The sequence below is a fragment of the Notothenia rossii genome, assembly GCF_949606895.1.
Source record: "Notothenia rossii genome assembly, chromosome: 6".
Lineage (NCBI taxonomy): Eukaryota > Metazoa > Chordata > Actinopteri > Perciformes > Nototheniidae > Notothenia > Notothenia rossii.
In genome coordinates this window covers 31,179,162-31,249,045 of record NC_136909.1, presented here as the reverse complement: position 1 = coordinate 31,249,045, position 69,884 = coordinate 31,179,162, and the positions used below count along the sequence as shown (strand labels likewise).

General features: G+C 40.8%; 3 protein-coding genes across 5 annotated transcripts; 1 reads left to right on the top strand and 2 right to left on the bottom strand.

Annotated features, from left to right (window-relative positions):
* Nucleotides 1-2,299: 2,299 nt before the first annotated feature.
* LOC307044140 (transcriptional regulator protein Pur-beta) lies at nucleotides 2,300-5,742 on the bottom strand. The gene has a single exon (XM_079689198.1). It carries the CDS (start codon nucleotides 5,401-5,403, stop codon nucleotides 4,450-4,452), a length of 954 nt encoding a protein of 317 aa, XP_079545324.1. The 5' UTR covers nucleotides 5,404-5,742; the 3' UTR covers nucleotides 2,300-4,449.
* Nucleotides 5,743-5,974: 232 nt separating this feature from the next.
* Nucleotides 5,975-8,230, top strand: LOC307044141 (histone H2A.V). The gene is made up of 5 exons (XM_079689199.1): nucleotides 5,975-6,131; nucleotides 7,142-7,219; nucleotides 7,309-7,422; nucleotides 7,533-7,662; nucleotides 7,849-8,230. Exons 1-5 carry the CDS (start codon nucleotides 6,129-6,131, stop codon nucleotides 7,908-7,910), a joined length of 387 nt encoding a protein of 128 aa, XP_079545325.1. The 5' UTR covers nucleotides 5,975-6,128; the 3' UTR covers nucleotides 7,911-8,230.
* A 9,786-nt stretch (nucleotides 8,231-18,016) lies between these two features.
* Nucleotides 18,017-48,646, bottom strand: hs3st1l2 (heparan sulfate (glucosamine) 3-O-sulfotransferase 1-like 2). Of its 3 annotated transcripts, XM_079687437.1 has the most exons (4): nucleotides 24,694-25,018; nucleotides 23,744-23,915; nucleotides 20,504-21,031; nucleotides 18,017-19,412 (listed from the first exon to the last, which is right to left on the bottom strand). In XM_079687437.1, the coding sequence occupies exons 3-4, from the start codon at nucleotides 20,768-20,770 to the stop codon at nucleotides 18,747-18,749; spliced, it is 933 nt and encodes a 310-aa protein (XP_079543563.1). In that variant the 5' UTR covers nucleotides 20,771-21,031; nucleotides 23,744-23,915; nucleotides 24,694-25,018; the 3' UTR covers nucleotides 18,017-18,746. The 3 variants fall into 3 exon arrangements, with proteins under 3 accessions (XP_079543563.1, XP_079543561.1, XP_079543562.1); XM_079687435.1 differs by lacking the exons at nucleotides 23,744-23,915; nucleotides 24,694-25,018 and adding an exon at nucleotides 48,391-48,646; XM_079687436.1 differs by lacking the exon at nucleotides 23,744-23,915.
* Between the last annotated feature and the right edge of the window lie 21,238 nt (nucleotides 48,647-69,884).

The following is a 69,884-nucleotide window of genomic DNA, read 5'->3' as shown; positions in this document are numbered from 1 at the left end:
GTCGTCCAGCAGGCGGCAAGTCGTTGGTTTGATCCACAGCCACAGGGTTCACAGAGTTCCACAGGGCCCAGGATCCAGAATCCCTGGGCAAGGTTCTGAATCCTGAATCACAGTGTGAGTGTGCGTGTAAATGTTTATCGCTCCAGATGAGCAATAGCTCCTTGTACGGTAGCCTCTTCCCCAGCTGTCTGAATGTGTATGTGAACTGGTCAATTCTGGCTTATGTTGAAGCATAAAGCACTTGAGTGGTGCTACAACTATAAAGTGCTATATAAATGCAGTCCATGCACCATTTCTGACTTTAAAAAGTCAAATTAGATAAGAATGAACTATATTTTCATTTTACAGAGTACATGAACTGATATGACTAAATGTATCTCAGCTGAATGTCAAAAAACACTTACATTCAGAGTAATGTTTAGAAGATACAGAATAAATAGTGTTTTGAATAACCAGTAAGGTGTACTTACTTATTTACTTGTATATACAGTCTGCACATGTGTGCAGAAGTAGGCAAAGTATACAATGCATAATAAGTAAGGGCAATATTAAGATATTCTTTACTAAATAAAAAGCTAAAAATGATTAATGTGTATACAATAGGTCATTTACACAGAAAAGGTTTTGTTATGCGACAGCTAAAATGGCTCACTAGTTTCTAGTGGTAGGGCAAATCCTTACAAAGGTGATGTGTCTATGTTTTTTAACTGAAATCTATGCGAAACCTTGCTTTAAGTTGTAGTCAGCTTTTTTTTCTGTGAATCATCCTCCCTCAGAAGCGGTTGACGGACTAGGTTCATTCCAGTTCCTCAAAAATAAAACGGCACACTGACACCTCCCTGTCTGGCCTTCCACACGTTGCCCTGTTGACCTGCACCATGTAGGCCCCTACACAGCAGAGGGTTATATTTAGGTTTCCAATAAACCTCAAAGGATACACTGGCCTCTAGCTGTCCTGCTTCCTGAACCTCCTGGTTAACGGATGCGGCAGGAGTTGTGACACTCAAGACTGTATAAGATTTTACATATGTGGTGGAAGAAGTATTGACATCTTCAACTTAAGTAAAAACAGTAATTGTGCATTCAAAATCTTAGTTAGTACAGTTCTTTTTTCTCAACTCTTGAAAAAGCTTGTACTGCAAGCATAGTTTTATTTTATCAAACTGCTTCGGCGATGATACTTTTCAGTCACGGGAAGTGCCTAAGTACATTTACTCAAGGGCCGTTTAAAGTTAAGAAGTAATGAAACTACAAAGTATGTTTCGCATTTTATAGCAGGATCTTCTGGTAGGTATTTCAATCTTGTGATACAATAAACTTCTACTTAACTACATTTAACTACACCACAAAAACATTAGTCTGTTTAAACTTGTCAGATAGCTTGATTTAGTTGGAGACGAAAGGACGTAAAAGTATTTAATCTTTCTCAAAGCATGAACTTGATAGGACCAAAACCGCCCGCTTCAAAAACAGCTTCTTCCCCTTTGCAATACGGACACTAAATGGACTCTAAATAACCCCGATGAACAATCACAACCAATCACACCTTGAACTTTATGTATATACTGTATGTAATGATGTATGTATTTGCCCTGTGCACACCGCACAGGGCAAACTTTTTATTGTCGGTTTACTGTATGTTGAATTGTATGGAACAAGCTGTAATAATCTGCACTGAACACGAATTCCACCAGTTTGGCTGTGTGGTCATTAAAGTCTTCTACCATTAATTATCTGGATATCGAATATTTGTTAGCAGTGAATATTACATGTTTAAAACTAGCTACACCTTCAGCACGTACCATAGTGAAACATTTAATATTCTAAAATGCAAACGTATCATTTGCACGATTATGTAATATATAATACACTAGTCATGGAGGGGTTTAATGCAGAAAATAATTATTAATTTTGATAGTTTAAGCACATTAAAAAAAAAAAAAAGATATATTTCTGTGATTTAGATTAAGGTTATTGAATGCTTTTACTTGTTATGGAGTACTTTCACATTTTTGTACTGGTACTTTCACCTCATCCACCAGTTTGTTTCAGGGAATGAAAGCCTGGTGCATTTTACAATTAGTCAGTTGCTTATGAAATAATGTGGAAATAGTAATTATGTTGAAGCAAATGTTTTGATTATCCCCTGTTAAAGAGGCCTCATATTATACGCAAGCATGGATACGTATTTTTCACCTTTTTATGGACAACATTAATTGCAAAAACACATTTGTTGCAGAGATCCTGTAAAGAAAGTGACCTCCACCCCGAGGTGGGGAGGAGAAAAACACCACACCTCTCCTGAGCAAAAACCTTTTTTATTTCTCGTTGAAAGGAACTCGGTAGAATATTACAGCAGAACACACATGACTGAAACAGCTGCCGTTTCACGTAACACAGTACAGGAAGAAGGATGTAGTTCAATCTCATGTGTAATATTATATATAGTATATTTATAGAAAAGAAGAAAAAAAACTATTGCTCCCATGTGTTAACTTTTTTCATATGGCATTTCTCTGCTGTGTTAAAGTGGGTCAAATACAATTCAATGAGAGATTTACACACAAAAGGAAGTGGGACAATGAAAGTAACATTCCCCAAAGCGCAGAGACTTTGTTGCTTTTTTTTTTTATCAGGCTGAGAAGTAAACTTAAAATGTTTCCATTGCAAGAAATAAAACTTTAAACCGCTCTCAAAAATGGATAAACACCATCATACAGTAATCAGAATATGCTAAATTAAAGAACACAAGGCAGCTCCGCATAAGAGCATGCATGCAGAAATAATCATATTTTTAAAAAGGAGCACTAAAGACAAATGTCAATGATTGCAAGTTTTTGTTTGCGTCATATGGCGACTTATGGAAAGCCAATTTGGGACAAAACATGGTTAAAACGAGTGGATTGAAACGAGGGGACAACTTGATGCTTTGTAAAGTGAACTGGAGTGCTGAGTGTTTGCTGAGAAACTACTTCAGTGAAGTTGCTTCTAGAAATTGCTATAACATACTGTTATCAATGTGTTTGTATTCTTCTTAATTTCTTCTCAGGAATAAAATAAATGTTAGGAAAAAAGCAGGTATGAAATATCACCCTGGACAGTTGCATCCAAGTTTAGTGTTTTAAATAAGCCACTTTAGGCAGCATTATCTAATAAATGTCTCATAATTCCAAGACATCTTTTAATATATCTCTTTTGAAAAATAATTAAATCTATACTTGATCATTAAGTAAGTAAATCTCTTCCAGTATATATTTTAAGTTAAGTTAACAGCTTTGTTTTCCAAGAAGACCTAATTTCTTTCTTACAATCAGACTGAATATTGCTTCAATAATGGTCTGAGTTCAAGAATAAAGAATCCAAATGGCGCACCTTAAATAATAGCTCAAGCCCGGCACATTAAGATTTAACTGGAAAAATTGTGACGGGTGCTAAAGGCCCGAGCTCACCGTGCCCCCTATGATGAAAAGATCACAGGGGTGAAACGTGGGCCTGCATCATATGAAACATCATCAGTTGCCACAGACGTCTCGACTGCAGCACCTGGCTCACCAGATCTGCAGACAGAACCTCTTAAGGATGATGCACAGGCACAGGAAATGCTAATATACTCAGGAATACAGATTGGACTAGCCAGTCCTGAGACAAAACGAGCCACGCGTGAGGAGGCCCATGTATCAGCTATCGGAGCAGGAGGTTAGCACCGGAGGGATGCCCAGGAGGGAGAGGGGGGGGGCAGGAGGTCGTTTGGAGTCAAATGGACTGTCCAGAGAATCCAAATGATAAATGTGCTTGTAACAGATCACCTTATGGGACCTCGCTGGGCTTAGTGGATGTCCTGAGATGCAGAGGATTCCCTCTATAGCTGAGACCGTGGCTCTGGGTGTTGTGGGTCTGTCTGGGCAAGCCATTTGTTACAGGTCACTTTAGACGAAAAAACGCACACACAACCATGGTGAGTGATGCAGGCGCTCTGTCTCATTCCCACTCTGCTCCTGCTGGTATGAGTATGTCACACTTCCTTATTATCATAACACAGACTACAGTTCAGCCCCAGGTGAGCTCTCACCATTGGAGGTGGGTCTGGTAACCTATAGGTGTATCTCAAACTTAAATTTGCTGGGCTACAAGTGAGGTTATCAAATACAAAGTTAATATATATTTATATATAGATATATATCTAAAAATGTTATATCAATGGGGGATCTCATACAGGAGCTGACTACTGCAGTCCCCACTCATTTAGCTATAACATCCATCTAAACTTTAGGACATGATTCTCTTATATAGACAGTAATTTCTCAGTCAAATATATATATATATGTTTTTTGTTTTACTCCGTTGTTGTAGCATTTTTCGATTCGTCATGCAAAGAATAGTCGTTGCTCTCTCTTGTTTATCGCCAGGCTTTGCATCATGTTGTCAGCTTCATCACAATATAGCCACCAATCAATCGTCTTCCACGTCGTCGCCCTCCGATTCCTCTCCAGGTGTCCTCTCGTACATCTTATCCCGGTGCTGCTCCTGGATCTCTTTCATTTCCTCGGCGTAGCGGCTGAATGCTCCCCCGAACTTGCTCCACGCCTTGAAGGGGATGGTTATAGAGTTTCTGTAACTGGGCTTCACTTCGCTCACCCGCAAGAAAACTCCGTACTTGTTGGACCCCACGTCAAAGAAGAAGCGCTTGGAGTCCACCATGATCGAGGTGCCCTCTGGAAGCTCGCTGTAGCCCCCGGCCCCTCCGCCGCCGGACAGCTCCTCCTCATCTCCCCCGTAGTCGTCTATCAACTTGGCCAAGGCATCGCGGAACTCTATTAAGCCTTGGGCCGGGAGTGCGATGGTTTGTCCGGACTGGAGGCCAGCACCGGGGTTGCCACCCGCTCCAACTCCGAAACCGGGGCCTCGGTTAACGGTCTGTCGGATCCGGAGAAACCGACCCCGCTGGTTCTCCTTGAGGTCGAGGTAGTATTTACGGTTCTCACGCACCAGGAACTCGCTTTTCAAGGCCCGTCTAGGCCCGGTGTCATCCCCGCCGGATGATTGAGCGATCTGCTCCGGGGTGCTAGGCCCAAGCTGGGCGTAGTGCTCTATGAAATCCCCCAGGTAGTCGCGGAACTCTGCCGCAACTGACATAGAGAGGGTCAGCCGACTTTTAGAGCCCCCTGCGCCAACCTCGGCGATTTTGATGAACCGGCCTTTGGCGTTCTGCTTTACATCCAGGTAGAAGCGTTTGTTCTGAATGTCCAGCCGCTTCGAGGCCAGCTCCTGGGTCTCTGTTTCCCGCTGGTAATGCTGAAATCCTCCACCTCCTCCGCCTCCGCCACCGCCACCGCCACCGCCGCCGCCGCTACTGCTGCCACCACCACCACCACCGCGCTCACTGCCACTGTCCCCATCCGCCATCTTCGCCACCAGCAGCCCGTTTCTCTGCGTATCTTTGACCCCCACCCCCTCGCTTGCAGAGCTCACTGAGGAAACCGGACAGATGGTTTTGTTGGCCTCTGATTGGCTGCTGCTGCTGTCAAACACAACATTCAGACACAAGGGCTGTGTTTCGTTCGCCAGTTTCCCTGTCTGTCATTAAAACGTAACCGCCTTGTGGGTGACATTCAACTACATGTTGTATTTACAGTACATACTAGCAGGCCCTAACGTTTTTGCATTCATGACTAACGAACATTTTTGATGGAGAATTAATCCTTTTGTGAATGTACTGTTGGCACAACCCGTTTTTCAACACAGTCAGCACACAACTATGTATTTTGAATAAGTTGTCATTGTCTTTATATTTCAGTTCAATAATAAATTCCTAGTTATGTATGTTGTTCATTTTGGGATGGATGGCAGTGGTAGGACACAACACACACTGTCCCGCCTACTTGTTGGTTCCGTGTGCAAAGGCAGGCACGATGATTTTACGGTGGGGGATGGGTAAGGTTTTACAAGCGCTTCTGCAATTGGTCGGGGAAGAGATTCGAAGTAACAACACACATTATCATTGGTTGTCTAAACTCCCACGAGGGGTCGCATGCAAAAGATTTGGGAAAGGGTTTATTGTTTCTTTGCTTTCGGGAGCCGAAATTGTTTGCTATCTTCTCAGTTCTGCAATCAAATAACGACACGGAAAAATGGTATGTGCGCTTCGGTTACTGATACATGCTTTACACAGGACGTCGTTAAAGTTGTACTGTAATTAATGTGCCACAGTATGAAGTGCTGCTTTGTATTTGAACTGAGAAAATTTGACCAGAAGATGTGTGGTTAAAAAAGCTTCATAAAGAGCTAACTGTCAGCTAACATGTTAGCATTTACGGCTGCTCGAGAAGTCCAAGTTTTGTTGTTTCCCCCCCCTAAAATGTAATACTATATTTGCTGATAATCGGATAGTTGCTGTTTCGCAAAAGCGGGGGGGGTTATTAGAAGTGTAACAGTTAAACTTATTCGTAGGAGTGTTTTTCACCCTGTTTATCCTCTGAACGATGGATTAGCATCCATTAGCAAGCTAACTTAGGCTATTTCATTAGCTTAACGGTTGGTTAGCCATCAGCAGTTGACCACAAGCCTTTATAAATAAGCCTCTTAACTATTAGGAAGGCGTAACATCGTCATTGTGTTTTTTTTATCTGACGGTCGGACTTAAGGAGGCAAATGTACTAACTGATGGAAATTCTGAATGAAAACTAATTCCGCAGACCGACCTAAAGCTGCGCGTTTGTTTTGTGTTTGTCGCGGGATCACGGGCAGCCTCTGTGTTCTGTGTCTAACTGTCTTTTTAAATCAAATTTCCCACCTTTTTTCGGGTTATTTCATGCTTTCACGCATGTTGTTATTTCCGGTGAGCCGTTAACGCATTTGTTGTGTTTTGTGTGATTGGCGGGAAAACAATAACAGTTTCACCGGCCATCTGTAACGTTACCTGTTGAGGCGCTTTTGTAATTGAAACACTTCATGGGCGAATGTTTAGTTTTGCACATTCCCCTGCCTACTAACTTTAAAACAGGGCTGTACATTCTTTTTAATGCAGAACCCATTTCAAGAAATCTAAACATCACATCCCAACACAGCTGTGTCTTAGCTAGCTTTTCTTGTCTGATTTCTTGTTACATGTTTTATTCATTAAATCCTGAAATGACCCATACAGGCTGGTGGCAAGGCAGGAAAGGACAGTGGCAAAGCCAAGGCTAAGGCAGTGTCTCGATCCCAGAGGGCTGGATTACAGGTAATTTTCAATCTTTATATGTTGGTCTTTGGCACATTCTTTCTTCTTTGTTCATCTCGATTCATTGCTTCATGTTTATTTCCTGCCAGTTCCCAGTGGGTCGTATCCACAGGCACTTAAAGACTCGCACAACCAGCCACGGTCGTGTAGGAGCCACAGCAGCTGTGTACAGTGCAGCTATCCTTGAGTACCTCACCGCTGAAGTAAGCTTTCCCCATTTATTTATTTTGTGCATGTTAGTGGTTAACCATCACACAGTGTTTCTGTGTGCAAGGGTGATGTTTGTATTAATATCTTTACTTTTTGTTCTTAGGTACTAGAGTTGGCAGGCAATGCCTCCAAGGACTTAAAGGTGAAGCGTATCACACCCCGTCACTTGCAGTTGGCCATCCGTGGTGATGAGGAGTTGGACTCCCTCATCAAGGCAACAATTGCTGGAGGAGGTGAGATTACAGTTTGACATTATTTCAGATTATTTTTTTCCTTGTTTTTTCACGTTTTTATCCATATTGTTTGTTTCTTGATGTCCGTACGCTCTGCTAAATCTGTTCTACTGCAGTTGACATTTTTCTGGATGATATTTTTAATGAATGATTTATCTAATCAATGTTTTCTGGTTTTGTTTTCAGGTGTCATTCCCCACATCCACAAATCCCTCATTGGGAAGAAGGGCCAGCAGAAGACAGCATAAATGCCATGTTGACCAGAAAATTCGGGGCTTGGGCTTTGATGGGACCAGGAGTTCACATTTTTCTTTTTTGTTATTAATATTTTAGCCAACAAAGAGTGATTGTTAGGATTTGTGTTGTAATATTTCCCCGTAACTAGATTAAAAAAAAATACAGAAAACCCCTTAATGGCAAAAAAACCTTTGTATGTTATTGTAGAACGTTTGACTGGGGAGTTCATTTTTATTTCAAATGTTGACCGTGAATTTGTTTGATTGGCCTGGAACTCTGTAATGTTTTATACTGAAAAAAGAAATTGTTAAAAACGTTTTTTATATAAGAATCTTGTTTTGTGGTTATTTTTTTGGGAAGTTACAATATTTACTATAATACACATTTTAAAGATGTTTTCCGAAGGCATGTTGGGTTAAAGCTCAATTTGAGATGATGCTTTTTCCACTTTGGAATTACCGAAATATTTTTTGTACGGATAGTGATGTATTACGTTTTTTTCATCAAAACAAACAATGATTGAAAAATAACTTATACAGTGTTTTGTGTTGGTAGCCCTTCAGCCAACGTATAAAGCTTGAAATGAAGAGTTCTGCGGTTGCTGTGATCAGGTGATTGAGCCTCACTGTAGAGCCATCCATCAAATGTATTTCACCACTATTTATTTTTTGTATGTACCATTATATTTGGAGAACATAGATTGTACTATATCAGTGCCTGGGTGATTCTCTTCAAAGATTTTAAATGATAGGAACAGGGTGTTATGCATCACAATGTAAAACTAAATATATATATTTTGTTTTATAATAATTAGTTGTCTTTGTAGTAGACAACGCACATTTTTGCATGTCCTCGTGTTCATTGAATATTAAACATAACAATTTCCAATTATACCAACATTTTGATGCTAATATAATCATATGCGTGTGTACTTTAAGTGAAATTGCACTATTGACACACGTCCCCCAGTTTGTTTCAACCCTGTTACGCCATACATTTCACCCCATTATAATAATGGATTAGTCCATGTGACATCTGCATTGAGGGAGAAGATGTCTACTGAGGAAAAGGCGGCAAAGAAAGGCAAGTGTCAGTATCTTTTCGTACCTATATTTCATTTTTTTATTGTCAGATTGATATTGTCAAGCTCAACATTTCAACTGTTGTATGAATTAATTATAGTAAACAATAGTTTTGCAAAATGTTACAATTTTATGATGTCCTTAATCCATGTGGGGCAAGAAGAAACCTCCACAGAAAACGTCTAGCCGGGAACAACGGTAAGGATCTCATACCCTGCATTTTGCAACCAACGTCCCTTCTGGGTTGTGCACCCGTCCCTTTCTGACAGTGACACGTGCATGTGCAACCTGCACGAGAATCTTAGCTTTCTGGCAGAAAAGCTTAGTCAGTTGAAGTTGATGAGGAAAAGAGGCCTTAATGCAGGGACATGGAATTTCTTTGAGGCCAGCCATGGTAAGGGAGCACCAGATGGTGTTGGCGCAGCCTTGAAGAGGACTGCTGACATGCTAATAAGCCATGGTCAGAGCTCTTCAATGCCCTTTTGGAGACCAATAAATCGATTAAGTTGTTCTTTGTCAACAGTGAAACAGTTGAGCAGGCACATATTGCCCGAGGCACGGGCCGAGGAGGTGGACTTGCAGCAATCTTTGACTCAAGTTTACTTATCAATACTAAACAAAAATTAAATTATACCTCCTTTGAAAGCCTCATTTTCAGTCTTTTCCGACCTGGAAAACTTTGCAGCCAATCTTATTTGTTACAGTGTACCGTGCACCAGGTCCTTATTCAGAATTCTTATCAGAATTCTCTGAGTTTTTATCAGCTTTGGTACTTAAAACAGATAAAGTAATTATCGTAGGTGACTTTAATATTCATGTTGACGATGATAAAAATAGCCTTACTCTTGCATTTAACTCTATATTAGATTCTGTTGGTTTCTGTCAGAGTGTAAATAAACCAACCCACTGCTATAATCACACTCTTGACCTTGTTCTGACTTATGGTATTGAAATTGAGCAACTATTAGGCGAACCGCATAATCCTGCTTTATCCGACCATTTCTTAGTAACTTTTGAAGTACTGTTACTAGACTACAAAGCATTAGCCAAAAGCTCCTGCAGCAGAAACCTATCTGTTAGTGCTATAGCCAAATTTAAGGAAGAGATTCCACCAATACTTAACTCGATAGCATGTCTGCATGTAGGGGAGGAAACGTATACAAAATGTACACCACCCCAAATTGATCATGTTGTTGATAGTACTACAGATGCGCTGCGAATAAAATTAGACTCTGTTGCTCCTTTGAAAAAGAAGAAAATAAAACAACATAGATTAGCTCCATGGCATAATGCCGAAACCCGCAAAATAAAGCAAAAGTCGAGACAACTTGAAAGGATATGGCGTTCCACTAAACTTGAAGAATCTCGTTTAATTTGGCATATTACTTTCAATGAATATAAGAAAGCACTGCGTAAAGCGAGAGCAGCATACTACTCTTCATTAATAGATGAGAATAAGAATAATGCAAGATTTCTTTTCAGCACTGTAGCCAGGCTGACAGAGAGCCACAGCTCGACTGAGCCTTCTATTCCCATAGCACTCAGTAGTAATGATTTTATGTGCTTTTTTAACGATAAAATTGTTACTCTTAGAAACAAAATCAATGACCTCTTGCCTTTGACCAGTATAGTGTTATCAACAGCTCCCGGAAACGTAAGTTCTAATATTACACTAGATAGTAAACTAGAATGCTTTTCAGCCATAAACCTTGAACAATTAAATTAAATGATTCTCTCTTCTAAACCATCAACGTGTATCTTAGACCCGATTCCAACTAAGCTGTTAAAAGAAGTTTTTCCATTAATTAGCACTTCTTTATTAAATATTATGAATATGTCTTTATTATCAGGCTATGTTCCACAATCATTCAAAGTAGCAGTGATAAAACCGCTTCTTAAAAAGCACAACCTCGATCCAGAGGTTTTAGCCAACTATAGATCTATTTCTAATCTTCCGTTCCTCTCAAAAATTCTTGAGAAAGCAGTCGCAAAACAGCTGTGTGATTACTTAAAAAACTATGATTTATTTGAAGATTTTCAGTCTGGCTTTAGAACACAACATAGCACAGAGACAGCTCTGGTTAAAGTCACAAATGACATTCTAATAGCCTCTGACAAGGGACTTGTCTCTATTCTTGTCTTGCTCGATCTTAGTGCTGCATTTGATACTATCGACCATGATATCCTATTGCAAAGACTAGAGCACTTAGTTGGCATACAGGGAACTGCTTTAGGCTGGTTTAGGTCCTATCTATCTGAACGCTCTCAGTTTGTACGTTTCAATGATGAATCTTCCATGCAAACCAAAGTTAGCCATGGAGTGCCACAGGGCTCAGTGCTTGGACCTATTTTGTTCACCCTACATATGCTTCCGTTAGGCAATATTATAAGGAATCATTCTATAAACTTTCATTGTTATGCGGATGATACTCAACTATATTTATCAATCAAGCCTGATGAAATTAATCATCTAAATAAAATTCAAGACTGCCTCAAGGACTTAAAAACGTGGATGACCTTACATTTTTTGATGTTAAACACGACCAAAACTGAAGTTATTGTACTTGGCCCGAAGAATCTACGAAACAAATTATCTAAAGATATATTAACTATGGATGGCATTAATTTGGCCTCCAGTGAGACTGTAAGGAATCTTGGTGTTATATTTGATCAGGATTTATCCTTTAACACCCACATAAAATCAATTTCAAGGAGCGCCTACTTCCAGCTACGTAACATTGCAAAAATCAGGCATATCTTGCCTCAAAACGATGCAGAGAAACTAGTCCATGCATTTGTTACTTCAAGGCTGGATTATTGTAACTCCTTATTATCAGGGTGTACCAAGAAGTCAGTCAAGTCGCTTCAGCTGATTCAAAATACTGCAGCTCGTGTACTAACCAGAGTTAGGAAAAGGGACCACATTACTCCTGTTCTGGCTGCCTTACACTGGCTCCCTATAGAACACAGGATAGAATTTAAAATTCTTCTTCTCGCCTACAAAGTCCTTAATGGGAAGGCGCCATCTTACCTTAAAGAACTCATTATACCCTACTGTCCTACTAGGGCATTGCGTTCCAAGAATGCAGGGTTGTTGGTTGTTCCTAGAGTCTCTAAAAGTACAATGGGAGCCAGAGCCTTTTCTTATCAAGCTCCACTTTTGTGGAATCAGCTTCCAGTTTGTGTTCGGACGGCAGACACCTTATCCGCTTTTAAGAGTGCGCTTAAGACCTTCCTTTTTGATAAAGCTTATAGTTAGGGCTGATTAGATTCAGCCCCTAGTTTTGCTGATATAGACTTAGTTTGTCGGGGGACATCTTACTTCTTCCTTCTCTCTGTCTATACCTGTGTACTCTCATGTTCCGATTAACCCAGCTTCCCCAAATTTCTTTCTTTTTGGTGTCTATATACGCCGGGATCCGGAGTCATGGATGATCCTGCGGTCCTGTGTCATGGATTGCGAGTCCTGGATCTTGAGTCGTGGCTGTGGTCCTGGATCATAAGTCCTGGATGGATATACTCGTGGCTTCATCTTCCTATTATACACACATGCATTTCCAAACATTTGGACTACCTATGTTGCAAATGTATTATCTTTTCAATTTATACACGGCATCTATTGCACGTCTGTCCGTCCTGGGAGAGGGATCCCTCCTCTGTTGCTCTCCCTGAGGTTTCTCCCATTTTTCCCTTTAAACTGTGGGTTTTCTCTGGAAGTTTTTCCTTGTACGATGTGAGGGTCTAAGGACAGAGGGTGTCGTATTGTCATACTGATGTTCTGTACAAACTGTGAAGTCCACTGAGACAAATGTAACATTTGTGATATTGGGCTATATAAATAAACATTGATTGATTGATTGATTGAGAGGATGCCATTAAACCTAACAGCAGTCCCAGGAACCATGCGAATCCATCAGCTGGTAACTCTCGCTCCAGGAGAGATAGTATCTTGTGATGTCAGCTGTATGTGCTCTACCCAAAAGCAGTTACACTGTGAATGTTGGAATACACAGCATTTCAGCTTTCTCAAGAAGGTGGCAGTGGCTGTGTCACAGAGGCCAACGCAAATCCAATGGGAAGACACAGAGGTGCTGGGGCAATGGTGTGTGCTGACCATATGGACTGATTCATTCCATTCATGTTTTTGATGTTTTTTAAATGTAATTTTAAATATTTGATGTTGTATCAAATGTTTTCATAGTTCAGCTGTAATTCAATTGAATTTCCATTTAATTGAATGCATTATCATTAATTACTCAACTAAATAAATCCATACCATATTGAAAAATGTGTTTCCTTTCAACCCTGTTATCATATTCAACACTGTCATGCTGAGTTCAACCCTGTTATTTAATAGGTTTGTATTAATATTTTAGTGATATGAACTTTGAAGTGTTGTATTATGTGCAATGTACAAGATAATCAGACAAAAATATGAAACCTAAACAAAATTCTAAGTTTAATGCATATTTTTGATAACATTTGAAGGCCGATGTTGGATAAAGTTCTAATGATCTCCTTTTGCAGTCAAATGGTGAGTATTTTAAAAGAAAACATTTACTTAACATAGGTGATTTTAAACAAGGGACTTCTGATGATTAAGGTTCAACAAGAATTAACTTGGATATCTTTTTTAATCATATTCACACAGACTCCAAGTTGTCTGTGACAGGGTTGAATTCCAAATAAGTTTTTGTAAGAAGGAAACTCAGTAATGATTGGGATTGTATGCCTGAGGTGGGAAAATGAGTTTTCTCAAAGTTTAAGTAGTCGTCTACCAGATGTTATGATCAAAAATGCAATATTTTAAGGTATTTCTTTCAAAAATGCGAAGACCCAAAAGGCACCTGATTCAGAGAATCACCCGCCTATAAACTACATTACATTTTCAAGTAGAGGTCATAGTTTTTAATGATTGTTTTCAGGGAAATTACGCATTTTATCTTTGATTAAATACCCATTGCATGTTGTCTTGCTTAGAAACAACAAATTGAAATTATCTTTTGCCGTTTTTAGTAAGAAAAGTCTATACAAGGTGCTCCTACTGTCCAGCCATACATAACAAAACTGCAATATCTTTGTAACATAACACTTTAGAAAATGATCCATCAAGAAAAACCTCAAATGATTAAGAAGCAATGTCGTGCTTTTGACAAGTCAATTCATGGACATTAAGATTTCTTTAGTACAGTTTGGCAGCAAATCCAAACATCTGGAACCTCAGAATTTGTACTGCAGGATTACATCCGGCCACCAGGGGGAGCCCCTGACATTCAGAATATCATAATTACACCCTTTTGTCTCGTGTTGCTGCAACCATATGTATGGTTGCCAATTTTTGGGAACATCTTTCTAAAATATTTAAAAACAACTTTTCAAAGGGTAGTGTTTGAGTTTTATTTAATCGTTTTTTTTTTAAAGACCTGTTTACATTACTCCTCTCAAAAGGCCAAATAAAAAGAATAAAAAGATATTGTGCTGTTTCAGCTGTTTGTGGAGACACTGAGATCAACCCTAAAATACTTCACTTTGTCATCACAGCTCAATAACAACGTGTACATTACAGTCACTATTTGTCTAGCAAACAGTCATGGAAGATTCATTCAAATCTATACTTAGAAACCACATCTGGCTTAAACAATGTCCCTTTCTCCAGACATGCCATGTTAAAATAATATAATATATTCAAGTATCAAAAGTAGAAGCAGTTATAGTATTGAAACTTGTGAGAAAATGCCTTCAATTTACTCTTTAATGAGAAAACCTGGGGCTATTTTCCTCATAAAACACTGCTTATATATTATACACAAATGTTTTTAACATAATCAACATTTTTTGCTGTTAGATGACACACATGCCACTTTGGTCTCTGTTTAGCTTAGCTCAGCTTTGCATAGACTGGAAAGATTGGTAAACAGCCTGGCTCTGTCCGAACTTAGCAAAATCTGCCGACCAGCATTTCTGAAGCTGACAGAGACAGAAACTTAAAAAAGTCTAAATGGCATTTTGCTCTTTTGTATCCCAGCAACACCCCAACAGTGCAATGCTCATCTCATTATGTTCCTTGCAGTTCTCATTGTAGCTCTTGAGCTGCAAATGATGTGGAAGAGATGAGTAATGGGGCAGCAATAGAGCAAGCAGCTCCGGCGGGAACAAGAACAACAAATTGTTTATTTTAAATGAAGTTTTGTTTACTCATGTCTGAGTCAGAGGTGTTATGATACTGAATTGATGTTCTTTCGGCTCTTATGTTGCTCACAGCCCATGATATAGGCCTACAGCGATAATCTTATCAGACTAACAAGACTGACCTTTGAAAGAGCAGCAATAACTCCATTATCGCCTGAGATCCCATGGTCTGACTTTTCTTTATATGAGGAAACCTCAGATCTGAGTCACTGTTTTACAAATATTTTGTCCATACCACAAATGTACATATTTTTAAAGATTGAATTGGAGGAACACAACGTCTTCTAAATGTATAAAAATGTTATAAGATGTGTGTGGTCTGAGCAATGGACAAGAAATGTAGTTTTCTTGAAGCCACCATGGCCTGATTTGGCGTTGTTTCAGGTGTGATCCCAATGCAAATGGTCTATGGTTGCGTGTTTGAATTTTCTGTAAAGTTTCGAAAAATATATGGGTTTGAAGATTTAGTCTTGCTTATTGGAGTGTTTTTTTAAGCTTATTGCTACAGACAATGCTAACATGCTGATGTTAAGCCACATGCTTACTCTTTCAGTAAAGTGTGTTATGCTAGATTACATTTTTCATTAAGCACTAAACACAGAGTGCACCTGAGACTATTGGTAGGGACTTTTGTTTTGTTGGTATTTATATTATATAACTTGACAAGTGGGTCAAATTAACATTTTGATCTGAATATAGGACTAGATGTTTGTCGGGGGTCAGCCAAGTTATTAAAATTCATACTGATGTGGACTGCTAAACCTAATCATGTTGACGCTGTCTGTCTTTAGTATAATGGGTGGTGCTGTGAAGTCATGAAACAGTGGTGTTGTCCTGCTGATGCTCATTGTGTGAAGATATCTTGTTTAACAAAACATGTAGCCTAAGTATCATGAAACTTTTTTTTTGTGCCAGAGAGCTTATTTTCCGCAATAATCCAATCGAAAATTCCCATTGTATTTGTTTAGGGAAAAAGTGTAATGCCTACTTCCTGGATAGTTTACACATACATAATCGCTGCATCACTTTTTTACGGACACAGCATCAGCAGTGATCGCCATCTTGGCAGATCAGAAGTTAAAACAGGTGATCTTTGTGAAATGCAGCAACAACACCAGGGTGTATAAAACAACACACCAAAATAGAATATCTAAAATGAAGTTGGTTATGAAATTGCTGCAAACTCAGGAGCCCCAGCACACAAAGTGAAGATTCCTCTGATCAAACGTGACATGAGATGTATTGTCCACATGAGTGCGAACGTCAGCAGGGAACACATGAAAGACGCAGCCGCCTCACATCTTCAAAGAGCGGGAATCATTTGTTTATTCTTACATCTCTCTCTCTGCCTGTGTCTTTACAGTTTTCTCTGGAGGGCGGAGGGAGGGTGACAGCCAGAGGTCAGCCTTCAGCTCACATTCTCTTGTACGATGTGAGGGTCTAAGGACAGAGGGTGTCATATTGCCATACTGATACTCTGTGCAAACTTTGAAGTCCACTGAGACAAATGTAATATTTGTGACATTGGGCTATATAAATAAACATTGATTGATTGACAATGTTTCAGGTAGGCTAATTATCCAGAAATGTTAGTTCAACTAGTTTCTTTTGCTGGCTTTTTTTTTTTTTTAACAGATTGCCATTTAAACTGTTATCAACTCCCTTATGAAAATCATATTCTGGGGAAAGAAACTAATGAAGAATGGTGCGTTCTACAACAGTGATTTTCTTGGGGGGAAAAAATCATATCATCATAAGGCATGTTCAATCTTGTTTTTGAAAACTTGTGATTTAGTCTTGAAGTTTGAATGAAGAAAATATATGTTTTTTTGCAACATCATCTGTAATATCTTTTCATTATTTTGGTTGCTTGTTTAAGGATTTCATTTGAAAACTAGTTTAATTATTTAAAAGGTTTATCCTTGCAGTTAAAATGAGAGTCAAAATTACCCCTGATGTTTTATTACTGTGATTTGCTTGGGGCCAACACATGCATCATCAAGTAAAAAAAAAAGTAAAAACAACACCAGGGTTTTTGGATTGTGTGGCAAGACCCTGCTGCATGTTGGGTTAAGAGCTGATCTCAAGTATTAAGGTGATTTATAAATGGTTTAATTGAAAAGTCCTCTATGCCAATGATGATTTTATATTAAAAAACATTTGGACCGTAATCTTAGAAAACAATACATTTGAAAACATCTCTTTCAGCTCTCGGATGTGATTCACACATTCTAATTTCTCACTATTTTCCAACATTGTATCAGCAAAACAATCCATCAATTGAGAAAATAAGTGGCTGCTTTGTCAGTAATGGAAATAATCATAAGTTGCAGCCCTGGTTTGATTTATACCTGAAGGCTCAAAGTAGTGCCCCATTAAACTTAAGTTAACCTCACACCCTGTCTGGTGTAATGTGGGACACTGTGTCTCACATAAAAGTAAGTAAAATATCTTAAAACAATCCTCCTGTCCTTCAATCCTATAACTTAAACGTTGATGTCATGACATGTCGGTTTGATCTAGTCCTTCCAGATGAACTGAATTATCTAAAGTCATCCATTCTGGCTTTGAATTACCACACATAGACACCCAGGTGACTTACAGGTGTGATTTGTTACAGTGTGGTGGTGAAACCTGAGGTAATTCTTTAGGAATAACTTCACGATGAAAAGGGAACGGAGGCGTCCTTTGATCCTCAATGAGAGGAGTCTGTCAGATAGACCCTGACAGAGAACATCTTCATGCACTTGAGAGGAGCTTTCAGAGAGACCTGTCAGTGACTCTGTGTCTTTATGTTTGATGTTTTTAAACCCATAAACCCTCATGGAGACTCTTAAAAGGCAGGAGACTGTACTGAGCACGTTTATTAGAAGGACATTTTAAAAAACACAAACAAAAAAATGGTACTACATTGGCCTTGAATGTAAGATAAGAACCAAAAAGCAAGTTTTCAAGGGGACGTTCAAAAGAGCTATAGCAAAATAAAGGTGTTTTCACTCAAAGTTTCTCTAAAAGTCTGTCTTGTAAAAAAGCAAATAAATCAACTAAGCATTTATACTTACACACAACAAGTAACAACTGTTAGAAAAATCTGATTTAAAAGTTATTTGTTTGAAGTTGAACCTTGATTGGCTTCTTTTTATTATGCAATAGTTCATAGTGCAACAAATTCATCCATCTTTTCACCACTTGTGTCACCTCAAAGTCTGCACACCCCACAAATGATCACTCAAAAGGAGTTAGTCGTATATAGTTTCAAACTTGCGTATGGCACAGTTGTCGTAGCTTCGTCAAGTGAGTTTATCCAAAGAGGCACCAGCTTGGTCGTCGTAAAGGTTTGTGTTTGCCACACGAGTAGTTGTACTTCTCTACGTTTTTCATCTGCTCTCTTTGGCCACATTTACACCTGAGTGTTATCAACAACAAGCAATGTTTGTGAAATAAATTGAAATAAGACTCTTTCCACTCTTCTACCTACAAAAACACAAACCACAGTTCTTTCTCCCCTTCTGTCCCTGAATGTGTCGGCATTGTACAGGAGCTGTTTCATCTCCACAGTGGCTTTTCACCACTGGTTCAGCACCAGGAGAACGACCTTCCTATCATTTCGAAGAACATCTTGTTGGGCTTCCTGAAGTAGCGACAAAGCTTCTGAAAGGCCTGGGTGCTCAGCGGCGCATGCGGCCTGCCTTTGGACTCGTCCAGGCACTTGTCGTGTCCCGCAGACAGGAGGCAGTAGAAGCCCTTGGTGGTGTTGTAGTAAAAGTTGTCGGGGCTTATCCTGGGCGGCAGGTCCAGAAACCTCTCTGCCTTTCTCAGCTCGGGGAAGGGATCCTGAATGAGTGCGTCGCCGTCCACCACGTGGATCTGCTCCCTGGGGAAGACCTCCAGCCAGCGGGCCAGATGCTGGTGATACAGGCTCCTCTGCAGCGCCTTGTAGGCTGGGTCGATGTGCCCCTTGTTGATCAGGAGCTCCTCGAGAGGCTGGTAGGGCTTGTGGCGGGTCAGGCGGTTGTGCAGGACCTGGGTGTAGTCGGAGATCAGCCTCTCAGCCGGGTCCCGGACGATGAGCAACAAGCGCACGGCGGGGTTCAAGGCCCAGACTCGTGCAGGAGCCTGAGGGGACGCAAAGTAGCCGGGGGTCTTCTCCACCGTCAGCTGACCAGGAAGAGTGAAGGGCATCTGGGCTTTGTACCATGCCAGGCCTCGGCGGAAGTGCTCCTCGATGTTGAAGTAGTGCACCTAACAGAGGGAAACCAGATGTGGTGTTGATAAAGAAAATGAAAATAAGCTACATGCATGAAAACAAAGCCTGACCATAAAATGCACCTGCAGTAGGGTTGCAAACTTCTCTTCTCAGAGTGTGTAGGGATGATACATCTCCAAGACACTGAGCTCTTTTATTTCTTCCCCATCTTGCCAAGAGCAATCTATTACTTTGAGCTAACTTTCCAACTTGCAGTCTTCACCTCAAACTACCCTGATTAGGATTTCTCTGTGTGCAGCCTCTTCGGGACAGGCCGTCATCATTCATAACCATGTAAGTACACTGCGAGACATATGATTTCTTTGTTCTCATTTAATGTATGCCTCTGATTATAATAGGGGAAAAGTTCCCCTGGAGTGGGAAATTCACCTAAACATGTTTACAGCTTAAACTTGATGAATTATTTGTAACAAATGTAATGTAATATGATCATGAGCAAACGGTTATTTGTACCAGGTATGAAACAGTGAAGTTTATTGGGGATAGGAGGATAAGAACAGTACTTATGTTCATTTGTGTTTGCAGCAGTCTTTGATTTCTTTATGCGTGTTTACTTGTTAGAGTTTCAGCCAAATCCGTCAGGCAGTTGTTACCCTTCATCAATCCCTAAAGTAGTATTTAGCAAAGTGTGACAATGTCAGGAGGAGTAGGGTCATGTTTAGCGTAAGTATTTGTTGCTCTACCGTCATAGAAATATTGTCAAAGTACTGAAAGCCCTACAATAATACAAATACAGAAACTATTATTGGACAAGTATATCAGTGTATAACAACTAAGCACTTTTTTTTAAAAACACACCACGCAGTAAATTCTAAATGTGGTGACCTTTAAACAGCATTGAAATGTTGTAGATAATCCAGGTGGTACTGATTGGTATTTTATAGTCACAGGGTGAATGTAAACATATAACTGCAGCTAATGGATTGCAAAGTACAATATTTGACTGAGAGACTAACTAAAGTAACAGAAGATTGAACAAAATTGCACTGTACTGGAGTAAATGTACTCAGTTACTTCCCACCACTGTTGTTAGTATAATTATGAGGTGAAAGTTATGGTCCGCTACCTCGGCCTTTGCCACCTCCACGTCCTGGTGCAGGTTGAGCATCTCCAGCAGGGCTCTGGTGCCGCCTTTCCGCACCCCAATGATAATCGCTCCAGGCAACCGCTGCTGGGTGGCATTGGGGGAGGAGGACGAGGAGGACGAGGAAGAGGAAGATGAAGAGGAAGAGGAGGAGCTGGAAACCCCGCTGCGTAATCCCCTTAAGCACACAGAGAGCTGAGTCTGCAGCAGGAGAAGCACCAGCAGCGCTAGGATCACTGTCCACAGCATGGTGCCACACACACACACACACACACACACACACACACACACACACCCACACCCACACCCACACACACACACACACACACACACACACACACACACACACACACACACACACACACACACACACACACACACACACACACACGCACACACACACACACACACACCACACACAGGGGGTTAAGTGCACACACTCATGAAGCTCCCGCACTAGTAGGGTCTGTCAGCAGAGGGCCCCAGGAGGAAGCTGTTCAATTGGACAACCTATGAGACAAGAAAAGAGAAAAGGTTAAATGCAACACTTTTCATTATTTTCTTCTTCTATCTTAAAACAAGCCGTAAAATCATAAATACATTTTTTTTACATTTTGGACATTTATATTTTATCTTAAGCTTTGAACCATGTCACTTATTTTTGATGTCATTGGTTCCTCGTTAGCTCTTGTCATTATCAATGTTCGAAAGAAGAAAATCACAGTTGGAATAAACTCACAAATCAATAAGCCACAATTGTCCAAATGACCACGGAGCTTAAATAGATTCAGATATACTTAAAAACAAAGATTTCCTCATGAAGACACGCATACATGACAATCTCCATATCATGGTGAGAAGAAATGTCTTAAGAATAATTGTATTAATGAATTATTTTCAAGAATTTCAACCGTAGAAACAAAAACTTTAAGTTATCAAATAAAGCAAATGAAGTCCAAACAAGATGCTTGTGTTCGGAAAAGTTCCATCAAATTAAACTACACTAAACAGATCTCATGAGGATGCACACACAGGTGTGAAAAACAGGTGCGTCCTGATAAAATACAAACAATAAAAACAAAACCTTCTTCATGAGAAAATACAAATGTGAAATGTTTCCCTTGAGAAGGGGGGGGGGGGGGGGGGGGGCATGCATCACTCACAGATTTTAAGGGTGTGTAGTCCCAGACGGTTTCTTTCATCTCACATACACAGCTCACAATATATCTCCATGCATGCTCGACAGTTTCATAATCCCACATGTCTGAGACGACTCTACGATTCTACAAAGACCCAGCCGAAGGAATGATGGCTTCAGCCCAGAATATAGGGCTGTGATGTGATTATGGCCAGAAGATATTAAAATATTAATCTACATCTAAAGCACCCAGAGAGGGGATGCATTGAACATTAATGCTGTTTTGAGGTTTAGGCTGCCCCAAAGGAGCACCAACACCCCTCTGAGTTCTGCTGAAGCATTTTAGAGTATAGAAGAAAGTTGCAGTGAATGTCTGAATGCTGCAAAGTGTCTTGGGTTTACTCTGTATTTTTGGGGGTTTCAAAAATGTTTCTTCAGTGTCAAAAAAACACATTTCACAGATGCAATAAACTAATCCTTTATTTGGCACTGTTTGGTTGCAGCTGAGCATCAAATGTCATCAGCTACTTTGCCCTTGAGCAAGGCAACCAGACCTCCGTGTGCCTAAAGAGCAGGGATCAGCTGCTTAGCCACAGAGCAGAGCTTTTCTTCACAGTGTTTTAAAGAATATCGGTGTGAAGAAAATAGCTTTTTCAGGGTGTTTTGTGTAAAGCATTATATACATAATAATTTTTCAAATCCATACAAAAACCACGATACATTTAGAAGTCGTGGTTTCAAGTGGACTTCATGTCATCTTGTGACGGGTGATTGCCTATGGTCCTATTTTCCCCAAATCTTTCACACAGGTTTAGACAAAAAAAGATTATAGTTTGGGTTTAAACAAGTACATTTTTGACAACCTGTGAATGAGACCAAGCTGGTTCCCAAACAATTCATTCCACATTAAGACCATGAAAATGAAGTTCCCGAGCTCTGGGTTAGCTAAATAATGCATGTTTTATGGCAACACATACTTGGAAGTTAGCATGGGGCCCTGGAAAATTACTCAAATGTATCTTTATGTGTCAGAATTTTGAATTTGGGAACATAGGCACTTGGGAACACACATCAGAATGTGAATATAATGAGAGCATTTTTTGTTTATTTTGTAGTCTTTGTCCGTCACACGTGCTAGCTTACTTTAGTTTTTCTTGTCTCTGTAGTGGGACCATTTTTGGGTAAGTGAAAATATTCATTCAAATATCTTAAATATTGTAATTTACAAGTTTATGCACAAACTTTCCCTTATTTTTTGGTTGTTATTTATGGTCTCATCAAACACAGGCTCCAACTGCAGGTGTCTCTAATCACACTAACGAGGTGCTACAGAGCCATCGTTAGCGTCTTCATTCACAGCTGTGCCTTTTCCTCTCAAGATGTTCTCTGTCCCAAAGGTTTTAGGTGGTGGAACTGTGATAAGAGCTGGAGAGTGAGTTAGGAAAAGGTACAAGTTTGACTTTACCCTACTTTTTATGTCATCCTTCATTGGGGACAAAACTGTTTATGGAATACTGGGAAATCCTGGCAGACACAATCCCAAAGTGACTGCAAAGATGTGCAGAAACCACTGAGTTTGGTAGTTAGTTGCCATACATCTAAAACCGTAAATAGTTTGTTCATATCGCTTCTTAAAAAACGGCAGTATCGCTGAATTGCATTCTGGGAGATTTTTCTCCTGCATGATGTAGAAAGATTCTTTTGTACAGTTTTTTTTAAAGTATTGAAAGAAAAACATGTTCTTGTGATATTTGTGAGGGTTCTGGAAGTGTTGTATTTTTTCAATGCTAGGTAGGTAAAAACAAATAAGGCATACAAGTGCTCCTTAAATCTTTGAAGATGTAATTTACCAAGGAACTTTTTAACAATGTAAACAAATTATATTGTCTTTCTTTAACAGAATAGTCTGACGCAGTTGTTAGCACACAATAACCCTTCCCCTTGTTCTCGTGCCCTTCCTGTTATTGTTGTTATTGTGTTGAAACCGCCCTGATGAGACTGACTTATTAATTAGTGTGACAATGTTCTGGTTCAGAGGAGGAACCCTGTCTGGCATTGTTCCCGTAGTGGAGCGCTAATTGCACCTTCAGGGAGCATCGCTGCACCCCCGACCTTCTGTGCCATCCCCTGGCTTGGCGACATTGTCGTCATCGATGTTGCAATCCTCTGCCATCCCTTGGTGAGTGTGGGGTTTGTTAGCGTTGGTGTTCTGGCCGTGGTGGCGTTTTACTACAGCGTTGCTGTCAACAGGAAGGGCTGGAATGGGACAATAAGTCAGGTCGGGAATTATACACCCAGCCAGGCCACAACCAGTTTTCTTTTGTGCCATTTTCCTGGATTTATTTGTCAATATTTACAGCCTTGCTGCCCATAGTGATAGCCCTAAACTTTAAATCTACTACCCCAGAATAAACATATGGACATGGGTTACTATTTAAAAAAATTTTGCAAATCTATTTAGAAACCTATCCATGTGAACATATTTTAAGTGGAGGTGGAACGCAAATCTTCTAGGGGGGTCCGGGGGCATGCTCCCCCGGTAAGATTTTTTTGTTGAAATGTTGGACTTAAATGCATCAATCTGGTGCACTTTGAGGGGGAAATAAAGAAACTACACCCATATGAAACAGAACTGTAGACATTTAAATAATCATAAAATCATATAAGGACATGGCCATAAACAATAAGATACCATCCAATATGAAAAAACATTGAAACTTGTTTATTTATTTGTTTTTGGTTCATTTATAGTTGTGAGTGTGTGGGCTCCTGAATCAGCCTCACCTGTCTCCCTCCTATCCCCCTGCTCCTCTTTGAGGCAGCAGCAAAGACTAGTTTTAGCTCTCAACAAGTTTTTAAAGTTTATCTTATCTTTTTTCACCTAGTTAAAAACATTTTTTATTATTCATGCGTATTTGACTAATCACTCCCCCTTCAAATGGAAAAATGTGTTTACATAAATGGTGACCAAACCGTTTGAGACCCAAAGAGAACCTAAGTTAACTATCTAAACACTCAGAGTCCTTTACCTCACCTGAGCTGTAGTTATCAGTCTCTCAGTCTGACAGGAGAGGACTCTCCTCCACCTTGTTGACAGCTCATTATATCCGTTAGCGCAGCTAGCTAGCACCAGATGCTAACAACAATAAACGTAACCGGTGCGCGCGCTTTCTCGCTCGCTCGCGCCACACAAACACACCCTCCAGAGCAGGGGTTCCCAACCTTTTTCACCCAGGGCCCCCCTAAATGACTCCTGTTGGAATTTGCGACCCCCCAAAACTTTGAAACTTTAATTATCGCTGTTGCCGATCTGCCCCCCTGCCCGATCTGTACTGTGCATGTGCAAGATGGTCTGCCATACTGGACAACTCCGTACGGCAACCCAACTAGGACACTTGACACAGTGGCGTTTGCCAAAGCACAAAAAGAAAATGGATTTAACTTCTGTTTGGCAGTTATCATACTGAATAAATATTTACTGTGAATGTATGCAAAAATGTATGGCATATAGCTGTCTAACAGAAGTTAAATCTATGTCTCACTTATTCTGACAATGTACTTAACCCCAAATAAAAGAACCCAATAAAAAGAGTTGTTAAATAAAAGTGAAGTCACGTTGTCATAACAATAACTCATCTCTCCCGTTTTTTTGTGTTCTTTTTCTGCTTTGCCAAACGCCACTGTGTGAAGTGTCCTATTACAGTTGCCGTATGTAGTACATCTCGCACATGCGCAGTACAGATCGGGCAGATCGGGTAGTGAAAGCCGTGCCTGGTAACAGCGGAAAGTTTAAAAGTCTCAAAAATGCTACAACTACTGTCACAAACTGGATGAATGTGAAGTATTTCATTAAAGGAGGATGAAAGCGTAATGAAGGAGCACTATTGGAGTGACTTTATTGGTTATTGGACTCAGGATTAATGAATTTGGATGCCCGCTGTATCAAGAAATTAAAGGACGGCGCAAGTGGAAACAATTCACAAAGGGATTCAACTGTTTAAAACACATGCTCAAAGTAAGCCGGATTTTGGCGATGTGTTTATGTGGATTAAAAAATCGTAAATAATCTACAAAATGGAGGAGACCGATCTGATCGGAGCAACTGTGACAAATAATCCAACTGAAACCGGCACTTTACGCGCAGAAGAAACATTTATATTAAAGAAAAAATGATACATTTCTGTCTTTGTATGCTTTTATTAGCTACTAACTTGCAAATGTATGCATCATATTTATTTCAAATGTCGAAGAACAGGACACTTCAAAAGAATATACTATGTCTCATAAATAAATGGTAATATGGTTGCATAGGCCTATATAAAAAATAAAAAAAAACTGGCATATTAAACAGGTAAATCAAATGCTTGTCTGCCATGGAACAGGTAGCAGAGAAAAGACGAGGTTCAAGTAGGTTCATTAATGTGAACCTTGGGCTTGCACGCCCGCAGCCAGGGATGGAATGTCCGGTGTAATGTGAGTGACAGCCAGTCTAAAGTCGTTGTGAACGTCCAGTGTGTTGCGTGCTTTTGTCTTGATGGCAACAAGTACGCTGAAGGCTGTTTCTGATAGATATGTCGTACTGAATGGGAGTATAATCCTGGTCGTGGCATGCAGTGTGATCTTTGGAGCGAGGCTTGGTCCTTTGAGAATCCCAAACTTTTTGAATCCTTTTTCCTGGAAGTATTTCTTTGACAGCGAGTCAGCTTGGATGTCGGTGAGCTCATCTTCGCAATCCAGGTATTCCACATCCTCAACTTTGGCAATAAAGGGATCTAAAACCCACAATTCCTTGGAGACATACTCGTCTATGTCAGCGAACCGTGATTGCATTTCCGTTTGCAGTGCGTTCATATGGCGGATGAACTCGCGACGTACAGACACAGGCACCGTTTCAGGATTGTTTTGGGATTGTTTCAGCAGTAGTGGAAACTGTTGCAGCTCCCCCCTCTCCATTTTCCCGACCCTGTACTCCAGTTTGCGCACAAATGCATCATTGGAGAATGTTGGACTCCACGCCTTGCAGACGCTTGTTTGTTTCATTGTAGAGACTGAAGGTGTCGGCCAGGTATGCTGTTTTAATCCAGAATGACTCAGTCACTTGCTCTGACAGTGCGCGGTTACGAGTTTGTAGGAACTCTTCAATTTTTTCCTTCAGTTCTACAAAGTGTGCCAGCACTCGGCCGCGTGAGAGCCAGCGCACCTCGGTGTGCAGGAGGAGGGTTTGGTGCGCTTCATCCTCGCACAAGTCTGCGAATAGACGCTTGTTGGTGGGGCGACCTTTGATGAAATTGACTATTTTAATAACAGTTGAGAGTGTTTCGCTGAGGTCTTCTGACAGTTTCTTGCTGGCCAGGGCCTGGCGATGTATCACACAGTGAAATATTGTGGAGTGTGGGGCCTTTTCTTTCAAGCGACTGTTAAATCTCTTGTTTTTCCCCATCATTGAGGCAGCTCCGTCTGTGCAACATGCAACTAAATTCTCATAGGGAAGCTTGTGGGATGAGAGGTAAGAATCCACTGCAGTAAAAATTTCCTCACCCCGGGTGGTATTGGTAAGGTTGACTGACATAAGAATGTCCTGCTTCAAATCTTCCCCATCGATATATTGCACAAAAACGATCAGCACAGCCTCGTCGGCTACAGTTGTGGTTTCATCAAGTTGTATGGCAAATGGCCCCTTTCCAAGCTTTTCGAGCAGCTGCAACTCGCAGTTACTTGCCATCTTCTCAATTCTGTCTTTCACCGTATTGTTTGACAGTGGTACAGTTTTTAGCTTCTCCGCCACCTGCGGGCCGCACAGTTTCTCAACCATCTTAATGTAAGCTGGCTTAATGAGCTGCTCGCCAATGTTGTGCGGTTTCTTTGCCTTTGCTATTAAAAGTGCACATTCAAAAGAGGCCTCGCTGCCAGCCCTAACAAACGCTGTTCTAATATCCATTGGCTTGTTTGCCTTTGCAAGGTGTTGTTTCTTTATGAAAAAGTCCCGATCACGCCCGACTGTTTCTGGGTGCATGGTCTGTTGGTGTCTCTTCATTTTGCTGGGTTTCATGCTTTCGTTGGCTAGCTTCTCTCTGCATATCACACACTCTGGGCGGGTTTTGTCCGTTCCCTCCATGAAACCGAAGTTAAGATAGCTCTCTAGGTAGGTCTTCATTTTCTTTTTGATTGCAGATGAGCTGTCATCTCCTTTACGTTTTTCAGACATTTTAAGACAAAAATATTCACCTTATGAAGTCGGTCGCTAGCTAGCAAGCGCAGCAAACTGTTATTATTATGAAAGCTGACACAGTAACGTCAATGTTGGCGACAATCGGAGGAGTATCAGATGAATTTTTTGAATTTTAATTTTAGTTAATCAATTAATTTCTATATTTTATTGTAATGTAGACAAGGCTTTTAGCGCCAATCATGTATTGCGTTACAATATGTAAAAAAAAATGATATTTAAAAAAAAATTATATGTACATTTTTATTTTTTTTTTATTCTAAGTATGATATTAGGCCTCAAATCATCTAAGGTCTGGCTGCCCCCCTGGGATCTTTGGCGACCCCCCAAGGGGGTCGCGACCCCCAGGTTGGGAACCACTGCTCCAGAGCTTGAATGACACACAGAGACCAATAGAGGGCATTAGTGTATGACCTGTATGAAAGTGGCCATGTCGGCAGGCCACATCATGTAGACAGCCAGTCACCCTCTGTGAGGCAGAGTCAGACGCACATTTGCGCCGCGTTGCGTTCACAATACATATATATAAAAAAAAGATTCCTCAGGCCAGCAGGCCACTTAACAGGCCAGGCCATCGGGAAATCTCCCGGTCCTCCCGATGGCCAGTCCGGGCCTGGAAGGAGGATAAGATCTGACTCATTTAGAATGTAAGACCTAACACATCCTTTTGCACTTCTTCAGCCTTATTTAGTTCACCATATTGATGTTATAAACATTGTTGAAATAAAATCAATTGATATTACACAGATTTTTACAGAGATAGATTAGAGCAGGGGTGGGGAACCTTTTTCCTCTCAAGGGCCATTTAAATTTTTACAACATCCTCCGAGGGTCGTACTCGAACTCAACCTCTGAAAAAAACTAAAATCACAGCCCATTCATTTCGCCTTTCTTTCATACTGTGCAAAGAAAAAGCAACCTCTTAATCCAGATATTCTACCATGACTCGCGCATGCATGCATGCGCACTGTTGTGGCATGAACACCAAAACAGAACGATATGGACACAAGATGTGTGCAAATGTGTTAGTATCCTATCCATGTGAACATGATTTAAGTGGGGGACGGACCTAATCTCCTCTAGGGGCATGCTCCACCGTTAAAAAAAAAAAAGCATCAATCTGGTGCACTTTGAGAGCAAAATTAGGAGATCTATGGATACATCTCTCAACATCCATATGAAACAGAACTGTAAGCAGATTTTCTCACATTGAGATGGAGGCTATTTGGAACCTGCACTTGTACATTTAAAAAAAAAAAAACTAGATTTACTGCCTCGCGGTTGTATGCCTCTGTCAGCCAAGTTACAAAGTTACAGTACATCTATGTCCATCCAAACTCACTTATATGTTATCTTGTCATTTGTGATATTTAGCTAATTATTTCTTGAGTTATTGCCAAAACCATGTTTAGTGAGATCACAGTGACCCTTTTTTGTCAAAAAAAACCTAATCAGTTCAACCTCCTGTCCAAGTGTACATTTGTCCCAACTTTGAAGAAATTCCCTCAATATGGTCCTGAAATATCACATTGACAAGAATGGGACGGATCTGAGGTTATAGTGAGCCGGACATTTGACCTTTGACCACAGAGTTGCGTCCACATGAAAAAGACTCCAAATCAAGGCTAACTTCCTGCTTTTTATTGTGAATAGAGCTGAAAGCTGTTTTTATCTCCTTTGTTTATTTTTTTAAGTCATAGTTTATCAGACATCAACAAAATGATGATCTCTTCACACAATCAAAGCACCCAGTCAAACCCTGTCAAAGCACAGAGTGTCGACCAAAATGACTGTGACCCTTTAATTAATCAGTGCTGCAAACCAAATACAGTGCTCAATTAAAATTCCATATGCTGCTTGGTGGCTTGTTGTCATCCTCTAAACTCCTCTTCATAGTTCTCTTATCTGGTCTGGCTTTCAGCTGCAGAGCTAAACCAATTCTCTGAGTATGGTGGATGTTTTCTTTAGACCGGGACAGGGAGCATGAGAAGAAGAGGGAGAGAAAGTTTCAGCCAGCTTGATCGATGGAGTTGGCTAGTGGTGCAGTGACGCGTCCTAAAACCCTTTTATAATCTATCGATTTAGATTAAAAATATAAAAGTAGGGTAGACATGTGGAGATTATCCGGCTGAACAAAACGTGCATTTATCAAACAGGTTTGTTTTCCACAGACCTTATTTCCAGCTATTTTCCAAAACCGTGAGGAGAAATACCATTGCTTTTTGTCGAGGGAACCAGCGGCTTACTTCCTGGTTTTATGACGCATCACTGCACCTCTCAATATGATGCCAATATAAACAAGGTCTTCTGTCGGCTCTGTACATCAATGCCGACCATGCTGACAAGTAAGTGAAGAGTAGACAATATAAAGGTATTGGCGAAATGTGCCAGCAGTTTAGGATAATGAAGGGTCTATCCAATCAATTACATAGCCATGACATGTCTAACTCCTAATGACAGGAAGGCAGAAAGTGCATTATACAAATAATAATACTCATAATAAGAGCAGACATTTTTTAACAATGACCACAATATTTAGTATAGTATATAATATATAGTTAGTGATTAAATTACTATTGCAACAAATGTGTTAATTTTATTCATTATTAGTCGATTTTTTTTTGGACGAATGCTCCGGGCCAGTGGTTACAATGGTGGGGCCAGTGAAAATACAATTCCACCGGCCCTGTCGACAATTTACTAGCGGTATTTACTTGCGGTACCGCGGTGGGCCGGCGGTACCGAAGTGGGCCGGTCGAGAGTCCCGGGCTGATTTGTAGTCCCAGTCCGCCCCTGATGGAAACGGCACTGTTTTGGTATTTGCAGTGTCTTGTACAATACACCAGACAACAATCTCCAGACTTATGAGCAGGCTGTGCATTCATATGCTATACCAGGTTATTTACGAGACAGAGCAATTCAGTCTCTTAGTAATACGTTTAAAATACTAAACATGTGTTATACAATTTTCCTTTGTGGGAGAAAGTATATTTTCCAGTATGAGGATTAGCTACATAAATATACCGCAAGTAAGCCCTTGAGGAGATAGACATTTCCATCCAGAGTCTAGCTTTAGCCCTTTGGTAAAGGTTAGGAAACGTTTTTGTTTTTGGTTAAATGTTCAGTTAAATACATGTGTCAAATCACTATTGATTTTTATCAATATTTGACCAATATATCATCAGCCGGTAAAACGGCCAGTAAGGTGACTTTAGTTTAGCATTTTTCCTTTGTATTGTGTTGTTAGTAATGCCTTACGTACACACCTCATATACCTGAACTAGCTATACATATTTTACTTAAGTACTTCTTTGTGAATTCAACCAGAAATGACCTATATATGAACTCTGCCTATTGTGCTTAGCTGCAGAAAGAACGTCAGATTCAGAGCACCTACAGTCATCATTTTGATGTGAAGAGGCTGTGTGTGTGTGTGTGTGTGTGTGTGTGTGTGTGTGTGTGTGTGTGTGTGTGCGTGTGCGTGTGCGTGTGTGTGTGCGTGTGCGTGTGTGTGCGTGTGGCACAGCCAGACACATGCCTTGAGTTAAGTGGTGGCGGAGTCCCTTGTGACTCCTCTGTGAGCTTGTATATTCCCCTGCTGTCAGCTCTGTTCACCTCCACCTTACCTAATGACCTTCCTCCCTTACTCTCTTCTCTACCCTCCCCTCACCCTACCTCTCACCTTTCCTTGTCCTCTTCAACCCTCACCTTTTGTTCTCAGCCTGTTCCTGACTCTCTTTGTGAGTTGTTTGAATCCGTCCCTGTTTATCTGCTAACAAACCCTGGCACCAATGGGGATGCCCTGCAGCAGCCTCTCAGCTGCTCATAAATAAAACAGAAGAGCACCTTTCTGCCCTGAAATATTTTTGAGTGAATTCACTTTTAATCTTGACGAATTGGATACGAGACAGGATTTGGATTTAAATATGAGAAGCAGCTCTATTTACAAGTAGAATGTGTCTTTTGTTCATTTCCCCTGCTGCAAACACCTTTCTTGGAGAAACATTGTCAGTAAGATTTGCACTTTTTGTTCAAATATAGCACAAGAAAACGGACTATAGAATGGAGAGTTGTCATTTTATCATTGCGGGTATGTGGGTATAGTGTTTATGATTTTAGTTTTCATGCAATTTTATTTTTGGAATAATTTGTTTTGCTCCATACATCACATTACATTGTTTTTCTAAATCAGATGTGTTACAAATTATTTGAATGTCTGCACACAAGTTAAATATAGCTGCATTTCAGGATTGTAAAGGATTTAAAGGATCTTTTGCCAGTTCTTTTTGTGTAAGCCACACAAAATAAAAACAAAATAGCCAACTTCATTAGCACCAATTAACGGCTGGACGGCTCTTTTATCATCACCATATGAGCTCAGTTCGCCTCTTAGCCCTGCTCAATGAGGCTCACATGAGTCATTGCAAGTCCTTGTCTTCCCCCCCTTGTGATTCACATTAGCGGGAGAGGATGGATGGAGAACAAACAACAACAACAACACAATGCCTGGATTTTCGATGACGCGTGCATTCTCCATATTGACAATCACAAGTATCTTGCCAGCCTTGAAACGATGGATATGGGGAGCAAAATGAGGATAAGGGAGGGTGGGGTGTAATTATCTGTGAAAGGCAGATGCTGCGTATCGGGAGAGTCTGTATCTTAAAAGTTGTGTGTGTGTGTGTGTGTGTGTGTGTGTGTGTGTGTGTGTGTGTGTGTGTGTGTGTGTGTGTGTGTGTGTGTGTGTGTGTGTCATTTCATCTGCATGTGTGCAGTGTCTTTGCTTTTTGTATGAGCATGCAGAATGCGACTGTCTCCAAACCAGACCTTGGAAATATCTTTTTACTGAGCGGTGGTATTTGGCGGGGTGGTGGAAGGATTATCCTGCACAGCGAGATGGAGGGTGGCAGGAAGGGAGGAGATGGGCGGATGGCAGGCAGGATGGGGGTGCAGGTTGTGTGTGTGTGTGTGTGTGTGTGTGTGTGTGTGTGTGTGTGTGTGTGTGTGTGTGTGTGTGTGTGTGTGTGTGTGTGTGTGTGTGTGTGTGTGTGTGTGTGTGGTTGTTCTCTGCAGGAGGGTGTGTGTGTTAGGCAGAAAGAAGATTGTTCTGGGTGGGGGGTGGCGTGGTAAAACGCTTTGGATTGCCAAGCCTGTCATATCACCAGGGCTGTGAGAGTCAGATAAAACTCTCTGTCTGACTTCTATTCTTTCTTCTTACATTCATATCCCGTCTCATCCATCTCCCTTTAACACTCTGGACTCCTTCCCTTTCCTTTATTTTCTGGGTCTCACCTTCATTTATTACGCCGTTTGTTTTTCTCTACCTGCAAACTTCCACCATGCCGCACTTTTATCAGTTGTATGTGTTCATATACCTTCCCCCGGCCTGTTCCTGCTCCACCAATCGCACATGCTGATTAGGGCACACATTTATCTCATCCTCTGCCTATCTTGCCTCTGAATAAAAACCAAATGTAACAAGGCTGTTCCCTTTTCCCATTCCGTTTCCATTACCCGACCGGAGAGTACTCGGCCAGCACTCCTAGGGGGGTCTGTATTCAAAATAGATGAAGCCATCTGAGAAAAATGGGAATCAGTCATGCTCCTCATTGGGACGACTGCTGCCGTTCTTCTTGTGTTCGTCATTTATTGTACAGAAGACAAGGCGGACAATGAACGTTCGAGGAGTTATATTTGAAGATGTATGATACTAGTCCAGTTTCCTCTTTTTTTTTCCATGACAAGATGTTACAAATATCAGTTTCCGCCCAATACAACGTTCTGTCTGCTGCCAGGTCTTTCAAAGTTCAAAGGGTAGATAAAAGAAACATAAGATGTAGATAAGACAGAGAAAACAACTCCCCCATTTCTGTTGAGGTCAAGCAGTTTGGCAGTTCTTTTAGGCACTCTGTCTATCTGTGTCAGGAGTTGGAGGCAACCTGCACCAGGTACTGGCTCAGGATGTGCTTGGTTATCAGCACGAGGAGGAGATTTTATCTTTTTATAAGGGATTTAGAGTGAAGAAGAAGACATAAAGAGGACTAATAAAGATACTGACAAGAACCTCTTCCTCTATAACTATGAAAAGTGTTTGAAGTATTATTTGTATCAAGATTATTTCCATGGTGAACATTGAGGCCATCAGCCCACAATGTATTAACATGTTAAATGGTGGTGCAATAGTGTCAATATCAGCTCATATAACACACATCAACACATGTAATTTCTCTTCATCTACAGTTTCCTTTTAAAGATAAATTGTTTTACAAAAGTATTGTATAACAAAGCAGTATTGTGAATCTACTAGCTGTCAAGTGAACCAAATATAAGCACTGTAAACACAGTGTTTATCTGATAAGGAATAAAGATGGCAGATTAGTATTATAAAAACAAACCACATTGATCTAGTTACTTTACAAATACAGATGATTCACACAAAGGACCTCCATCGTGGCTGGCAGACAGATAGTGGACCTAGCCTCTCCAAACGTTGTGTAAATTTGATAATGTCTTTATGTGTTGCCTTCTCTCTATGTTTATCTCTTTCGCTCTGACCTTTGCTGAGGTCTGTCCGTCTTTTACCCATCAGCGCCCTGCTGGTTTTCAAATTAGACCCTCTAAAAAATCACTTTGGGCAGCAAAGCAGCCCACACCCACCGCCCTTTCATCCCCTCATCATCGTATTCACTCATACATGCATAACAGCCAGATACCCCCTTCCCCCTCTTCCCCCCTCGCATCTTCAGCCGCGCACGCTCCAAGATCTGGGTCAACCGTATCAAACATCAAAATGCCTACCCCTCTCTAGTGTGTGTATTGTGTGTGTGTTGGGTGTGTGCTGGAGGAAAAGTGGGGCTTCTAAAGTACTGTTGTTGTTTTATGATGAAGTGCTCAGGGGGGTGTGTGATTAGGAAATCCAGTTTATCAAGGGAATCTTTGTGTGTCAGTGTGTGTGTGTACATGCATAAAAAATGTGTGTGTGTGTGTGTGTAAGAGACAAACAGAAAATCTACGCACGATGAGAGTGTGTGTGTGTTTGCAATGATTATTAGACGAGAGTCTGGGCATACAACCTAGTGTGTGGGTGTGTGTGTGTGCTTTTATTTGACCCACCTGGCACAGGGCCCAGCACATGCCATTTCGTTTTAAGGTGGTGGGAGAGAGTGAAGCAGTCTGGTAATGCTTGGTCATCTCCTGAGTCAGGTACATCATGGAGCCATCTTTCTCCTTCTGTTTTACCTTTTGTAATTCATGTCTTCCTTAATCTCTTTTTTGTGTGCCTTTCTTCTTCTTGTAAAAGTAGTGTACCCACTGTTTGAAGTTGAAATTCAGTTATTATAAAGAATTAAAACACAATTAACAACCTGGCTTCAGTCAAACACTGCACAACTTTACACCAAGGTTTCAAACTCTTGTGTACTTTGGCATTCAAAGGCATATGGGAGTAATTTCTCAGTATGCAGGTTATGCATTTCATAGAATTTCTAAATCAAGAATACCTGTATTTATTTTTGAGTGTATTAGCGAATATTGACTAATATGTGGCGATCTAAAATGAATGGTTTGCTGTGGTGTCACAAATCATATTTTTACAGAATCACTGTAACAATATATTTACCAATATATTTTTGCAAAGCAATCAATCCAGGAACGTATATCCCTTCTGTGCTTCTTACAGCCCTTTATGAGAGAAGATATTTACAGAAACTAAGATCTAATTTCTTGATCCATGGTCCCACCAACCAAAGTAAAAATAAAACGTGTTAAATAGTAGTGGTTTTGAGAGGTGTTGGTAATAAACAAAGAAAATTAACAAATACAAAACAAAAATGTATATTATACATATTTTACATTTTAAAATGCGGTGGAGGTGATATTTCCGACGATAACACATCACTTTACTGCAGCTTCACAAAGCTCACACTGTGCTTGATTCACACCCCTGTGCCCATCTCTCTTCCAGAACAGACACACACACACACACCCGCACCCACACACACACACACACACACACACACACACACACACACACACACACACACACACACACACACACACACACACACACACACATTTACCGACATAACATATGTGGTGTCTCTCTCACAGTCAAATTGGCCCTGACAGTGAGACTGACCCGTTAGAGTGGATTTAACCCGACTGTCACTGAGTGATGGGACACCGAGGGGGGCAGGACTGTGAGAGTTTGTGAGAGAGTGTGTGTGTGTGTGTGTGTGTGTGTGTGTGTGTGTGTGTGTGTGTGTGTGTGTGTGTGTGTGTGTGTGTGTGTGTGTGTGTGTGTGTGTGTGTGTGTGTGTGTGTGTGTGTGTGTGTGTTTGTTTGTGTGGTAATTTGCGGGGATGGGAGAATTAGTGTGCGTCCCTCTTGGCACATCTGCGAGGTCAACAGCTCCGGGGCTGTTGTTTTCTTTTTTGGGTTAATTCAGCGTTGTTTGCTGTACATCATAAGTGTCATACTTGTGTACACATGGGCGTCTGGAACGAGGGCAACAGATGGGGGCGGGCAAGTTGTGTCTGGTCAATATCATCATGGGCCAGCGTGGCCCATGGGAACTGCATTTTTCTGGATTATATGCTGTATGTGCAGAAGGAACTCAAAACAAAACAGAGTGAAATAGGGAAAAAAAGCAGATGGTGTTTTTGTAAAATGAGGAGGATTTGAGGGATGGAGGAAGAACAGTGGAAGGAAAGAGACAGAGAAAAATAAATGATGGACTAGCGTCATCAGGTGTGTTTGGGCTGCTGCTGCTATCTTACCATGGCAACTATTGTTATGATCCCTCTCACCTGGACAGTACACCCCAGGGACCAAAGAGTGTTACAGCCAGGAGGTTGTAGAAGGGATGGAAAAAGAGAGAGTATGAGTGAGAGAATCAGGGTGGTGGTGGTTACAGATGATGCCACAGTTGGTGTGGTGTTCAGGCCAAACGGAGCCCTGCGGCGATAGTAATAAACCATACCGGCTGCCGGTGGCTTTGATGGCCAAAATGGACGATTAGTCTGATTGGTGTCCCAACTGTTCAGCCAACAGAGAGAAACAGATACCCCAGCTAGCAGCTATATTTAGGTTTTTTAAAGTTGCACTGTCGTTATTTTTCTTTTAAAACACTCCAGTCTTACTGGTTTCATTCACACATTTGACATTATGTAAAGTAATAAGGGATTATGTCCCAAATAAGCCATAGTAACTGTAGCTCTAGTGAACAAATACATTGTGCAAACACAGGAAGTGATAGACTGAAATATGACAAGGATTTAAAAGTTGACATTTTGCTTTACTTCAGCAGAAGTAACCTCTGTGTGAGGCAAATGGAAATGAGTATACAAACATGTCAGAGGACTGATGGTGTCTTTCAGCGCTTTGCCTTCAATGTTAGAATCTGCTGCTCAGGCATGTGAGGTTAACTCTGCAGCATCCAGCTGCATGTTTGTGCGTTCATGTCAAATTTTCAATCATGAGCTTAAACAAATGAATATAGAGCAACGAGTGAGTCCTGAATCATCAGAGGGGTCAGTTCTTACAAAGTTGTAAGAACCGGAGCTAAAAGTGGAGGGAGTATTGGACTTAGCCGGACAGCTGATGTGATGGATGTGTAATTCGACAAGTATGTTTGCATTGTAGCATTGTGGAGTGGAGTCAGGCAGTGGGTACAAATTAGGCAGAAAATCAGACTCGCAGGCGGAGACGTATGTGCAAATGGAAGCGCATGTATTTACACGGACATACGGGATATTGTGAAGTTGTTGGACAAACTACACTTTAATCATCCTGTTTGTGGCTATTTTCACAGAGCTGGTGGTGCATCCTTTCTTTCTCTCTTTGAGCTCAGTATCCCACTGACTCTCTAGACTGGTTTAACACACACACACACACACACACACACACACACACACACACACACACACACACACACACACACACACACACACACACACACACACACACACACACACACACACACACACACACACACACACACACACACACACAGCAAATGACATGGGGTGGTCTTGATTGACCAAGCACTTTATGACACTTGAATGGCTTTATTTCCTTCATACTTAACCCCCACACCCCACCTCATTCCTCCCTGTCACACCACAACACTCACACACACAGTCCCCAGGACAGAGTTGTTTCTGCAAATGAAAAGAATGAGACATCCCTAACCAAACACACACACACACACACACACACACACACACACACACACACACACACACACACACACACACACACACACACACACACACACACACACACACACACACACACACACACACACACACACACACACACACACACACACACACACACACACACACACACACACACACACACACACACACACACACACACACACACACACACACACACACACACACACACACACACACACACACACACACACACACACACACACACACACACACACACACACACACACACACACACACACACACACACACACTGTTACCCCCTCTTACTGTCTGGTATCCATCAAGGTCACCCCGCAAATCTAAAGCTCTGCTCCTCCCTCTGGAGTTTTTGTTTGCCCTCCATGACCTCCCTGTGAGATGTTTCCTTACATTTTGGAAGCGGGCCAGCAGCGTGTCTAATGACTGTGTTACTGTACAGAGGTCGATATGGGAGATTGGGTTGATTGATCTTAATTGACCGGGCAGCATGAGGCGGGGGGGCGGTAGAAGTGCAGACTATCAATAGGATGGGACTAGGGTTTTACTTTTAGGAGAGTTTTGGGCTGCTGTTCAAAAAGAGATGTTTTGCTTCAGCCGTAATGCAGATCTTAGGCAGCCTGGAATTTGCAAATTGTTGCTCCTCTTTCTACTATTCTCTACAAACGTACACATTTCCAGTACTTTGATATATATTATCAACTACTATTATGTCTCGGTCAAGTCTCTCTATATTCTCTCAGTATTTCACTCAGGTTAAGTGATGATGTTGCCGTGCATAGAGAGTTGGATGATCATCTCTCAGCCTGAAACCTTTGGCCCAGTGTGTTGACATCAATCTAATCCTGCTGTTGTGCCCTTGAGCCAAACAGTGAAACCCAGCCAGCCACAGGACAGCTGCTCTGTCGCTGACCTCTGAGCTCCGTGTGCAGGAGAGTACGCGAAAGGAAAATCCCCAAATAAAATAAAAAACGAAATACTATAGGCAAACAATCCAGAGCCAATTTAACCCCACAATTGTAAATTAACTTCTCTTTATACATGTCATTGTGGTCGAAATGCTTTTGAGTTGCTGGCCTTCGTGATTTCTGTGTGCTTAACCTAAAATATGTCTGCTTAACAATGATGACTGGGCTTGAGAATTTATATTTGACCTAACCGTGCAACATTAGCACAGCCTTCAACATCTACAGCAGTAATATTAATGCATCATTTTGAATAAGCAGCTTACAGTTTTTCTTGATTGCTAACACACTAAAATTATACATAAAGCACAATTATTTTAACTGACACTCAAAGAGCAAAACATTGGCTCAAATCTCCAAAACTCTAAACACGTTTTCAGCTTTTCACACAATTTACAAATCAACATGGCACTTTTTGCAAACCATTGCACACGTTTCTCCACATAAGACACAGGAATCTGACATAAAGTCACATGTTAGCAGGTTTAAAACACTGATATTCAAAATGCCTCACACATGGACCAATGATCAAGAAACACGTTCCACCTGACCAAACACCTGATAGCATAATTGTTGGCTCATCAATCAGGATGTTAGCACTATAAAAAGACCACAGGTGAGTACTTTCTTACAGCAACAATGGAAGCCAACATGGAAGCAAGAGGAGGAGGAGGAAGAGGAAGAGGTGGGGTGAGAGTGAGAGGAGGAAGAATGAGAGGTAGAGGAAGAGCTGGAGGGAGAGGACATGGACAAAGAAGAATACTCTTTAATGAAATGAAATGTTATCAACCATGGTGTGACGATGAGAGAGGCTGGACAGAGGGTTCAGCCGATGTACTGTTGCCTCTGTAATCCGGACACTTAGACTTGGAAAACAGGTTAGTTCCCAGTTCTTAGCTCTGCATAATTCATGATATATCAGTGCTGATATCTGTTGTGTGAAACCTATTTACTTCATTACTGTAATTTAATTTTTGGCATGTTGCATACTGTACAACAATCCTGCACATTAGACTGTGGTAAACTTACTTTTATGCAACACAGACACTGACCAACCACTATATCTTGGTTGTTTATCTGAAGGACTGAGAAACAAAGAGGTGCAGGTGGAAAGCTAAGGATTTCCAATGAGGCACAGGAAGCAGCAGTTACAAACAGGGTTTTGGCAAATAATGCATCACACTTAGAGAGATCCGAAGCATAGTAACTATGTGCTGAGATGCATGTTGCACAATGTTAGTTTTGAATCAGATGTGATTGTTTTCAACAACTCATTTGTATTTCTTCATTTAATGTATTTCTGTAAACTCAAGCAATCTTTCTCTGCAGAACCCTCTATGTACAGAGCATAGCCCATAACAGATGAAAGTGCTTTAGATTATGCTCAGCAGTGTGTAGTTGGGTGGTCAAACCATCTAGTATTATGAATGAAGTGTGTTATATTTGGTGCTATATAAGTTTGCATTTGGTAAGTGTTTATGTAGTTTTGAGTGCAGTTCTTCATTTAGCAGGAGAAATGAGGTGTTTTGCACTTTGGGGGTTTGGTTTTGTGAATTGTTTTTAGTGTTCTGAGCAATTTAAAAAAAAATGTGTGTTAGCAATCGAGAAAAACTGTAAGATACGACTCTGTGAATAACTCTTCTAAAATGTGGGTTAAAGACAAGATGTAAGATTCCCTCACTCTCTGGGGTTATGAAGTAACAGTTCGGTGTTGTTGTCCACGTCTGCAGGTCTTGGCCAGAACACAGGGTGGTACCATAATAACAGACTTCCTCCATCTGCCACCCACTAGGAGTCTGTGTCACCTCATAGAGGCTGAGGTCTGACGGCCCCAACAGTGTACATGTGTGTGTGCGTGAGTGTGTTTGTGTGTATGTGCATTTCCCTGCTAAGCTGGAGTCACTTCACCCTTCACCAATCAATCTTCACCCTGACACTGTTACACATTTTCAAGAGGATGCTCATTTACAAACAAGAATTTAACTTGTACACAAACATTTACAACTCATTTTGAAATTAAACTAGCACCAACTTGCAAAGGTTGTTAGGTGACATATTTCAGCTAGTACGATAAACAAAATTGATATTTGTGCATTCTGAATGACATAAAATAGCCTAGATCCGAAGTTACGTCATATTCATCTGTCAGTAATACGAAAGTGAACAAGTTCCTGCAGATGATGTGGCTCTCCCTTTTAGGCCTGCAGTAATTTGCGTGAGCGTAGATGTTAAATAATATTTCACTTCGATCAAAACTGTTAGGTAACGGATGAGGCCAGATCATTCAGCACGCGCAAAATGTGAACACTTTTAACAGTATCAAGGTATGATGATATATCATCTGTTTGCATGTTTGTTTGTTCCTCTCTACTGTTGTACTGCTATTTATTTATTGTTGTACTGATGTTGTCTGCCGTACTCTATCTAATTATGTTTTTATTCTCTAGTCTTGTTGTGGTCATTTAACATCTTGCCAAGGACAACAGTTGAAAATGTGCCTGCTGGCTAATACTGGCTCATTTACAGCAATGTGAATTAATGTGCACTGTCCTTTAAATAAATAAACAAACAAACAAAACAAACGCTGTGATGAAACTGAGAGGAGTCAATCCTAAAAATGTCACTTTAAGCGTTTGATTGTCGGAAGTCATCTGAAGATGACTGTCATGTAAGTGCATTGCTTGCGTTTGTGTGTGTGTCTAAAAGTGTGTGTGTGAGACGTTAATGGAGTCCATGGCTGCCCTGTTAGACCTGACGACCGTTCAGCAGAGCGCACTGAGAATACTGCTGCCTCTTTTAATGCCGGCATGAAGATATTTGGAGATGTCTTCAAGATATTATCAGTCAGACACAAACTCCTCTCTCACACAAACACACACACAATCACTCATGGGCATGTCATGCTTTTTCACACTACAGCACAGTGAGGTGCTAGTTCGCCAAATGTAGTCATTTTGAGAGCATGTCAAAGTGACTGATGGACTTTGTGTGTGTGCGTGCGTGCGTGTGTGTGTGTGTGTGTGTGTGTGTGTGTGTGTGTGTGTGTGTGTGTGTGTGTGTGTGTGTGTGTGTGTGTGTGTGTGTGTGTGTGTGTGTGTGTGTGTGTGTGTGTGTGTAACCCAGTTGCTTCAGTGCGCTTCAGAGGACGTATGCACTCTGCTCATAAATAAGGGCCATGCATTATTCAGATTTGCTCCTCCAGCTAATGTGCCCAAACAGCCATAATGTACTCTTCTACCAAGGTGGAAGAGACCCCCTCACGCACACGCACACGCACAGACACCACACACACACACACACACACACACACACACACACACACACACACACACACACACACACACACACACACACACACACACACACACACACACACACACACACACACATACACACACACACACACACACACACACACACACACACACACACACACACACACACATCAAACCCCTAGATTTGATGCAATGTCTTTGTCAGTGTCGCTCTCAGCCTCTTATCTCCCTCTCAAATCGTCCAATGTCCCTAATTTTCGCCCCAAAAAATATCCATTTTGCTTTTGATCCAAATTGCTCTGGCTCACACTTTCTCGCCATGTTTCCATTGAACTAAAGTACATTTTGGAATTAATAATGGATTAGATAACTATTTTTAAAACATGGTTTGCTTGTAGTGACCCCACGTATTGCCTGATTCAGCAGATATAGAGAGTATCATAGCAACTTTAGCTCATAGTTTTAGTATTCCTGTGCCCAACGTTACTCTTTTGGGTCGCTCCCACCTCTCTCAACGTGTTGTTTAAAGCAAAAACACACCAAAGTAGTAAAGTGAAACATTTGAAAGAAAAAGAGCCAGATATTTCCCTCAGGAGTGGGTGGAGACCAAAAACAGAGCTAAAAAAGAGCAATGAAATTTTGATTACATTTCTTAGAGTGGCCGGAAACTAGGCTCCAAATTAGTAGTATATTCAAAATATATTTCATTTAGTAAACAAGCCACTGATATCTAACAACATAATGTAAACTAAAAATATAAGTTTTTAAAGGATAAATAATGTATTGCAGAATTTCTCTTTTTTTTGGTGAGAGCTTTTCTATTGCATCGTAGGTTTCTGTGGGTCTGACCTTGAACGTTGTCTAGTCACTGTTCATGCTAACTTTGCGGCCCTTCTTCTATTTATTGGAAAAGCCACAAAACTAACTGTAAAACAGATGATCTTTCTAAGGACGCCATGTACTTCTTTCTAACAGTATCACAGATTGAACATTATTGACAAGTACAGAATGTAATGGTTATCTACCATGAGCTCATTCTTTATGAGACTCGCTGCATCTTGATGTATCATTAACCTCTCACATGACACAGATTGCTCACAGTTTGTTTTGACACACACACACACACACACACACACACACACACACACACACACACACACACACACACACACACACACACACACACACACACACACACACACACACACACACACACACACACACACACACACACACACACACACACACACACACACACACACAGAGAGCAGACAATGGCCATTTCTCAATGTTGAGTAAACCTAGGCTGAAGTCGAATAGTCCATTTAGCTTAGCCATTGCTCTGGCTCACGCTTTCTCGCCATGTTTCCATTAACTTTGCTCAATTTGTCTCTAATTCTCCTTCATCACTGGCTACATATCCCACTCCTCTCCCATACTTTTCCCGGATGTTACTTTTTAAAAATACCGTTCTTGTGAAAATCCTATTGTTCTTTCCCTCTGCACGGCCTCGGGGTGCCAACTTTCTGCAGAACGAGGATTGTGTATAAACAAGGACTTGTATCAGCGAAGCTCCAGCAGCGTATATTTAGTGCGTCATCTTAATCCATTTGTGTTGAAATCCACCTGATAACTGAGGAAAACAGTAAACAGTTTGCAGAGGAAAAGCCTTGGGAAAAATCAGTTAAAGGTGTTTGTTTGCTGCTGCTCTGCTTGTCTGCATTTTATCGACAGTGTTTTATGTTCTAATCACTTTGTAATTGATTTGCTTGTATATCGTCTGTGGTTTTAATTGCCCTGGCTGTTTGTTTTACTCTTTTGTTATGGTCTTTGTTGAGCACTTGAACTCTTCTGAAGTGTTCTATAACTCACAATTTAAATGTGTTTTAAGAAATAATGCATCTATAAGTCTACAACTTTTAAGATACAAATTTCTTCATAATATTGATTTACTTTGTTTATGTTTGTGACGCTTTAGTGAGACCTTCACAGCTAACTAAAGTACATTTTGGAATTAATAATGGATTAGATAACTATTTGTAAAACATGGTTTGCTTGTAGTGACCCCACGTATTGCCTGATTCAGCAGATATAGAGAGTATCATAGCAACTTTAGCTCATAGTTTTAGTATTCCTGTCCCCAACGTTACTCTTTTGGGTCGCTCTCACCTCTCTCAACGTGTTGTTTAAAGCAAAAACACACCAAAGTAGTAAAGTGAAACATTTGAAAGAAAAATAGCCAGATATTTCCCTCAGGAGTGGGTGGAGACCAAAAACAGAGCTTAAAAAGAGCAATGAAATTTCGATTACATTTCTTAGAGTGGCCGGAAACTAGGCTCCAAATTAGTAGTATATTCAAAATATATTTAATTTTGTAAACAAGGCACTGATATCTAACAACATAATGTAAACTAATAAAAAATATATGTCAGTGTTGCGTTCACACCTTGTTTCCAACTAAACATTTTTTTTAAATCTAAAAGATTTTAAAGGATAAATAATGTACCGCAGAATGTCTCTTTTTTCAAGTAAGATGATTTTTGTATTATTTTTGGTGAGAGCTTTTCTATTGCATCGTAGGTTTCTGTGGGTCTGACCTTGAACGTTGTCTAGTCACTGTTCATGCTAACTTTGCAGTCCTTCTTCTATTTATTGGAAAAGCCACAAAACTAACTGTAAAACAGATGATCTTTCTAAAGACGCCATGTACTTCTTTCTAACAGTATCACAGATTGAACATTATTGACAAGTACAGAATGTAATGGTTATCCACCATGAGCTCATTCTTTATGAGACTCGCTGCATCTTGATGTATCATTAACCTCTCACATGACACAGATTGCTCACACACACACACGCACGCACGCACGCACGCACGCACGCACGCACGCACACACACACACACACACACACACACACACACACACACACACACACACACACACACACACACACACACACACACACACACACACACACACACACACACACACACACACACACACACGATGAGCGAGACCGACGCAGACCTGCGCAATTGCGATCGCCGTCCTGCTAGTGCGTTGCATGATGGTTAGTCATTTTGTCCGACTTGCTCTGGAGACTCGCCTAGATGAGACGTTGAAATCTCGCGGGACAAAGACGCCAGCAGCCTTGAGAGCGAGGCGGCGCAGTTTCTCTCCACGAGCTGCAGAAGCGAAATGCTTGATGGGAAACGACTCGCATCCGCATGGTATTTCGAGCTGAGCGCTGAAATTAATATCTATAAATGTTATACTATACTTGCACTGTTTACCGTTTTCATACTTTATATAGGCTATCTTACCATATTCATACACACTGTTAATACTGTTCATACTGCTCACAGGCTGCTGTGTATATTCATACCCCTCACTGTTTATTAATCATTCATTTCATTCTATATTTTATTCTGTAGATTGTGTACATTACTTTTCACTTGACTGCTTTTTGCACTCCTGGTTAGAAGCTAAACTGCATTTCGTTCTCTCAGTACCTCTAATATGTGCAATAACAATAAAGTTGAATCTAATCTTGAGCAGGAACAAATGTATTTACTTAGTACATATCTGACATTAACGATTAAACACATTTGTGCATTCTTTATAAATGCAAACTGGTCAAGACCACTGACGGAAGTAGTTTTGAAAAGTAATAAGTGGTTCTGTCTTTTACATGTAGGATTCAACCCCTCTTGTATTGATTTGTTTTTAAATGAACAGACACTTGAGTGATTCATTTGTAGTGATATAATAATTGTGGGATTTCTATTGCATCCACTTCATCTGCGAAGAATGCCAACGCAATTCACGCCATTGCAAACCGAGTCAAGCCGACTCCGAGCTGTCCGACTTTAGGCGAGCTTTTTGAGACCTCCCCCGGCTGCAATCGGCTATTCTCGTCTACTTTCGAGCCTAACGACTCTATTCATCTTGTAGCTCTTTCTATCTCTCCTCCTCCTCTCCTCACATCAGCCCTTTATAAACACAGTGAAGGTCAAAAACACAAACCACAACACGTCTGTCCCTTCGCAGCCTCCGACCTGGATCTGCTCTGCTTGTTTAGTCTTTTTTACAGTCCGTTTGAGTTCTTCAGACATGAGACATTGTCTTCTTCATAGTACAGACTCTCTAAGAAGAGACTCACTTAACCAATTAGTGGGAGTGTCATGATAAGTGGTGCTTGCATTAGAAGAACAAATATTACATTTAAACATATTTCCAGATGCTTTTTTTCAACAACTAAAATGGCAAAATACGTTGTTGGTCAATGCCCTCCCGGACGATGCATTTCCCAATTGCCTATATCAACAGGATGACATCATCTGTTTGTGCCTTTCAAAAACATAACAAATAACTGTTAGTCAGTATTATGATGTAACAATGCTATGGTTAAGGTCAGGTTAAATGTGGGCATAAACACACCTTGGTTAAAATGTTTTTAAAAGCATCCTGGTTTGGTTGAAACCACTGTGACCCATGGTTACAATAATAACCACATTGTTTTGGTCAGGGAACAGTAACAGTAACGGCCCGTCTACACTATAGGCATCAAAAAACCTTGAAGCTGGGCGTGTCTGAAGCTTGGCGATTTTTTGCAAGCAACGCGACCAACAACCAATCACAAGAATCTCCCGCCCCCGACATACAAAGCAATAGCAATGTGAAAACGAAGTAAACTGGATATAAACTCTCCAAACAGGCGAAAAACCTACCAGTTTCACCCACTGTCTCTGCCACCTCCCTCCATGCCTGGTTCCTCCGGTTTGTATCCCGGTAAATAGTTCTGGTCGTAAAGAACCGGGTGATTTGCTACCGTAATATCTCGTTTAGAATATGAGGAAATGAACTGCGGTGTGGCTCTCCCAGCTTGCACGCGGTTTGATTGGCTAGCGCTTGCACTGGCGGGATTTGCATAAACGGGATTTGATTGGCTGAGGCCAAGCATCGAGCCTCAAAAGTTGAACATTTGCCGATAGATGCTCGTGATGCTTGCAAAGCCATGCCATGCTCCCCACAATGCAGTTTGGCGAAGATTAAAAATCTTCTACGTCACCCCATTCAAGTAAATGGGCGAAGCGTTGAAAGCATTTTTCAATGCCTGTAGTGTAGATGGGCCTTAACAGTCAGAAACCAATATGGAATAAAGGTGGGAAAAAAAACGAAAAGAAGTTTTGTTGTACTCTTTAACCAGCTAAATGAAAGTAAGAATTAATTTGAGTTGGCTGACATCATACTACAAACCAATACCAAACCAAGAAAAATAAATACCTCAATTATCATCAATAAACTCTCTTAAGGTCAAAAACCCCAAAAACAAATAAAAACACTGTTTCTGTCAAGGTGCAAAAAGTAATTTCTTCAGATTGCTCGCGTCACTAAAGTAAAGGAACAAGTGCGTAACAAAACTAAGAAGTGCTCTTGTGCATTAGCACCCACGACACTATACACTCTTTGTTAGATTTCCTCCTAAAGCAATTTCCTTCTGCTTTCACCTCATATCTCACTCTGCCTCTGATTTTGTATACACCCAGCGCATGGTTGAACGCACACACACAAAAAAGACCTCCTCAACTTCATCTACAAAGGTGAGTGAACCTTTCACTTCCCCATTCTTTCTCCACATGTCAGCCTTTGTGACTAAAAGCCCACACATCAATTCTTCTTCTATATAAATTCTTCTTCTTCTTCTTATATAACTTACGTATTGCCAGGTGAAAGGTAAACAAACAAGCCTCTAAAAAGCATGTGGTTTTATGAACATGTAACACACAGAGAGAGAAAGAGAGAGAGAGAGAGAGAGAGAGAGAGATTTCAAGAACTTGCAGAGAGTGAGGGGAGATAAACTCTGCCCACTGATACTGTACAGGTACCCCTATAGCCTGCAGCATGAGATGAGACTTTACACAGTGTTCTAATTGATGTTCGCGTTTCACTTTGTGTAAACATTGGCAGTGATTTACACAGTGTGGTGACTTTTTAAATACAGATAAGCTGTGATTGAATGGATGAGATAAAATAAAAGTCTTACCTTATTGATGGTTTACAAAATGTGTCTTTATCTTTTCTTCTTCAGCTTCTATTACTTCTTCTTCTCTTCACCAGTGTCCTTCCTTCCTCTCGTCAGTTAGGCTTCAGCTCCCCGGGTGTTGCTGAGGAGGTGTGTGTTGAATTACTGCGCGCGCGTGTTCGAGTGAGGTGTGGAGAGAGTGTGTGTGAAAGCTGGTAAGACAGCGTCTCTGCTTTGTGCTGCCGACCTCGATGAGCGTGTTGTTGCAACTGAGTGACTGTGAGAGAGAGAGAGGGAGGGAGGGAGGGAGGGTGTGTGTGTGTGTGTGTGTGTGTGTGTGTGTGTGTGTGTGTGTGTGTGTGTGTGTGTGTGTGTGTGTGTGTGTGTGTGTGTGTGTGTGTGTGTGTGTGTGTGTGTGTGTGTGTGTGTGTGTGTGTGTGGGAGAGAGAGAGAGAGACAGAGACAGAGAGGGAGAGATTAGTTCACACACAAACAGATCTCCGCCTCAGGGAAACACCCCACTCCCTCTCCTCCTTTTCCCCTTCTTGTCTTTTTCTTTCTCATCAGGGTCCTTCATTTCTGTTTACTTTAAAGGACTCTTGGAGTTAAATACATTTCTCTACTCCCATTGGATTCTCGCTGATCTTCCTGCCTGATTCTAAGTTTTAACCTGATTTATTTTCTGTCCTCCTCATATATTCCCCATTTGTTTTGTTGTTGCGAGTCCCCTGAATCATAAATAAGTTAAAGAGAGCTGGCACAAAAGGGCACAAAGGAAACAAAACAACCCAAATATCTCTGATAGGCTTCTCTTTCTCTCTCTCACTGTGAGCTGTTGCTTTTCGTATGTTTCCATAATGGAGATCACATCTTATCTTTTTGCCCTTCTTTATGTTTTGGAATCAGGGGCGGACTGGCCATCGGAACGCTCGGGACGAATCCCGATGGGCCGTTACTGAAGTGGGCCGATCGGAAGATGTGGGCCGGCCGGTAACCGGCAGTGCTCGACATTATAAATGGCCCGCTGGCCCGGAAGCACTATTTAGACACCCCGGGCAAGCATAACGTAGGATACTTTCCACTTGCCCGCTCGGGCCACTAAAAGTATTGCTTTAAAATAATTGTCCTGTGGTATTGGTATTTTGACTAGCAATTTAGTTAAATTGTTTCGTTTATCAACGCTACAACATAGAGTTCCGTGAGTCGGTTGTCGTTGTTGGGTGAAAAGCAAACAGCTGTTTGCTGCGGAGTGCTGCGCGAGCAGGCTCCCGTGAGCGGGAGCGCGCTCCTTCACTACAGACTATCGCGCCACCTAACCATTCGCCAAAATGTTTTTAATACCAGCGGTCACCGGCCAAGCGCCGGGCAAAAAACAATCTTCAAATAAAAGAAAGTTACCGGAGGAGTTAAAGGAGAGTGACAGGGAGCATGAGAAGAAGAGGGAGAGGAAGTTTCAGCCAGCTTGATTGAACTTTGGCTTCTAGCGGTGCAGTGACGCGTCCTAAAACCCTTTTTTTAATAATCTATAGATTTATGATTTGAACATTATAAAAGTAGGGTAGACATGTGGAGATTATCCGGCTGAACAAACCGTGCATTTATCTAACAGGTTTGTTTTCCACAGACCTTATTTCCAGCTATTTTCCAAAACCCTTTTGAGAAATCCCATTGCTTTTTGTCGAGGGAACCAGCAGCTTACTTCCTGGTTTAGGACGCGTCACTGATGCCAATATAAACAAGGTCTTCTGTCGGCTCTGTACATCAATGCCGACCTATGCTGACAAGTAAGTGAAGAGTAGACAATATAAAGGTATTGGCGAAATGTCCCAGCAGTTTAGGATAATGAAGGGTCTATCCAATCAATTACATAGCCATGACATGTCTAACTCCTAATGACAGGAAGGCAGAAAGTGCATTATACAAATAATAATACTCATAATAAGAGCAGACATTTTTTAACAATGACCACAATATCATTATTTTAATAAACCAAATATGAACAATTGAGGAAAATGAGGAAGAACTGATTATTCAAATGTTGTAGTACAAGTAGTAATGTAGTTTGTGCATAAATTACTATTGCAACAAAGGTGTTAATTTTCTTCATTATTAGTCGATTTTATTTTGGACGAATGCTCCGGGCCATTGGTTACAATGGTGGGGCCAGTGATAATATAATGCCAGTGGCATTTTACCATGCATTTGACCCTTAATGTCTACCTCTGCGGTAAGTCAGCACCGCGGTGGGCCGGCGTTACGGAAGTGGGCCGATCGAGAGTCCTGGGTGATTTGTAGTCCCAGTCCGCCCCTGCTTGGAATTTAAAAAGACATTTCATTGATTGGCAATAGGTGGGAGTGGATGGATTCTTTGCACTTTTCAAATCATTTCAGGGTCACACTAATTGTTCGTTCATTGTGAAAGCCTTTAGATTATGTTGGTGGTGTTGAGTGTTAAAGAGCCGTGGCATGAATACTTTGAATGAACTAAACAATTAGCTTTTAATAGATTTAAAGGTCTGATTACATATGGAAAGTACTTGTACATGTGATTTTAGCAACATGACTAATGATAGCAGTTTACCTAACGTTATGCCCCAGAGCAAGGCACAACTTTAGAAATCCCCCAAAAACTACAAACCCTGATCTGACTGCTATGGTAAAGGCAGGGTAAAACAGGGTTACCTATTGATCCAGAGTGGTAAATAAAAAAAAAATCAGTCCCATTCAAGCCCTTGCCGAATGAGTTGCTGATTAAGCGTATCACCACCAGGGTTAGCTTTCTGAATGTTGCAGTTCAATGGAGTTGTGGTGTCTGGAGTCTTTGGCAAACTTCCCACACCGGAGCCGTCATGCCTGCAGGTGAACTAGTTTTATCTCCCACCCTACGCAGCTTTTCAAGTCTCCCTTACATGTTTTCCCTCTTTAAAGGTTTCTCTGAACTTAACTTCACTATGGCCTGGTGGATACCAACATGTACCCTCTCTCAAGAGGGTAGCTCGAAACTCTCACGTTCCTTTCAACCTATCCAACCTAACCTTTACAATTTTAAGGTCAAGGCCTATCCTTATAAAAATAATATTTTAAAAGAAAATAAACCTCTGTATCTTAAAGTGGACCTTTCATGCTATATTTTAAACATATATTGTAGGGCCATACCTATACAAAACATGTCTGTGAAGTTTTGCTGTGAAGTTCACCAATTATAGCCATGCCTCATACTGCTCATACCCCTCTTTTGAAGATGAGTCAACTTGCTGCAATATAATCAAGATAAAACTAAATGAACTGGGATACAAGACAAGTTGTTTGGGAAAAGGATAACAACAGACTTGAAGGACGTAAGTACAGAAAGGAAAGGACTACATTAAAAAGGGCTTTTTGGAATGCAGTTGGCCACATTTACTATCCAAATCAATACCTGAACATGAGTGAAAAGGTTGACTGCCTGAATGAACACTGACAGGTTATAGGAATATACAGCACTCAAGTAACCTTGAGGAGACCGCCGATCAATTTAGTTTAAGCCCATCAGAGCGATTACAGAATTTAGCTTCAGCCTGCTAATCGGCTCTAGATCCACATTAAACTGCTCCTCAGGGGGCTGAGCAGAGGGAGTGTTTCTGTGAGGGGGTGGGGGGGGGGGGGGGGGGGGGTATATACAGCACAGCCTCCTGAAATATTTGGACTCTCTGGTAGAGTATTCCTGAACATATTGGTTTTAAATTATAACAATGATTACGCGTTGAACATACTGACCTACAGTTTTAACTCAAGTGTGTTTACATGCGCATGATATCGGGATTATAACCCCCTTTCATGCAGAACACCCCCGAGGGTAAGAACGGCTACGAGTCTTATTCTAAACCTCTACAGCTGAAAATAAGTTATTTAATCTCATATTCAACCCTGCTTTACTAACAATACCTTTTTATATAGAGCATAACAAATATCTCCCAGCAATGTTTTTTATTGTATTTTTCCTATCTACTGCCTTCTACCGAAGCACTATAAACATTTTTAAAGAGGACGTATTATGCTCATTTTCAGGTTAATATTTGTATTTTGTGCCTCTACTGTGACATGTTTACAGGCTTTAATGTTCAAAAAGGTTTTTCTTTTTCTCATACTGCCTGTGCTGTGACTGCACGACAATCAAACCTAAATAAAACATTACAGGAAAGGGAAAACCCTAAAGCAAAATAGGGCGCCTTTAAGGCACGTTTCGGCAAGTGAAAGCACTTGATCACCTGCTTTCTTGGGGGGCATCTTACTTAGTTTTTCTTTCATTTTATCTTTCAACATGTGCATGAAAGCAGATGAAGGAAACACACTTATTGTCTCATTACAAATCTGATGTGTTGGAGTACAGAGTCAAAACAAAGGGAAGCATGTCACTGTGCTAATACTGACAGCGTCCATATGTATCTGTGTCAGTGAATGTGTGTTAAATCTCAGTGAGGTAGGGAGTGTGTGTGAGACTATGGGGGGGCGGCAGATGAATAGAAAAAGCCCCCCGTCCTTCTAAACAAGCCGCTCCACCGGCTGTAATAAGGAGTGTATGAGCCTCTGGGATCACCATATTACTGTCAAGGGTGGTGAGGAGGTTTTCTTTTTTCCTCTCCAAAACAAAAAGCTGAACCCCTGTTGAGTTTCTCTGCGGGGGGCGCACTTGCCGAGCCATCTTCCTCTCCCTCTGAGACCCCATGGGAGACGCTGAACCAGCTCATCTACCCTTCCTTCCTTTTTTGTTTCTAACACCCCCACCCTCCCCCAGTCTCTCTCCTCTCATTTCCCTCCTTCTGAGGTTTCGAGTTAACTCTCGCTCTGATCGCTTTCCCCCCCGAAAAACGTGTTCTCATCTTCCCTTTGGGTTCAGGTAGTCATCTCCATTCACTCACTGTCTTTCGACCTCCCACAGCTGACCCCAACCTCTTGTCTATCTTTAAACAACTTCTGGGAAAACACTACCTTTTTCTTTCCCTTCTCTCTTCTTCCCATCTACGCAGCAAAGTGATTTGGCACTCGCCCAGGCTTGTGAAAAGACCCAGGGGGTTGGTTGCTCTATGAGGCGAAATCTCTGAATAAATAAGCATGGGTAATTTGCTCCGAACCTGCAGCCTCTTTTTTTTCTCCTTTTTACCCTCTCTGTTCAGAGAGAGGAGATAAAGACACAATAAAAATGTGGGAGATCCTCACAGAGGCTCATTATATGGTTGTCAGTGAAGTTTTCTCACAGGGCTTTGTGACGGATCGCTCAGCCCCACTCCGCTCTGTCTACTTCTTTTCAGGGCAAATTATCTATATTACATTCCTGTTTTTTCAAAGGCTGAGTATTTGGATAAAACCAGTCTCATTTAAGAAAGTAATGAAGCGTCAGTAGCTGAACTGAGGCAGATTATGGAGAACAAATTGCAAAGCTTGTCATACAGAACTAACAGCAATTAACGGTGTTGCACCTCACACACCCAGCCAATGAGACTCTGATAAGGATTAGGCCATTTCTGAGCATTTGCCTCCAAAAAGGAGCCGTTTCATGCAATGAACTGAATGTGTTGTATCCATCCTGGATGTTGTAACACAGTTTAATACTCTGTGTCTTTGCTACACACACAAACACAAACTCCTCCATTCATGGCCCAGTGAGGGAAGTGTGTGAGTGCCAGGTCAACTGTGAACATCAGCTATTATTAATAATGCAGGACAGGAAGCAGTCCTCTCAAAGCCATGCACTCTGACTCTGCTTCTCTGACTCGCCATCCCACCGCTGTGAGACACATAACCCGACACTGACGGGCCGGAGACCCAGACACTGTGTAGCGGAGGAAACATGCCAGAATTGTGTTGAAACTGGCATTGCAATAAAAGATGTGCTTGATATACATTGGGCAAGCATACAGTAAGGAGATGTCAAATGAAAAATGTCCAATGTTTTACTGATTCATCAATGGGCCTAAATCACTGCTATAGCTTTTCCGAGAAATGTATGTCCATGTTTGTTATTTTCAAATCAGTGAAAATCAAAAAAGTTTAATAAGTTCCGCTGAGTGTAAAGTAAAAATAGCCCTGGCCAAGAATAGCAGCACGACAGAGTTTTGATTATTATCATAAAAGTACAAAGATTTGAGTACCATTAAAATGTTCAGATCAAGCATTTCCATAGAGAAATCCTGAACTCAATGCGTTTCACCATAGCTTTTAAAAGTGTTTTGAAGCTTATGAGCAGTTCCATGCAGTTGTTGAAGAAGAACTCAAATCTTTCTTTCCCGAATAAATTCTAACTTTGGGAACAACAAAACTCAAAAAGTCCTGCAAACGGAGATTGTAATTTCCACAATTCACATTTATAAATATTGTTAGTGTTGCAGCTGGTTTTCAGAATGCATTAATAAAGATGTTTGCCTTCAATATACTGTATATGCTATACATGTGGAAATGGTTTCTTATAGCTGGCTGCGGCTTTAGCCTCTTTAGGCTCATTGTTTCGTTTTTTCTAGACAGCAACTTTACTATTTTTGTTCACAGCAACAGCTACTTCCCAGCTAGACATTTTCGGTTCTAAAAACATTCTGAGAATGTTACAGTCATTGTTCTAGGAAGGTTTTCAGCAGCAAGTTTTTGTTTGGTTCCCAGAACGTTCTTCTGAAAGGTAGGATAACGTTCTCTAAAAACATTCTTAAAATGTTTGGTGATAACATTGTTAGAACATTATGCCCTCCTATTCTTAAAACATTTTCAGCGGGAAGTTTTTGTTTGGTTCCCAGAATGTTTTTCTGAAAGGTAGGATAACGCTCTCTAAAAACATTCTTAAAATGTTTGGTGATAACCTTCTTAAAATGTTTTTGAAAACATTGTTAGAAAATTATGCCCTACAATTCTTAAAACGTTTTCAGCAGAAGCTTTTATTTTGGTTCCCAGAATGTTCTTCTGAAAGGTAGGATAACGTTCTCTAAAAACATTCTTAAAATGTTTTTGATAACATTGTTAGAACATTATGCCCTACTGTTCTTAAAACATTTTCAGCTGCAAGTTAGATTTGTTATGTTGCCAGAATGTTATTATTTTAGAGAAGGATAACATGGTTTATGTTAAAGAAATTATGCAAATGTTCTATGGTAACCATTTACTAAAATATGTTTACATTATATGAACATAAAGACATAATATTCCTGTAATTGTTCTACTCAAAATTCCTGGGTAAGTGGACTGACCACTGTGGTCATTAGGATGATTATGATAGTTTACTTAACTATTGGAATTGGACTATTAACACATGTAAAAGGATGACACGGAATCAGCTGGTGAAAGTAACATTTGTTTATTAGAAAAGGGGAGCTGGGAGTGGAGGTTGGTTATGGCGGCAGTGGGAAACAGTTGTTCCAGGGTGGGTAGAGAGGCCTGGCTGGTCTTGGGAGTGTGGAAGGCCTTGGATTCCTCCTGGGAGAGACACAAAAATCAGTGTGAGGCAAAAGCAGGCAAAGTTGTCAAAGAATATTCTGGTAAAAAACTAGAGCGGCACGCAACAAACCGTTCACGGCAACAATCAGGCAGGGAATGAGTGCAGGCTGCAGGCTTTCATAGTGTGGCTGACGAGCAGGTTGCAGGTGTGGTTGATTGGAGATTGCTCCCAGCCGTGTAGAGCAGACCAGCAGGCAGAGAGAGAGACACACAGTAGAAACAAACACACACAAACACTAACAGGAGTTTCAGGGACGGGCAGTGATAGTCGGTCCGTTCTTCTATATGTCTGTCTTTGGTTTTCTAAGTGTTATTCGATTCATATGACAATAGAGATACGTATGTGCATAACAACAAAAACAATTGGGGTATAATGTTCGAACAATGTTATCACCAAACATTTTAAGAATGTTTTTAGAGAACGTTATCCTACCTTTCAGAAGTACATTCGAGGAACCAAAATAAAACTTCTCGATGAAACCATTCCTAAAACAATGAATGGTAACATTCTCAGAATGTTTTTAGAACCAACAATCTCTAGCTGGGAACTCAGACATGCCAACGCAAACATGCAATATCATGAATTACGTGCTTGTTTTTTTCTAAAAAGGAAAATGTGGTGACATCAGATTTATTTTAAACATCCTTTTCAAACAAATGCAAAAACTTTGTTTTTTAAAGCGCACTACAAATAAATCTGACGTTGACCCTGACCATGTTAATATTTCGCATCACAGGAAAATGTTATAAAAAAATAATAACCTCCTGAAAACATTATCCAAATGTTGCTTCCAAAATGTTCTTCTTTGGTTATCATGTAACATTGAGGGAATGTTCTATAAAAGAACATCTTTAATGTGTTACCCCAACAACGCACATCCTTAGAATGTTGGAGGCAAAACATTCCACCTTTGTTGACTTATCACATTAAAGGAACATTTTATCACTATCCGACGTGTTTATGATGCGCCAGCGGACGTCATTGTGTGCGTCTGCTGCTGTGGGGAAACTATGGAAACTACAGTTTTCTATACAACGGACTAAAACATGGATGTTTAATAAGAACGACGGACTCATCAAGAGACTCTGCACCGTGCTCTGATGCTGTTGCTTTATGCTTTATGAGCGACAGAGAAACATATTCTTCATGACCAAAATTGGAATTGAAATAAAAAATGAAAGTTAAACTTATTCTCGTCACCCTCTCCCTCCGGTCCACATGAATACAAATGATCCCAATACGTATGATTGTATGAACTATGAAAATATCTTAAAATCAATACAAATGTATTTATTATACCCTTAACACCTATCACTGTGTATATCACCATTCAAACATCTTTTAAAAAGTTGAACAAACCCCACACAGCTCTGTGAAATGTTGACTTTATTTAATCATTTCAGTAAAAACTAACGTTCATATTTCTCTTTTTGATTATAATACTGATGAACGTTCAAAACAAAGCACTTTGGCAACTTACCACATACGTTTTAAAATGCTTAATAAGCACCGTAAGTTTCATGATATAATTTCTCCGTCATAATCGGTTGTTTCCGTGAACGGCCGACTGTTGTGTGATGGCAAATGCTGCGGCTGCAAGGCATTGTGGGGCAGCATTTTCTCCTCTCCTTTCGGTAAGGGAGGTTCAGTGGTTCCTAAGCTAAAGGAGGTTATAAAGGAAGTTTGAAACCTCCTTTCCTATCTTGTAGAGAATTTGAACGGCAGTTATTATTAAGATGTATGTGCTCATACATCTTAAGAAAGTTATCAGCAAAAATGGTAAGAATGTTTTTAGAGAACATTATCCTACCTTTCAGAAGAACATTCTGGGAACCAAAATAAAACGTCCCGCTGAAAACGTTTTAAGAACAGTAGGGCATAATGTTCTAATAATTTTATCAAAAAAATCTTAAGAAGGTTATCAAAAACATCTTAAGAAGGTTATCACCAAACATTTCCAGAATGTTTTTAAAAAACGTTATCCTACCTTTCAGAAGAACATTCTGGGAACCAAACTAAAACTTCCCGCTGAAAACGTTTTAAGAATAGTAGGGCATAATGTTCTAACAATGTTATCAACCACATCTTAAGAAGGTTATCAAAAACATCTTAAGAAGGTCATCAAAAACATTTCAAGAAGGTTATTACCAAGCATTTCAAGAATGTTTTTAAAGAATGTTATCCTACCTTTCAGAAGAACATTCTGGGAACCAAAATAAAACGTCCCGCTGAAAACGTTTTAAGAACAGTAGGGCATAATGTTCTAATAATTTTATCAAAAAAATCTTAAGAAGGTTATCAAAAACATCTTAAGAAGGTTATCACCAAACATTTCCAGAATGTTTTTAAAGAACGTTATCCTACCTTTCAGAAGAACATTCTGGGAACCAAACTAAAACTTCCCGCTGAAAACGTTTTAAGAATAGTAGGGCATAATGTTCTAACAATGTTATCAACCACATCTTAAGAAGGTTATCAAAAACATCTTAAGAAGGTCATCAAAAACATTTCAAGAAGGTTATTATCAAGCATTTCAAGAAGGTTTTTAAAGAACGTTATCCTACCTTTCAGAAGAACATTCTGGGAACCAAAATAAAACGCCCCGCTGAAAACGTTTTAAGAACTGTAGGGCATAATGTTCTAATAATGTTATCAAAAACATCTTAAGAAGGTTATCAAAAACATCTTAAGAAGGTTATCACCAAACATTTCAAGAATGTTTTTAAAGAACGTTATCCTACCTTTCAGAAAAAAATTCTGGGAACCAAAATAAAATGTCCCGCTGAAAACATTCCTATAACAACGAATGGTAACAAACATTTCTAGCTGGGAACTCACACATACCACCGCAAACATGCAATATCTGCTTACAGCTTATCATGAATTACGTGCTTGTTTTTTTTTTTCAAAAGGAAAATATGGTGACATCAGATTTTTTTTAAAACATCCTTTTCAAACAAATGCAACAAGTTTGTTTTTTAAAGCGCTCTAGAAATAAATCTGACGTTGACCATGACCGTGTTAATATTTGCCATAACAGCAACGTTTTATAAAAAAAGAATAACATCCTGAAAACATTTTCAGAATGTTTCTTGGAGAATGTTCTTCAATTATTATCATGTAACATTGAGGGAACGTTTTATAAAGAACATCTTTAATGTGTTACCCAACAACGCCCAAAACACATCCTTAGAATGTTGCAGGCAAAACGTTCCACCTTTGTTAACGTATCACATTAAGGAGAACATTTTATAAAACACTTTCTGTCACCTCAGTCCTCAATAACATCCTGAAAACATTTTCAGAATGTTTCTTGGAGAATGTTCTTCATTTGTTGTCATGTAACATTGAGGGAACATTTTATACAACCCTTTCTCTCATCTCAGGCCTCAATAAGATCCTGAAAACAATTTCAGAATGTTGCTTTGAAAATGTTCTTCATTTGTTATCATATAACATTGAGGGAACGTTTTATAAAGAACATCTTTAATGTGTTACCCAACAACGTCCAAAACACATCCTTAGAATGTTGTAGGCAAAACGTTCCACCTTTGTTAACATATCACATTAAAGGAACATTTTATAAAACACTTTCTGTCATCTCAGGCCTCAACAACATCCTGAAATCATTTTCAGAATGTTTCTTGGAGAATGTTCTTCATTTGTTATAATGTAACATTGAGGGAACATTTTATACAACCCTTTCTCTCATCTCAGGCCTCAATAACATCCTGAAAACAATTTCAGAATGTTGCTTTGAAAATGTTCTTCATTTGTTATCATGTAACATTGAGGGAACGTTTTATAAATAACATCTTTAATGTGAGACGGTGAGCTTTTTTGGCAGATACACGTTTTCAATGAGTGTGTGGAAGTGGCCTCAGAGCATCGGACACTCCAAAACACATCCTTAGAATGTTGCAGGCAAAACGTTCCACCTTTGTTAACATATCACATTAAAGGAATATTTTATAAAAAACCTTTCTGTCATCTCAGGCCTTAATAACATCCTCAAAACATCCTCTGAATGTTGTAGTTAAAACGTTATGTCTTAGTTAACCTTAAAGCTTATAGGAACATTATTTGAACAAATAAACATCCTAAAAAGGTTATTTGAACATCAGATTAAAACGTTTCTTTAAAACCTTGTTAGAACCAATAGGTAACATTAGCCAAAGTTGTGAGAACGTTCCCCACTAGCTGGGTTTCAGCGAAAAAAGCTATCAGGTCAGTGTTTCTCCCGGTGTGGTTCGGCTGACCAGGTTTTTCTGTTTCCCTCTTTATCTGAAATATTTCTTGTGTGCCCTCGTGGATTCACCACCCCTGCTCCTTGTGTAATCCGGGTTTAGTCCTCATTTGTTTAGTTGTTCTTCTTTGTTTGGTATCACCTTGCCTGGCTGGCCCCCTTAGTTTTGCGTTTGACACTGTTTTTGTGTTGGGTTTGTGTCCAGCCTTCCTTAACTTTACCCCATGACACCTTGCAGTTCACTTTGAGGTGGAAGTTAGGTGTGGGTGCAACCTTAGATATACTGCTAAATGCTTAGTGACATTTGTTGTTGATGCATTTTGGATATGTCCAAACTATACTCCCAGCTGTGTGAGGAATGAACATGATTTAGGTTTTGTTACAAGATAGCTTGCCATTTATCATACTTTTGCTCAATAAGTGTGTTTTCGCAAAAATGTCCTATAAGGCATGCATTTTGGACCTATGGCACAAAGACTCTGTGACTTTTTTTTTATTAGAAATAAATAATTAAGAAAAAATGTTTCTCCATAATAGCATTTCTGACTTTCACAGGCCCACCCAAGCATGTGACCCAGAACAATCCCTTCTGAATGGAATGCTGTTATTTCAATTAGTTATCAAACACACCTTTGCTTTTGCCACATAATGAGACAAACATTCTCCTCTTAAGATGGCTATTGCACAGTGCACTGAATGTTTCCATGGTTTAACTATATCAAGTGAGGCAAAGACATTTTTTAGATATAAGATAGGTGACCACATAGTGAATGATTTGCCTTTCATTCAAAGGGCGGTTACGTTTTATTGGCTTTAATTATATGTCAAAGTTTATCTATGACCAACCCAAATTAAATAAAATATTTTTTTCTTATTTGAGTCTGAAAATGTTGCTGTCCTGGATTGACATGTGACCAGGACCTTTTTTAATCCATCATTTTTCTTTCTAAAGTCCCTGTGGCTTAAAGTGACTGAAATCGGCAACTGCAATGTTTAACCAACTGCTGACTTGATATATTTTAAATAAAACCTCAGCAGAAGGGTTAAGTGCATCCATGCATGTGTACTGAAACCTCAGAGGCTCAGACAAATTACCTGCCGTGCTTCTCAGGAGAGACGGTGAGCTTTTTTGGCAGATACACGTTTTCAATGAGTGTGTGGAAGTGGCCTCAGAGCATCGGACACTCCAAACCTCCACCATCAGTCAACAGAGCCGGAGGCAAAATGATTAAATGTTGAAGACTTTCTATTTTCCTGCAGCTTCATTTATTCAGACCATTATTTCACAAGATGTTTTTTTCTAATCTGTAAACATAATTGAAATCTGCATGTGACAATGTTTGACTGGTATGGATTCAGATTTTCGCAGACAGCTCAGCCAAAACCAGAGAGAATGTTTTGTTATTTATCAAAAAATATGTATAAAAACAAGTGTAAAAAAAATCTGCTGTGACACCTTTTGAGCGAACACGCATGTCTCTTCTTGACATTGCTGTCAGTGCATGTTTATAGGAGCTATGTGCTACATCCTAGAATAGATTTGAGCTGTCATCCAAGCAAAAAAGAAGATTGAAGAAGCGATTCAGAACTGAGAATGAAGGCCTGTAGTGGTTTTGGCAGCCTGTAGGTAAGCGTGAGTTATGGAAACCAGACAGGAAAGACACTGGGAGAAATGAGAAGAGACAAAAAAGGATGTCGTTGCAAAGCCTGCATCTTAGTTGTTGTGCGTCCTATTCATGATTTATTCTAATTAAACTCTAACTTCTCCTGTTCATTTCATATCCTGCCGATCTCCCCTGTTCTCCCTCAACTGCCTACACACCAGCTTCCTATCAGTCACCTGCACCAGTATACAAAGGCTCCTCAGCTAGCCCTTTACAAGACTGTCTTCAGAAACATTTCCAGAACTTTAAGACACATCCTCCAAAGGGAGGCTCTGTCTGTATGTCACAGCAGCAGATATTAAATGTGTATATCGTACGACATCGCAGAAAATGTATTAAACTTTTGTCCATTTCTACTCAGATTCAGTTGCATAAGGTAAGATAGGCCTATGTTGCAACTGAATTCCAGGTTTGATACAAAATCAGAGATGTCGTATGTTCAATCAGGAGAGACGTCTTGTATGAAATACATGTTTATTACCGGGACACGTAATATGAATGAAATAGTGATTGACAGATTATAACGAGTGAATGAAATGGTGTTTGGCGATTAGGCCCCGGTTTGCAGGATGATCATTCAGGAGGGGAAAACCCGCTCTGCTGAAACCCCTCGGGGTCTAGACTCTGGTGGTGGTGGTGATAAGTAGTTTGGTCCGGTCTGAAGGGAGAAGGTTTTAGCTTGGCCCTGTATGAGGAGGCAGGAGGCGAAGGGGTGGAGGCAGTGGCAGAGCTGGGGGGTGGCTGGGAGTGGCCACGGCCACCCCCAGCTGAATCCTGGCCACCCTATTGGCCACCCCAAACACCCTCACCAAGGGGGCCCAAACTATTTTAGTCCCATGTCATGGCCATTTCCACTGATCATAATTCCATTGTTGAAGTATACTAAAATAGAAAAATACTGTGCAATTTTCCAAACTCACATTGGTTTCGCATACAGCATCTCTGTAAAGTATGTGTATTCAGCAGTATTCACTTTCTCCACTAAACGGCTCGCTGCACTGTGAGCCCAGTGTGCTCTGATCGGTCGGTACGAATCGTGCTGAGCTCCGTGGAGGTGTGATTTCCTTGTTTAGCAATACACAGCCAAACACAGCCAAACTCAACCCAGGGTTGCTTTCGGATAGTTTAAAAATCAGCTCCTAAGTTCTAACCCTATCTCCTATTCCTTGAGCTCTGAGTGAAACTTCACGGGGTTAAGGGATAGTGGATAGGAGAATTTAAAAGGACTTAGGAGAAGAGACTGCGGTACTTTAAAGAATCCGAATGCACTTTCACTATCCGACGTGTTTATGATGCGCCAGCGGACGTCATTGTGTGCGTCTGCTGCTGTGGGGAAACTATGGAAACTACAGTTTTCTATACAACGGACTAAAACATGGATGTTTAATAAGAACGACGGACTCATCTAGAGACTCTGCACCGTGCTCTGATGCTGTTGCTTTATGCTTTATGAGCGACAGAGAAACATATTCTTCATGACCAAAATTGGAATTGAAATAAAAAATGAAAGTTAAACTTATGCTCGTCACCCTCTCCCTCCGGTCCACATTAATACAAATGATCCCAATACGTATGATTGTATGAACTATGAAAATATCTTAAAATCAATACAAATGTATTTATTATACCCTTAACACCTATCACTGTATATATCACCATTCAAACATCTTTTAAAAGTTGAACAAACCCCACACAGCTCAGTGAAATGTTGACTTTATTTGATCATTTCAGTAAAAACGTTCATATTTCTCTTTTTGATTATAATACTGATGAACGTTCAAAACGCACTTTGGCAACTTACCACATACGTTTTAAAATGCTTAATAAGCACCGTAACTTTCGTGATATAATTTCTCCGTCATAATCGTTTGTGTCCGTGAACGGCCGACTGTTGTGTGACGCAAATGCTGCGGCTGCAAGGCATTGTGGGGCAGCATTTTCTCCTCTCCTTTCGGTTAGGGAGGTCCAGTTGTTCCTAAGCTAAAGGAGGTTAAAAAAGAAGTTTGAAACCTCCTTTCCTATCATTCTAGAGAATTCGAACGGCACTTATCATTGCTGCCACTGAGGGACTTCCGGGTCATTTCACTCGGTTAGGAAGGTTCCTAAGCTAAATGGACTATTCGAACGAAACCCAGGGCTGCCTGTAGCGTCCCCAGCTGAATAATGGTCTAACTCTCAAACTGATGGTATCCTTGTATTGTACACACTTTGCATGTATACATTAATTGTCAAGTACCAACGTAAGAGCTAAGAAAAGAAAGAAAACACAATAATTAGCCACCATCTCACAGATAAAACATCTCCATTCCTTATATAGCAGTTTTGCTAATACAAAAGCGTGAACTCAAAACTCTGCAAAACTACGAAATAACACCACATAATATCAATACACATATTAATTAAAGTAATAACAAACCTTGTGCCCCTATCAGCCAGGTGCTAAAAATCTAACGTAACTAATTATCTGAAGTTAATTTCTCCGTCATTCATCCGTCATTACACGTGTTTACAATCCTTCGTTCTCTATTCACTTCCGGCAAAAGTCCCTTCAAAATAAAAGTCCGGATCTTATAACTATCAAAATAAAAGTACAAAAATAAAACTTTACCAGAGGAAAACATCAGCACACAAATATAACCACCTCTACAAAAGGTTAAATATATTAAAGGTCATTTACACTCCCACCAAATTATGAGTGAATTTGTTAACTTTATAGATAAAGCACGAATAATTTCTGAACTCGATTTGACCTTTAACCCTAACTCTTATTCCATTAGAATGTCCATGAATAAGTGTTCATACTGTAAAGGATATGGTTGTGCCGTGAAGAGGGTGGTCAAACAGTCTCCAAGAGCAGGATCAGCTTCTGCACTGGACGTTCGAGAATGAACGGCTTTCCAGAACACTGTCCCATCTTTCCCGTCTTCTGGTCTCCAATACGAATATTGACTCTTCTCACTAGCCCATCTTTATCTGTCACTGTCTCTATAACTTTTGCCGACTTCCACTCATTCCTGGGCAGATCTGTCTTCTCCATGACGATGTCACCGACTTCGAGGTTTCTCTTTGGACTATGCCAGCGTTGTCTGGTGGCAATGCTGAAGAGGTATTCCTTTCTCCAACGGCTCCAGAACTGCTCTACAAGGTACTGAACATGACGTCACCTTTTGCGAGCATACATATCTTCCCTTATAAATCTACCAGGAGGTGGTAAGGCTGTGATTGGTTTTATGGTGAGCAGGTGATTGGGCGTAAGCGACTCTTGACTATTTGGATCACTCAAATTGTCTACTGTCAGTGGCCGACTGTTCACGATAGCCATAGCCTCATAGAAGAGAGGCATCATCCAGCCTGCCTGATGAGAGTGAAAGAATGGAAGAACATTTCTCACTGTTCTGATTTGACATTCCCATACACCTCCTGCATGGCTTGCATGCGGAGTGTTCATGACGAAATCACACTGCTTCTCAGCTAAGAATGTGTTAAGACGGCTAACATCCAGTTGCTTAAGAGCTTGAGTTAGCTCATTTTTGGCTCCCATAAAGTTAGTTCCTTGGTCAGATCTTATCTGACGCACTGCTCCTCTTATGGCAATAAAGCAACGCAGGCCATTAATGAAGCTATCTGTTGACAGGTCGTCCAACATTTCAATGTGAATGTCTCGACAGCAGAGACATGTGAAGAGTAGGCCGTATCTCTTTTGTACCTTGCAAGCTTGCTTGGTGAGAAATTGATCGAAACAGTCCATGCCACAATAAGTGAATGGTGGTGATGGATCCACACGCTCGGACGGCAGATCTGCCATACGTTGTTCTTCTGTGAACCTCCTGAGTTTTCTGCATGTAACACACTGATGCAGGTAGGTTGCCACAGCTCTGTTGATTTCTTGAATCCAGTATCCATGTGATCTTATCTCATTAATAGTCATGCCTTTACCTTGATGTTGTACCTTCTCATGATAATGAGCTATTATTGTCCTGGTAATGGGATGGTCCTTTGGGATTATCACTGGATGTTTCAGTGAGTCAAGGAGAGATGCATTTTTCAGTCTTCTTCACACCTTGAGCAGTCCGTCTTGATCCAGAAAGCTATCAAACTTGTACAGTTTACTCTGTCGAGGAAGCTGAGTTTTCTTACTGAGCAACTTTATCTCTTCTGGATATATTTGTCTCTGTAAATCCTTTATGATGATATGCTGTGCATCCTCTCGTTCTTGTACTGTGCTGTGATTCGTTGACTTATCTCTTCTAGCACAACGGATGAGACAAGCGACAGCTTGAGTTGCCTTTGACCATGAAGAAAACTTTGACAATCTGTCTGAAAGACTCACTTGTTCCACTGTTTGTGTGTTTAGTGTCTGAATCTTTTTTATTTCAGGATCTCCAATCTGCATTTCTGTGATGACATCTACAGCTGGTCGTATGTCCTTCTTCAAAAGAAACTGAGGTCCTGTGAGCCAGCTTGACGTGATAATCTCATTTGCCCTTGAACCTCTAGATGCAAGGTCAGCAGGGTTATCGTTAGTAGAGACGTATCTCCACTGCTGAGGAGTTTTACTCAGATGTATTTTCTGTATCCGGTTTGAGACAAACGTGTGGAAACAACGTGCTTCGTTGTTGATGTACCCCAAAACAACCTTGGAATCAGTCCAGAAATATTCATCAATATCTGCCAAACCAAGTTCCTCCTTTAAGGTGTTGTTTGCTGCGACTGACACAACAGCAGCTGCCAACTCTAGCCTGGGGATGGTTGTCACCTTAATTGGAGCGACTCTGGATTTTCCCATAACCAGAGCACAATGCACATCTCCATCTTCATTTAATTGTCTCAAATATGAGCATTGACCATAACCATGTGTGCTCGCATCTGAGAAGTGGTGAAGCTCTTTTTTCACAGCTTGTCCGAATTCAGCGGGCACACAGCAGCGTGGTATGATGATTTTTTCCAAGTTTGCAAGATCCTTCTTCCACTGTTCCCACACTGGTTGCAGTTCACAGGGAAGAGGGTCATCCCAGCTGGTGCCATGCCTACACATTTCCTGCAGCACATTTTTCCCCATGAGCAGGAAAGGGGCAACAAACCCCAGCGGGTCATAGAGGGAGGCAACTGTTGATAGTATGCCTCGTCTTGTTGCTGGCGGCTCCTTTAGGCAGACACGATACCTGAAAGTGTCAGTTTCAATATGCCAAAGGATTCCTAAGGCTCTCTCCGTAGTTGAGTCATTAAAGGCCAGATCAAGAGAAGTTGTTTCAGCTGCACGTTCAGATGGTGGTATGCTTTCCAGTACTGATTTGTCATTACACACAAACTTGTGCAGTCCCAGACCACCCATAGCACAGAGTTTTTGAGCTTCCTTTGCATGCTGAATGGCGTCGTTTGCACATGGTACACTAATAACACCGTCGTCAACATAAAAGTTTTTCATGACGAATTGTGAGCCAAGTGGGAACAGGCTCTCATTGTCCGTGGTAAGTTGTTTTAGTCAATAATTGGCGCATCCTGGTGAAGGTGTAGCACCAAAAAGATGAACCTTCATGCAAAATTCTTGTGGATCTGCACAAAAATCGCCATCTTTCCACCAAAGGAAACGCAGATAGTCTCTGTCACCTTCATACACATGAAACTGATGAAACATCTTTTAAATGTCACACATCAGTGCAACACGGTGCTGCCTAAATCTGATGAGAGCACCTGACAGATTATTCAGCATGTCTGGGCCTGACAAGAGATGATCGTTCAGGCTTGTTCCCTTGTACTTAGCGGAGCAGTCAAACACCACACGGAGCTTATCAGGTTTCTTGGAGTGATATACCCCGTGGTGTGGAATGTACCACTTCTCTCCTTCCTTTCCTTCGCCGTGAATTTCTTCTACATCGCCCTTATCAATGACTTCTTTCATGAACTTCACATAACGTTCCTTGTACTTATTATCTTTCAGCAGCTTCCTTTTAAGGTGACTGAGCCGGATTAAGGCTAGTTGCTTATTGTCAGGTAGATAAGGTCTCTCTTTAAAAGGGAGTGGCATCTCATAGTGTCCATGAGTGTTCCTTTGAATTCCTTCCTTTAACATGTTCAGGAAGAGGATGTCGTCCTGAGACACAGTCTTTCCATCTTTATTGGCATCCTGAAAGTTAGATTCCAATACCCTTAATGCATCTGCTGGAGTCACTGAAGGGAGCTCCTTGACAGCAACTCTGTGGCACATATTTTTGAAGCTTGGTGACTCATTCTGTGATGATGTGTAACCCACAATACTCCATCCTAGATCCGGGCGAACTGCATAGGGTTCACTATCTCCTCCCAGGATTACTTGCCGTGGTGCCAGTGCTCTTGAGCAATTATAGCCTATCAAAAGGCCAACTTCACAACCTAGCTGTGGTGGGATTTCATCTGCTATTATGCGGAGATGATTCCAGTGCCTTGCTGTTTCACAGGTAGGAATGTGTTTTCGATTCACTGGTATGCAATCCTTAGTGTAGGTTGGAGGGAGATCGATGAAGATTGTGGAGTTAAAACCTCTCACTCTGAGACCTTGGACCCTTTCACTGTGCACCAATGCATCCTTTCCAATCATCGTTGTGAGCTTCAGCCTCACAGGATGTGTCTCTGTTTGCAAGCTGTTGCTTACTTCCTTTTCAATGAAGACCGTATCACTTTGAGTGTCGAGCAACGCATACACAAGCCTTTCCATACCTGGATTGCTGACAGAAGAAACCCACACTGGCACAATCATTGAAGTATTCTCAGATGGCTCCTCAGTATTCACATTAAGAGTCAGTGTGGTTGCTGCTTCATCTGTGCTGCTCTGATTCAGGACTGATGATGTTTTTGCTGTAGTGTAGCTGTCATCATGGAGAGATGTAGGATGTTTTCCTTTGCAGTTGTCACATGAGTGTCTGTGACGACAGTCCCTTGCATTATGGCCTGGCTTTAGACAGCCATAGCACAGTTTATTTTCCTTCACATATTTCCTTCGTTCGTCCAGAGATTTATTTTTGAACTCAGGACAATAGTGCAGACCATGGTTACTGTCTTGACATAGCATACATGGAAGCCTTAAACTTATTTTTGCCTGTCCTTTAATTTCAGTCTCTGTGGCTGTCTGTGTGTGGAGAACACTACTTTTACTTCTCCCTTCTTTCAGATGATGTTTCTCTGAGTTCGACTCTGCTGAGTGGAGAGCACGGAATGAAGTAATAGGATTACAGGCAATCTCTGCTCCCATTAACATGAAATCAACAAACTGCTGGAAGTTTGGAAATTCTTGTTCGCTTCTCATGACTTGAGTAACCTTTCTGTTCCACTGTGATGCTATCCAGTCAGGTAGCTTTTGAATCAGTTTCTGATTTTCCTCGCAGTCATTCAAAAATGTCCAGACCTTTAACATAGGGCATGGCTTCCTGACATGAGTTTAGGAAATCAGCAAATGTCCGTAATCCATCAGCATCCTTTGTGTGTATTTTTAGCCAGTTTGACAGTTTTTCTCTGAATGCTCTCTGTATAATAAAGGGCTGACCATACCTTTGGTTGAGACGGCTCCATGCATCCTTATAGGCTTCTTAATCACTTCTGAAGAAGATGCCATCAAGTATTCTTCGGGCTGGACCTCCTACATACTTTGTCAGATAGTGCAGTTTGTCAGCTGAAGAAACGTTCCTTTTGTCTATGAGTGATGTGAATGAAGCCTTCCAGTCAATGAAATGGATCGGGTCACCAGTGAATACAGGTGGCTCTGGTATTGGGAGCCTGTTCAGAGAAATGCTATCCTGGACTGCTTGAGCCAAGTAAGTCACATCTGTCTGTGGAGTTGATGTTGTCACTGCAACATTAGTGGGCTGCTGGATGACAGCTGTATTCACATATTGCTGTGGAAATACATGTTGTTCTCTAGGGTCTATATCAGAAGAATAGACACGTTCCTGCATTACTTCCTGGTCATAGGTTACAAGTCTAGCTCGTGCAGCTCTTATATTATTTTCTGCCTTCAATCTTTCCAACTCACGTCTCTGAGCTTCAAGTTCTCTCCTTTGTTGCTCCTCTAGGAGTTGAATCCTTTCCTTTAGTTTTTCCTCTTCCAACAGCAATTCATATTCTGCTTCCTTCCCTGCTAACTCTGCTGCAGCATCTGCCCTTTTGGCTGCTACGATGG

Excerpts from the sequence above, each read along its gene's own strand:
- hs3st1l2 (XM_079687435.1), bottom strand. The coding sequence starts at position 20,770 with ATGCTGTGGACAGTGATCCTAGCGCTGCTGGTGCTTCTCCTGCTGCAG. Across the intron at positions 19,413-20,503 it reads TGGAGGTGGCAAAGGCCGAG|GTGCACTACTTCAACATCGA; the intron begins GTAGCGGACCAT and ends TCCCTCTGTTAG.
- LOC307044140 (XM_079689198.1), bottom strand. The coding sequence starts at position 5,403 with ATGGCGGATGGGGACAGTGGCAGTGAGCGCGGTGGTGGTGGTGGTGGC.
- LOC307044141 (XM_079689199.1), top strand. Across the intron at positions 7,220-7,308 it reads CCCAGAGGGCTGGATTACAG|TTCCCAGTGGGTCGTATCCA; the intron begins GTAATTTTCAAT and ends ATTTCCTGCCAG. Across the intron at positions 7,663-7,848 it reads GGCAACAATTGCTGGAGGAG|GTGTCATTCCCCACATCCAC; the intron begins GTGAGATTACAG and ends TTTTGTTTTCAG.